This window comes from Protopterus annectens, chromosome 1.part1 (genome assembly GCF_019279795.1).
Source record: "Protopterus annectens isolate FY-2018-M chromosome 1.part1, PAN1.0, whole genome shotgun sequence".
Taxonomy (NCBI): Eukaryota; Metazoa; Chordata; order Ceratodontiformes; family Protopteridae; genus Protopterus; species Protopterus annectens.
The window spans coordinates 1,706,991,807-1,707,063,895 of NC_056726.1; positions in this window are offsets into that span (position 1 = coordinate 1,706,991,807).

The following is a 72,089-nucleotide window of genomic DNA, read 5'->3' on the forward strand; positions in this document are numbered from 1 at the left end:
GATTGGCTAACTATGATGCATTCCAGCTGCCAAGTACATCAATGAGGTGTTTGAATGGCCCAGTTTAAGTGGAAGAGGGATCATCAGTAATTTATACATGATTGACTTTCCTAGGCAATTTTATTTTTTTTATTTTTGTTTTTAACTGCCTTCCCTGCTACGCATTGTGGCATGGTGTGCAAACCCGTGCCACAGGTATATACAATGCTCAGCAGTCTAGAGACCCCCCCCATTGACGGGCACACTCAGCACAGTGGGGCACCGCCCAAACATACTCAAACTAGCTAAAACACGTGCCTCAAAACTAAACAAAGCTTAGCAGCACTGGACACCCCCCTGCTCAGCTCAGCGGTGTGCCACATCTCTGAGCTCCAATGTCCTTAAAGAGATAGTCACACACCCCCTTTTGATGTCAGCTAGCTCTCCTGTGGAGACCAACACAGTTCTGAGTCTACACAGATTTTATATGTGGGCACGGAAACCCATTTTTGCTATTCAGTAACCCCACCTCATTTGCATACAGATCTGTGCACACAACCAGCATACTGCACTATTTAAAGACCTGCCTCCATGGCAACCACAGAAATCTACCATTGTACATACTCCATGCAAGACCCTATAATGCATTATTGTCACATATTTACACTTTTTTGTTTTTACACTTTTAAATTCTTTTTGCATAATGGCATGCTTGCATGCTGCTGCGCGCCGCACAAACATAATATGAGTATTAAAAATATATTTATTTTATATTATTTCCCATTACATTTTGGACACACAGGGCTTAGTTTTGTACATATCTGTGTCTGTTATGCTATTTTGACATTCTAGCTATGCTTTTACAGCCTCTGTTCACTTTGTAGTTTCTTGTACACTGAAAGTTTCTGTTTACACTTTGGACACCAACACGAGGTCTGCAGGACTGCCTATCTGCTTGTTGGATCACTCCAGCACCCTCATTTGGATGCAGTTCACCTGGTTATGAGGTGACTTGCATGGCATGGACACTTCCATGTTTGCATATTCGTGCATGCCCCTCAGGTCCGTTTACTGTATACTTATTTCCATGTAAGCTCCATGCCCCTATGCCTACATGGAAAATAAATCTATGTTGACTTTATTGAATTCCCCCTATTATTTTGGCAATGATTATTTTATTTATTTTTTAAAAACTATTGGACATCTGAAATGTATACAGTCAACAAACATGCTATAAATGATGGGTACAGTTACTCTTTGTGAATAAAAATAGCAAACCATGGTGTGGTGCTCAAGTTAAACAGTCATTACTCTGACTTTGCAGGGTTAGTGTGCATTTGTGTAAACTATGTTAGAACATTTTAATTTTAATTTTAACTTTAAAACACATTCAAACATCTGATGTGTACACCTTTAATAAAAGGCTGCCTTTGATGTGGATAAATGTGACTTAATCCAGGTGTTTTTGGATCTTCTTGATCAATGTTAAACAGTTACTAATCAGTTTGCCAGGAGTATTACTATACAATATAATATATTTGATAAAATCTAATCTACTGTGTGTGTGTGTGTGTGTGTGTGTGTGTGTGTGTGTGTGTGTGTCTGTGTTTCAAGTTTGAGCTGCAGTGTATTTAAGATACAGATATCTTAGGTGTAATATATTGTACTTTAGTATCAATAAAAAGTTACATTGTTTATGCATATTCAATTGGTCTGCCAGCCTTATTTTTATTTAATTATGATACTTAAATGCACAGTAAAATGCTGGGCCTTTGTCTTTGTCTGAAAAGATTTCAAGCCTGCATAAACTAAAACACTACTTGTGATTCCCTGGTGGGTGAGGAAATCTATATTCTTCTGTCTGTGACTGACAGAGCTGCTTTCAGTTACCTGCTCCATTTTGTTTACTGTTGTAATAAATCTGCTTGGCATGATGTTTTTGTTCTATGTGTGAGGTAGACACTTAAATTATCTGGGCTACACATTTCCCATGTTTTTTTTTTCAAATTGTCTCCCGAGTGATACTAAACACTCAGTAAAATTCTGTGTCTTTGTTTTTGCCTGGAAAGATTTCAAGTCTGCATAAACTAACGTACTGCTGGTAATTCCCTGCTGTGTCCCCACCCCATCCACTCTTCCTCCTGGTTGATCTGCTTTTTAAACCTTGGAATTTTAAGCTGCCCACCCATACTGCAAATTGAGCTTAATAAGCTCTTCAAATTCTACACTGCTGTTGATATCCAGAATTATTTATTAGCCTTTCCTTGTGCTTATATTGAAAAAGTGCATTTTGCCTCCCGTTGTCTGTTCTACTTGATCTAGCTTCATTATTTAGCTAGCAGTTGGGTAAAGTAGTATATTTTTACACTCTAGCCAAACACTTGTTTTTACATCATTAAAGGCCAGTGGAATTTCCATCTAATGCACTAGGAGGTAGCTTGGTCTGTTTAGGTTGGAGAAACACTTTAGATTAATGAATGTAGTTTTATTGGTTGGAGGGCTTATTAATCACCTTATCTTGTTTTTTGTGCCTTTATAAATTCTGCACAATTGAGTAGCTCTTCACTTATTTATTCAAAGCAAAGTACTTTTATTGAATAGTCACACTTTTATAAGCTGTTTAAAGTATGTTGCTGTATCGATATGTTTAAGTTTGTTTGTGGTAATATTTTGGACTGCTTAAGGTTGTGGTAGCATTTCACTCTGGATACACCTTTACTGTGCCTTTATATTAGGAAGACTGGGATTATTCATCTAGTGTCAGTAGGTGTTTACCTGGTATATCTGAGCTAGGAAACACACAAAAGGGCTCTACGTTTTTTTTTCACTTCTCTGTACTTGATTTGCACTGTTCTAACATCTCAATAACATAGACTAGATCCATACCTGCTGAATCTAGCCTGTTATTGACACACATGAGCACTAAACCAGCTATCTTACATTAAGAAGGGCTCCCCTGTAGAAGAGTATGGATCCAGCCTTGTCTGAGCTGAGAAATACTGGAGGAAGGTTCATTGTATGCTTTCTTATTGGTAGATTAGCTTAACAGTGTTTTAGTTTTACTTGTATTTACCCCTCACATTTACATGTCTCAGCACACCATGCAACAGGGGTTAGCAGTGCCATGTATAGATGCAAATACCTTAAAACTCAAATTTTATCTAGACATCTGTCATTGGACCCTTCCCAAGCTTCCCTACTGAACTATGGGTGCACTGAGCAATGTTGTCACACTTATCATCCATAGCCTTCAACAGAATAAGACCCTTTGTTAGTCCTAACACAAAACTGGTCAAACTGTCTCACGCCCTTCCCAAACAGTACATACTGTAAAAATCTGCTGTAATGGATGGGCAGTTTCCCATCATTTCACCGGCCAGCCTGATTAGCATAGACGTCTTGAGGCAATGTAGTAATTGTCTCATGCAAACTGACAACTGCTTACTCCTAAAACAAACAAATACCCTATGTGAGAGATATAATTACAGTGTGAAATTGAATCAGTTCCATCACATAACAATAAACTAGTTATCAAACAGGTTGTCAGCACAAGCACATCACCTCTTACACAAAATGAGATTGTGACACACACCCACATAGCATAGGTCCTCACTAGAAGCCTACGTAAAGATCAGAGACCTCCCATGCGTAAACCACTTGCACACACTGTTAACCAAATAGAAACCACTACACATAATAACACATACACCAGTGTTGCAGCTAATAAGCCCCAAAGGCAAAACACCTCAAAGCCTAATGTTTTGTCATCGGTGACTCCATAGTGAGACACACAGATGTCCCCCTCACCAGGCTGGACAAAGAGAAGGTCACAGCCAGATGCCTGTCAGGTGCCTGGATTCATCAAATTACACTTGTACTCAAGTCACTCAACAGCATGCACTGTTATGACTCTGTCATAATCCATGTTGGGGTGAATGACTTGAGAAATACTTCTCTGGACTATACAAAGAGAGGCATGACTGAATTCTCAGATTATGTGTTCCAGGCAGGTATTATCCTAGCTCTAAGCAGCATTGTAACTTAATCCAGGATGATGCCACAATATAAAAAAAAATGATTGACTTCAACAATTGGCTTAGCTTGTGTTGTCAGTCCAGGGGGATCCAGTATCTGTCAGCCTGGGAAGACATGGTTGAGAGGCCATGCTTCTTTGCCAGAGATGGTCTGTGCCTGTCTCCTGTAGGCTTTAGAATACTAACAAAGGTGTTTGCTTCCCCCATAGTGCCTTTTTTAGACAATAGCAAAACAACAACATTTCTGATGTAACAAAATTCACACTAGACAAATTCAAGGTTCTATTTCTTAATGCTAGGAGTCTAAATGTGAAACTGCACTCCCTGGAGGCACTCCTCACTTTGGAAGATGCTGACATCTGTGTAGTCACTGAAACATGATCCAAGGCTGTGGAGAGCATCTCAGCCATGCAAAGCTACAATGTTTTCCACATTTTCAGACCTCAAAATGAGCAAGTACACCTTAAGACTGGACAAACAGTATGACTCTCTCAAACTACTACATGTCCAATTAACTATAGGAAAAATACACTATCACAGCATTGCTAGCTATAGGTCCCCCATCATGAACCAAGAAAGTCACACTGCCTACCTGGACTTAGTGGAATCACTCACCATACAGACCAACACATAAATCATGGGAGATTTCAACTAGCCTTCCATTGACTGGGTGACACACATGAGCACCAACATGCTTGCCCACTGGTTCCTGACTTTGTCAATAAAAATGCTCTGGAACAGATAGTCTGCAGCCCCCACAAGGGGCTCAGATATCCTATACATAGTACTCATCAACATGGGGGATCACTACACTTCCCCCTCTGTGATGCTCTCCCTGGTAAGGTTGGACCATAAATCAGTCAAATGTGATGTAACTACTGAACCTGTCACCACCACAGGAGCAAAAAAACTAAAAAGAAATGTCCAAATCTAACTACACTCTACTAAGCGATGGTAGAAAAAAGGTTTATTCCCCCTGCAATCACAGAGAACAATGACTGCTATGCAGAGGTGTACACAAATGCCTTGTATGAACACTTAAGCAACTGTATAGACTCAGTTGTATCTGATCGGATTAAAACCAGGTCCCCCTGAGAAAACGAGCCACCCAGATGGACCTCAAGTATAAATAGTTTATATAAAAAAAGGAAGACATTAATATCTAAGAACAAGAGGGAACTTACTCAGCAGAGGAAGCATTCCCTACAGAGTTTGAACAAGCAAATGAAAAATCTTTTAACTCATTACATCTGAGTGATGCCTCCAGGTGCATCTGCAGTTAACACCTATTGATGCCTCTAAACATCAAATATTACTGGTTCATATTTGCATCAATAATTTCAAAACCATGCTATGTCCAAGGTTTTAAAAGATTTCACCTTAAATCTTACACAATAATAAACTCAACTGCATTAATATTTGAACTCTGTCTGTTGCAGGTAAATTGATATTAACTGTTATTTTTCTGATATTAATTTATATATAGATAATTTTCACATTTTTCTAAATATCTTGACAAGCAAGTAACACAGACAGAACTCCTTAGCCTCATATGAAAGCTAGATGAATGAAATGCTGCTGACAGTATGTGAGTAACTTAAGTGGTTGTTGAGAAAATAATACAAACATAATAGTTATTAGGGGGAATTCAATAAAGCCTATGTGGATTAATTTTCCATGTAGGCATAGTGGCACAGAGCTTACACAGAAGTAAGCAGCAGTGTGATCCAGTAAACTGAGCTGAGGGGCATGCACGAGCATGCCAACACGGAAGTGTCCGTGGCATGCAATCATAACCAGGTGAATTGCATGCACATGAGGGTGTAGAGCGATCAGGTAAGCAGACAGGCAGTTGTGCAGATCTTGTGTTGGCGTCAGAAGTGTACACAGAAAATTTCCATGTACAAGAAATTAAAAAGTGAACTGTGGCTGTAAAAGTCCAGTTAGAAGGTCAGAAATAACTTAGCAGACACAGATATGTGCAAAACTATGCCCTGTGTGTCCAAAACGTAACAGGAAATAATTTAAAATAATTATTGTTTTAATACCCATATTATGTTTGTGCAGCACGAAGCAGTGCACAAACATGACGTTATGCAAAAAAAAAATGTAAAAGTTTAAAAAAACAAAAACTAATAAATATGTGACAATAATGCATTATAGGGTCTTGCATGGAGTATGTACACTGGTAGATTTCTGTGGTTGCTAAGCAGGCAGGTTCTGGAATAGTGTAGTATCAGGCCATGGAATAGTGTAGTATCCAGGCTGTGTGCACAGATCTGTATGCAAATGAGCTGGGGTTACTGAATAGGAACAATGGGTTACCATGCCCACAGATAAAATCTATGTAGCCCCAGAACATGTTGGTGTCCAAAGGAGAACTAGCTTACATCAAAAAAGGGTGTATCACTATATGTTTAAGCACATTGGAGCTGAGCAGCACCTGTTTGTGCCCTGCACCTCTCAGTGAATCAGGGGTGTGTGTCCGGTGCTGCTAAGCTTTGTTTAGCTTCAGGCCGCATGTTTTAGCTGGTTTGAGCATGTTTGCAAGGTGCACTGCTGTAGTAAGTGTGCCCGTCCATGGGGATGTGTCTATTGACTGCTGATCATTGTTTATACCAGCAGTACAGGTTTGTGTGTCATTCTGCAGTGCTTAGCAGGGAAGGCAGTTTAAACAAAAAAAAAAAGGAAATTGCCTGTGAAAGCCAGTCATGTTTAAATTACTGACAACCCCTGTACCACTTACGCTGGGTCATTCAAACCCCTCAGTGATGTACCCGGCAGGTGGAATGCATCATATAATTAGCCAGTCACACAGGCTGCATCTGCAGCAGAGCATTATAAAGGATGCTTACTTTCTTTTTTTTTTATTTTAACATTTGTTGACCAGGCTAGTCTAACTGGATATATGTCCATTTTCAGTGAAGGCCCGAGGAGAAAAGCTCTGAGACATTACAAAGAAAAAATATATACAAATAGTCCACAAGAACAGTAGAAATATAAAAATTAGATAATTAGTGATGTCATCATTGTTACAGAGTATATAAAGGGGAAAAATGATAATGGACACAGATTCTGATGAAATCCCTGGGCATAGGGAAGAAAGCACTCAGTCTTTTAACTTGTGTGGAATTGTTTCAATAAAGAAGTTTGTGAGGGAATCTAAGCTGTGGCAGTGTATTCTTTGTTGTAGACTATGGACTTTTACACTGTTGGGCTCATTACTGCATTCTTAGTAGATTTGAAGAACCTTTTGTGTGGTTAGGATTCCCTGGACGACATACCTACGATTTTTTCCCCCATCAGAAGAGAGGAATTGAACCAAGTTCAATCCGAGTTGGCAATTGTGAAGGGGAGCTTACTAGATTGATAGAGCTCCTCACACAACCAGGAGAACAAAGTAAAAGTGTTTATTTGAAAAGGAAGCGTCATTTGTCACCATTTAATGATGTCATTCAAAGCGAGACGAGAGGTGAACAGCCGGAAGGAGATAATGGCGAAGGCGAGGCGAATGCTAAAGAAAATGAAAACGGGAGCTTTACTAGGAGCCTACAACAGCATGAAGGCTCAGTGATTTGCAACGAAAAGGTACTCAAAGCCAGGAGAATGGGGGAGAGACCAAAGGAAATTCTCCTTAAGGACAGATATGACGAGAATTTGTTTTGTGGAATTAGGCTCATAGAAAGGAGCGGAGTGTGTGTAATAACAATGGACATATTCACACACCTCAAAAACATGTGAGTAACTCTGAAAGAACTGTTCCACAAAACAATGACTTTGGACATGGAAAGGGATTTGATTATTTATTAACTAAACAGTAATAAGGTTGTTTTAGATAAAGCACAAAATGAAACTTATGGTAAAAGTGACAAACTTGAAGGTAGTGTTAAAGACATGATTTTTAGTTTTGAGACAAAAATGTTTTCAATTAAGAAACTGCAATTAGAAAATGGATATTTATCAGAATGTGTCATGAAAAAAAGTTGTACCTAAGGGACTAAGGATGGACAAGTTTCCCTTTGGTTTAGAATATGATGACAACTTAATTGCTGAATTTGTAGAGATGTTTAATAGATATGGGATTGAAATGATGGAAAAGATCATAAAAAACAACGACAAGAAGTTGAGTATGCCTATAGGGCAAGCAGAAATATTAGACAGAAGAATTAAGAATGATCTTTTATTTTTAGAATATGAAGGTTTATACTATAGGAAAATGGACAATATTGATTTTAAGTGTAATAAATTATTTGAAACAAAATGCAAGAAAATGCAAAGAGACTTGAATGAGTACAAGGAAAATAGGGCATATTTATTAAAAAAAGACAAAAAAGGAAATGGAAATAGAGACTTAATGGGTAAGAATAGAAATGGACATAAAGGGAAACAAAGCTATGGGATAAAGGGAAAAACCTATAATAATGAACATTACAATAGAGAAAATTATGAACCTCAATCTTTTCAATATCAGCAAGAATGGGATGTGGGATTGGAAGAAGAAAGAGATTATTGGGAAAGTGGATGGAACAAAAGGAACAGGAACAAAAGGCAGAGATGGTAGAAATATTGTTCAGGACGGAATAACATACACAATGCAAGGATATCATATATACAATTATGCAGGGATAGAATTAAGTAAAGGACATTTTCATCTTTGTATGAAAGGTTTAAAATTTGTACCTGCAAAATGATTTGATTATACTGAAACAATTATAGAGCTAAAAATGTTTCTAAGAAAATTAAATTTAGCCTATTTGTTTCAAGACCAAAAAAGAACCAAAAGGAGATTCAGCAGTATAGAACCTAGGACAAAAAGTGTGTATAACCCACCATTAGATCCAACATTAAATATATTAGAAAGAGCTATAATGGAAGACATTTACAGGATGAAAAGTAAAGAACAACATGTACTTATGAATAAAAATCCAAGTCAGAAAGAAAATTAAGTTTTAAAATAACTAAAAGAGGACAAGACTATTAGAGTGATGCTGTCAGATAAAGGGGGAGGAATGTTTTTTTACAATACCTTAAAATACTCCCAAAAAATATTTGAGATGCTCAATGATTCAAACACATACCAACCATCCTCAGTGAATGAAATAAATATTAGCCACAGAAGGATAGATTTTTATTTAGAAGAGTATTTGATAGAACAAAAAATAACAGAAGAACTATATAATTATTTAAAAGTAAGGAAACCAAAAGTGGCCACTATATTTGGCATACCAAAGACACATAAAGGGCTGGAAAATTTAACTTTTAGACCCATTGTGGATGGACGTGGGTCGAAAACATACCCCTTTGGTGTCGTGATAGATAGATGGTTGAAACAGCAGGTAGTGAATGCAGAGCACATTCTTAAAGTTTCATGGGACTTTCTAGGAAGGATACGGAAAGAACTTTGGGATCAAGAAACTATTTTCTTAACTATAGAGGTAGTAGATTTGTTTACATCTATCCCAAAAAAGAAGGTTTAGATTGGTTCCTAGAGAGTCTACACAGGAACACCACTTTAGGACATGATAAAAAAGAACTTATTTTGGAATACATGGAAATAGTCTTGGACCACAATTATATAATTTTTGATGGAGAATATTACAGGCAGCACAAGGGGGTGGCCATGGGGGCTTCATGTGCTCCTATTTTCGCTAACCTTGTGCTGTTAGAGTGGGAGCAAAGTAAAGTTTTTCAAAGTGACTTCTTTCAGTATATGAATCTATATGTTAGGTTCCTGGACGATATTTTTATTTTGTGGAAAGGTTCAGAAAATAGAATTAAAGAATTGGTTCGATATCTAAATGAAAGTACAGGATTTTTTAAATTTACATACGAATATAATAAGAATGAGATAAATTACGTAGATACACACATTGAGAAAGATAACAATTGTTTTAAATCTAAGGTATATAGGAAACCATCCTTTAGTAATTCCTACCTACAATATTCAAGTGACCACCCAGTAAGACAAAAAATAGTATTATTAAAGGACAACTAATAAGAATAGCAAGAATGACCTCCAAGGAAGAGGACATAGAGGATGAATTATTGATAGTAGCAAAATTATTTCAAGAGAGGTACCCAACAAAAATTATAGATGAATATGTTGGATATGTAAGAAGTGAATGGGGGAAAAATATAAGCCCCTATTAGGGAATTCAAGTGCTATAGAAGAAAGAAAAAACAAAATAGAGGAAGAAAATAATAGATTTGAAAAGGCTATGGTTATCCCATATGGGAGTAAAGCATTTGAGGTGGAAAAAATAGTTAATAAAAATTGGGCTATTCTTAGAAATAACCCGAAGTTATGGGCTATAGGGGGTTCAAAACCAAGTTTTGTGTACAAGATAGGTCCTAATTTAAAAAAGACCTTTGAAATGGTCACAAATAATAGGGGTAGGTATGGTACTACAAAATGTGGAAATTGTTATCAATATAAGTACATTTGTACAGAAGAGAACATTACCATTAATAACTCATTAAGAACTATAGTTAGATTTGAGAAGGGAAACTGTCAGACCACGGAAGTAGTTTATTTGGCTATGTGTAAATCCTGTCCCAGCTTTTATGTAGGTAAAACTGAAAGACGATTGAGGGACAGGATATATGAACACACATACCAAATATCTGCAAAGAATGTTAACAATGCCCTATATAGGCATTCCGTAATCTGCCTGAATTGTAAAGAGTTTAGTTTTGGCATTTTAGAAAAAGTGTCACAAAACCCTAGGGGTGGGGATTACAGGAGCCATATAGAAGAAAGAGAAACAAGATGGCAAATTAAGTTACAAGCAAGCCAAACCCCAGGGTTAAATGAAATAATATCAATTAAGCCTATATTGTGTAAAAAAATGGAGTTCTTGAAATAAAATTTTAAATGGAAGTAGTTTAATGGGTAGAAATTGGAATGGAAGATAGTATGTCAATAAAAGGTGTTTTTAGGGAATTGTTATGTATTTTAATAAAATGTTTTAAGATTTTTATAATAGAAGGTTTTAAACTGAAGTATTGTGCACTTTAAATACATTTTTTATCAGTGTTTAATGGGATAATTAGTGATGTCATCATTGTTACAGAGTATATAAAGGGGGAAATGATAATAGACACAGATTCTGATGAAATCCCTGGGCATAGGGAAGAAAGCGCTCAATCTTTTAACTTGTGTGGAATTGTTTCAATAAAGAAGTTTGTGAGGGAATCCAAGCCATGGCAGTGCATTCTTTGGTGTAGACTGTGGACTTATACACTGTTGGGCTAATTCCTGCATTCTTAGAAACAAGAAACGTGTTTGGCATATAGAAAAAAAAAAAACAATCAGTCAGTGAAATGCTTAATTCTAGAGGGAGAGATTAGTTTACCAGTCTGGATAGCGTCAGGAGATGCTATAATGGAAGCAGTAAGAGACAAAACAGTTTACTATGGGAAATGATAGTAGAAATTAGAGGGGAAAGGTCTGGGCAGTGGGAATAGCCTTATGGAGGTGGTAGGAAAATGATATACTTGAAAATCCCATGTGTCTGGAAATAAAAACACTGTATATAGGAGGAATACCTTAACTGGGATAGGAAAGACACAGTATTGCAGGCAATACAATAGAAATTGTACAGAGAGAGAGGGGACAGAGGGCAGAGAGGGGGATATGGCTGCTGGCTGACCTAGGTTTGGAAGTGTACCTTAGTCTGCTATAAGGTAGTAGTTACAGTAAACGTATAGTAGCCAGGTTTGTAGGAAAAATTACATACTTTCTGACTTCCTTTCTTGGAAGGTACAGAGATAAGAGGTGGTTAGATGAGGCAGTAGGAGATTATTACTGGGTTCCTTTACTTCAAGCAGTGTGTTTAGCTTCCTAGTTCAGGATGTGCAAGGTTGAGGAGCTTGGAACTTTGGGATAGAGGAAAAAGAGCTGTAGTGAAAAGAAAAAAAATCATTCTTTAGAAAGAGCTTAAAAATGCAGCAAGAGTGTTAGGCATAAGCAAAAATACTATAATTTTACACACCTTAATGGAGTAAAACTTACACCCTACAATCTGATTTTTCCCCTACACTGTGCACCAGAATTTTAACTGACAGAATGCTAGGGGCTGCTGCTGCTCTGCTACATCTGTATGTGCCAGATGCTGAGGTCAGTGCTGATGCTGATGTTGGCAATACACCTAGACTGAGAAGGAGAAGAGTGTTCAGGTCCAGGGTAACCTTCTGGTTGCTACATGAGCTGGAGATTGTAGAGCGCTACAGGATGGACCAGGGACATACTACAAGAACTGAAGGTGCTCTGCCGCCCTCAACTCAGACCCAGAGCCAACAGAGGGGAACCCATCCCAGTGGAAACAAAGATATGTGTAGACCTTAGAATACTAGCTACAGGTAAATTTCAAACAGCAACTGGGGACATGATGGGGTTCTCACAGGCATTAGCATCCAGGGTACTCCACCAGTTCCTGGCTGCCATGCAAACACATGCAAGAGAGCACATTTATTTACCCCACACCCCTGAAGAGAGGGCCAGCAGTATGCATCTCTTGTAACATGTAGCACACTACCATGAGGTACTGGTTGCCATAGACTTCACTCATGTACACATCAAAGCACCATCTGTTGAGGAGAGTAGAGTCTATGTCAACCGCAAGGGGTATCACTCTATCAACTGCTAGGTCATGTGCAATGCCCAGGGCATTATCATGAATGTGTGTGCTGGCAGCCCTGGCAGTTATCACGACTCCCATATCTGGCACTCATCACAGCTGTACCAGATGTTTGCCGGGGGGACATCCTATATGGTCATCTACTGGGGGATATTGGCTACACACTGGAACCGTGGATGATGACACCCATCAGAAATGCACACACACCTACCGAAGAACTCCATAATGAGCCAAATGCACAAACTAGGAACATCATAGAGCTTATGTTTGGGCTGCTCAAGTCATGGTTCCGATGCCTTGATATATTTGATGAAGCCCTGCAGTACTCTCCAGCCACATGTGCACAGACGATCACAGTATGTGCCATGCTACACAATATATGATCCAGTGGAAACAGCTGTGGCAGAATCATCGCCGACACCCAGCAGTGCCAAGGTCCCCACAGCTACATCCCCAGGGGGTCTTGGAGGAGTTACCCCCGAGGCTGTCCCTGTAGGCAGAAGTAGGCATGCCCAGTATGCCCTGGCCTTGGCAAAGTGGCAATGCATAGCACATGCACTGACAACCTAGGGTCCTAGGGACTGACACCTTACTCCGACTCACATACATAGTAAAGAGGATGCCAGCCACACCACACAACCTGTACCATACCATTTATTGACAGTGTACTGTGTGCATCAGACAGAGTCAGCCCTGAAATACAGGTATCTCAACTTTTGCATTCACAAGGTAAGTCACTGTCCTTTATAACAAATGTATGGGGTACTAGATCTAGGTAACATATTTATGGATCTGCTGCATGTATGCAAGGGAATAAAGTGGGCTACTTGCAGAGAACTAACAGCTATGTGGTACAACAGGTACTTTGTCCAATACTGACTGCCCCATAATATGCATTAGGCCACAAGACAGCAAAACCCGCTGCAGTATGCAAGGGAAATGCCAAACAGCGAGGTCATAGGACAGATGCACGACTGTCAATGCCAGAGTTCCCTACCCCCAACACTTCAGTGTTCCCATACAACTGCAGTAACAGTATGTTTGCAAGGATATATCAGCAGACCACACAATCCCAGGACTGTCTCAAACAACCTGGCTACATGTTCTATTTTCCACAATACTCAGGGTTCAAAGTGTATGTCTGTCTGCTGTTGATAGTGTGAGGAATTAAACCTCACTTTCTGGTGGCTGATGTGGCTCAATGGGCTAAGTACATAAGAATGGTTGACGGTCTGAAGTTGGCTGCACCTACAACTTTTGCATGTGAGGTACTCCTGTGGTAGGAATCCCACAGACTGTCAGTATGCCACAATCTGTTACTGCAAGAAAGCTGGACAAAGTCAAAGACAATGTAGGGACAGAGGGCCAAACCTACAGACATTATGCATGTTCTGAGTAACCTAGAAGGTGGTTAGTATAACAGCAGGTTTCAACAGGTTAGTGTAGCAGCAGGATGTAAAAGCCATCATTTAACTGTGTCATTACGTACAACAATTCAGTGTGCTCCATTTAGTAGTATATTACCGGAAAAACACAACTGTATTAGGAACAGAGCAGACATATGGGGTGGAATGCAGGACATCCTGCAAAAACATGTACAGTGAGTGGCATGAAGAGTGTCACCCTGTGTGTGGTGTTACATCATGTACCCCAGTCACATCATACCTACAACCACTTAGAGTAGGAAATCTGGACAAAGCCATGAACAGTAGTGGGAGAAAGGCCCAAATATAATGAGAAGGATTAACTACTGGCCAGACAAATGTAGAAAGTTCAGAGAATAACAGGTTGTGCATTAGCATGAGTTTCCTGATGTGTATGGAGTCAGTAACATAATTTCTTAATGCCAGTCTATAATGATTTGTCACTAATGTACCAGAAAATCACAATGTTATGTAAAATGTGCCATACATATGATGCAAAACTCTCTACAGTCTATTACACTCTGTACAGTTGATAGGTATGAGTCATATATTATAGTTAGCACACAGTCAGGGATTCCCTTGGAGAAAATATCAAGGAGGTGCTGGATTGTTGAAACAGGTGTAGCAGCCAATTGGCTGCAGCACACAAAATCCCGGACTGGAGTATAGGTAGGTCTGGCCAGGAGTCACGTTGTAAGTACTGACAGTCACACTGGGCATGCTCCTACACTTAGTTAACTTGAGCCCATGTTTGATGCCTCATCTGTCCAAAGAACTGAGATGTGAAAATATGTCTGTGGATACAGACATCTATTTACACGTATCTGTCTCTCCCCATCCTCCTCAAACATGATTACCCTATCTATCAGTATGTGGGACATATATATATATATATATATATATATATATATATATATATATATATATATATATATATATATATGTGTGTGTGTGTGTGTGTGTTTTACACACACACACACACACACACACACACACACACACACACACACACACACACATCTATATTACATCATTGAACTCACAGGAGTTCGAACGGTGTAATATCGAACCATGATGTTCGAAACCCAAGAATTCTGAAAACACAGAACAGCAATATTTTTCCCAGGGAAAAAAATCGCTGTTCCACTACAAAAAAAAAAAAAAAACACTTACACTTTAAACTTGAACTAATGTGGGGGGCTTCTCCCCCCACACCCCCACTACTTAAATCTATCAACTCTGAGATCGCACCGCAGTGGAGGAAATAGCAAATTTCGTATTTCGAACATTTGGGTTTGATATTACAACGTTCAGACTTCTTTGAGTTTGACGTTGTAATATAGAACCCACACACACACACACACACACACACACACACACACACACACACACACACACACACACATATATATATATATATATATATATATATATATATATATATACACACACACACATACATATATATATATATATATATATATATATATATATATATATATATATATATATGCATATATAGAGCTACACAAATGTGTAGAGTGAGTTAGATGCTCTACATATATCTACATAACACAGTTAGAAAATGCACACACACACCTACAGTTAACATCCCTGTTATATATCTATATATCTATGTCTATCTCTCTCTCTTATGTGTATATGTGTATGAGGATGTACGAATGTCCACACTTACATACAGAATGCTGGGGTTATCTGCACCTATTCACACAACAGTTGTCTGATGATAACATACCAAGGCCGCATAATGACATAATCCACCCAACCACAGAAACCTGTACCTGTGGAATGTAACCTTGTAGACAGACAATGGTGAGGAGGTGTTGTAATGTGCAATGGCTGAAATGCATGACCTGGACAGGCCATATTGTCACTGGCCAATTGTCCACCTAGCAGACTGCAACTGGCCACAAATGGCGATCCTGGTAACTGCACACACATAGCAAGGGTATTAACAGGTACCCTACTGCTAGGAGAATAGATAACAATAACAGCATAAAGCAGGTTCACTCTGTAGGCCACACATGTTTTGTAATACAAGGCCACTTTGTGTAGTCCACTTGTACTGTGGCTGCAACCACATGTACAACAGATGTAACCGGTGGTGTGTGCAATAAGTACTGCACGCTACAGTGTGTACTAGTAGGTAGGTAGGGGTTCTAATCTCACATCAGCCACAGTGTGTGTATGTGTGTGTGTGTGTGTGTGTGTGTGTGTGTGTGTGTGTGTGTGTGTGTGTGTGTGTGTGTGTGTGTGTGTGTGTGTGTGTGTGTTTGTGTGTAGATATTTCCCTTACACCAATACAGACATGCCCATTTGGCCTATGTATGTGCAATGGTTAATCATTTTATGGTTCTGTGACTAGCGCCCCCCTCAACATTGACATCCCTGTCAACTCCTGCTGATGTCATCCATCTTAACAGCAGTGTCTGACAATCTAATAACAGACAACCTCCATGGCACATGCGATAAGCACTTAGTGCTATATTGGTGGATACTAATAGATAGCTAGGTGTCCTAATCTCAATAAAGGCAAGTGTGTGTGTGTGTGTGTGTGTGTGTGTGTGTGTGTGTGTGTGTGTGTGTGTGTGTGTGTGTGTGTGTGTGTGTGTGTGTGTATGTGCATGCACACATGCCTGTATCTCCTATCTCTGTGCAATGGTTATACATTTTAAGGCCCCGTGACTACCTGCCAGTCTCCCCATTGGCCTCCTTTACAAGGCCTGCTATCATCCACCTTAACAGCACTGGCTAAAAATCTCAAACCAGATAAGCTTTGTGTTGCATGCAATACATACTTAGTGCTATAGTCTATACTAATAGATAGGTAGTGCCTCTAATCTCAATAAAGGTAACTCTGTGTGTATGAGTATATAAGTATGTTTCCATGCAGCAGTACACTTATCTCAATAAAGGCAACTCTGTGTGAGTGTACAAATATATTCCATACAGCAGATGTACTCGAGAGATCTATAGAATTAAAGCAGGTGCCTAAGGGACTTAGTCACTTTAAACTACCAATGGGATTTGAAGTTGGATCTGAAGGATACCATGAATTAACTGCCTTCTTTAACAGAACAGGTACAGAACTTTTAACTATTAGCAGATTAATAACAGTATTACAAATGACCTGTTATTTGAGTTCAATAAGAGCAAAATTGATTTAATATATTCAAGCATTGACGCTTATGTAAAAAGAGGGCTGGCCCTAAAATCTGAAAAATTAAATAGGGACAGTAGAGAATATGCTTGTAAAAATGAATTTGCACACTTCAGAGAATACAAGGATAGTACTGAAAGGCTTTAAGTGGCTAACAGCACAAATGAAGCCTTTAATTACAATCCATCTGATCAGCAACGGCACACCATTTATAGGGAGGGGTCTGTAAATAATTTTCTTTGTAATGAAGATTATGATACTGGAAACTTACCTTTTTTAGAGAATCCCCCTGTTCGATGCTCAGAAAGGATTCGGGAGCACAACAGGGCAATGCATCAACAGGTACAACACAGGGAGAAGCAACAGAGGTCTCCAGTTGGGCGGAGATGGTCCAAAAGAAACAACATTACATATTAATGTCAAGTACCAATGATATTATGTTTAGCTTTAAGGCAGCAGCAGAAACATTTTGTGACGATGTAATTGATGCTGGTACCAATGTTTTTAATGAATTTGACTATGGTAATGAATATATGGTTGATTATTTTAATTCATCGATTAGCAATGTGAATAATGATGTGTTTTCTGTAAGTATGTGTGATATGGTTAATTTCAACTTGAATGTGAGTGAACATCTGGACCTAAGCTGAATTACTTTGAATGATACAGCAGGGGAAATGAAAAAGATGGAAGTATATGAATGTATTAAACATGATAATATGTTTATTCACAACTACACATCACTACAGCTTCGAAATGATCATTTGGCATTGTTTAGAAAGGGCTTTAAATTTGTTCCTAGTTTTAGGTATGATACAGCAAAAGTCTTACTAAACTTTAAACTATACACTAGATTATTAAATCTTAAGATGTTTTTTTCAAAAAATGTTGACATTTCTAATGTGGGGATTGATAGAAGCATTACTTTAAAGAAGTCTAGTGTTTTTATTCCAGCTATGAATCCCATTATTCATTTATATGAAGAAATGTGTGAGACACAAATTAGGAGAGTTCTTAGAAGTAAGATAGACATGGAAGACAATTTAACCCCTGGAGAAAGGTTTTGTCTTAACAAATTGATGACCAAAAAAAACTATAGAGTAATGAAACCCGATAAGGGTGGAGGAGTTGTCATCATGTCATGTACTGATTACAATAATAGTATGCTTACTTTGTTAAACGACACTAATACTTATACTAGAGTCTCTAAGAATGAGATCAATAGGGCTTATGCAAAAATTGATTGGTTATTATACGAATGGTTAATGGAGGGTATAATTGATAAGAAAGAATATGAGTTTTTGTTTGTGGAATTTCCTATAACACCAAAAATTTTCAGAATTCCAAAGATCCACAAGGACCTCAAAAATCCCCCATATAGACCTATCGTGTCTGCAAAAGGTTCGAAAACTGAACCATTGGCTGCCTATGTTGATTTTCACTGCAAACAAATTCTGAAGAAATTTCCACATATACTTAGGGACTCATGGCATTGTTTGGAAGTTATTAACAGCATTAATTTAGATGAGGAAATTACTATGATTACAATAGATGTTATAAATCTGTTTTCCACTATACCACATGAACAAGGGTTGGAAAGTTTTGGGAAGTGTTTAACTAAATATAGTGACTTCCATAGAGTTAAAGTGAGTCTTTTAGTTAATTTGGTAGAGGTAGTCTTGATGAACAATTTTTTATCATTTGATGGCGAATTATTTAAGCAGACCAGGGGGGTGGCCATGGGGGCCAAATGTGCTCCAATTTATACCAATCTAGTTCTTTTTTTTTAAAACAAGTTTATTGTTTTTAACATACAAAAGAAATATAACAATTTTATACAAGTAATTAAAATAGATATGATTATAACATTCAATAAAATAACCTAAGTATTTACAAAGACATCCACTACAATCAAATCAATTAATTAAACTAAAATAACATTCTATTGAAGTTAAGATTTTTTTAACAAGTTTTGTAAAGTATCCCATATAATATAATAAGATGTTTTTCTAGTAGTTCTTGATTTTATTGTCATCAATTCCATATGGCACACTACAGTCATAACATTTTTAAATTCATTGAACGAAGGAGGTGTATCGGAAATCCAGTTTCTGGTTATTATTTTTCTAGCCACTGCTAGAATAGACCATAGCAAGGGAAACTTAACCTTTTTAACACTTTGAGGTACAGGAGTGTTGAATAATATAAGAGATTTAGAAATAATGAAATTATCTGTAAAAAGAGCCTGCAAAAAATCATTGATTGACTTCCAATATTCTTTCAATTTTATACAGTCATAAAACATATGAGCCCAGTCAGCATTAATTTCTACATTACATCTTTTACATAGATTATCTTTATTATTTATTTTATTCATCATCAAAGGTGTATAAAAAGATCTATGTAAAAATTTCCATGTAAAAAGTCTCCAGACAATGGAAGAAGTAGTTTTATAGGCAGATTCCAATATATATTGTTCATCTTGCTGATTTGGTGATTCACCATTAATGGAAGTGAAATAATTCCAGTAGGTATCTACACTGTAATAAGTTTCTTCTCTGATAATTTTATGTATGTATGAAAGCTTACCTTTATCAGAAACTTTATGTTGTAAATTTAATATCAAGTAATCAATCAGTGTTGGAATAGATTCTTTAACTGTTATAGACATTAAATCAATTTTATTAATGAGATGTTGTCTAAAGGTCTGAACTTCTAACCAACAAGTTTCTCTCAGATCAAATTCTTGTTTTAAGAAGTCTAGATTTTTAACTTTATTATCAGATAGCAACTGATACCAGTACTTTAGATCGTTGTCTGTGGCTAAATGAGTTCTTTCAGAAGTGGATGACAAAAGCATACCTCGTGTATACATTATAGGGAATATAATAAAATTCCATTCCTTATATTTAGGATGCATGAATATAAAATTACGATAACTAATAATAATGTTTAATGGATAACTAACTATATATTTTGGTGTAATAGGTGAAGTACAAAATTCTTTTAGTAACCATAGCATGGAGTTATTTACAATCATATTTTTATGTGTTAAGGAGATTTTCATGAAGTGAATACTAATTAGTTCCCAGTAATCTTTCCATTTTGCAACATATGACTGGTCTATTAACAAAGTAATAACTTTTCTAATAGAAGAGATAGTATATAAGTTAAAGTCTGGAAAATAGATACCCCCTTGAGACCAGCTATAAGTATGTTTCTTTAATGCAATCCTAGGTCTATTAGGTGCCCATAGGAAATTTAACATTAGTGTAATCAATTTCTTGATAATTATTTTTGTAGGTGGGAGTATTATTGATTGTATTAAGTATAATATCTTAGGGAATATTATCATTTTAATAATTGTAAGTCTCTCTTCCATAGTAAAAAACATATTATTCCAGGTATTGAAAAGATTTTGTACATTAAGAAGACAGGTATTATAATTATTATGTATAATGGATTTAATATCTTTAGTTAATATTATACCTAGATAAGTTATCTGACCTGAATTGGGTACATATTTACTAAAATCACTAATGAGAACATTTTTTCGTGTATATATAGGTAGTATTTTAGTTTTTTCTTCATTGAATATTAAACCAGAAATACTTTTAAAATTCATCATTTTATCAAATAGAGACTGCATAGAAGAATTAGATCCTGCTGATGTAATTAGAACATCATCTGCAAAAAGTTGAATTTTAGATGTTGTATTTTCATCTATTTCAAATTCCTTCTATATCAGTACTATTTCTGATCAGATTAGCCCAAGGCTCCATTATTAAAGTGAATAATAGTGGAGAGAGTGGACACCCTTGTTTTGTACCTTTAAAAATAGGTATTTTTTGTGAGACATATGTTCCTATCTTAATGTAAGCCAATGCTCCTTTGTATAGATGCTCAATTAGATTTACAAATGCATCTGAGAAGTTTGTGCACTTCAGTAAGGTAAACAAGTAGTCCCAACTTACTGAATCAAATGCTGAACTTATATTGAGACTAATAAGTGTTAAATCTTTCTTTCTCCTATTTGCAAAATCAATTAATGTTAGAGTCCTTCTTATATTATCAAAAGTGTTTCTATTTACAATGAAGCCTGTCTGATCTATATCTATATCTATAATGCCTGGGATGATTGTCTTCAATCTATCAGCAAAAATACTCATAAACATTTTATAATCAACATGAAGTAATGAAATGGGTCAATATGAAGTACATCTAGTTGGGTCTTTATTGGGTTTTAAAATTGGAGAAATAAATGTGTATTGCCAAGATGGGGGGGTTATTAGCTCATTTTGGGCCAAAATAAAAACCTTATGTATTAATGAGTATGTACTTTTAGAAATAATTTTATATATCTCAGGTATAATGCCATCATTACCTGGTGCTTTGTTTGATTTAAGCTTGTTTATTTGTGTAACAACCTCTGTATATGAAATACTTTTATCCAATAGTTTAATCTGTTGTTTATTAAGTTTTTTATTCATGTTTGTAGTTATAAATTCCTTTATTTTATCTTTAGGTTCCATGTTAATGTTATTATGATTAATTTTGTGAAAGTGATTTCTAAATGCATCTAATATTTCTGGTAGACTAGAAACATTCTTCCTTTTCCTTAGAGAGAAAATTTCTTTGATATGATTTTGCTTATTCAACCTTTTTGTTTTATTTTTAAGTCTATGTAAGTATTTGGGGCTTATTGAGTAAGACAAAAACTTGTATTTCTCTAAAGTTATTTTAACTTTATGGGTTAAGATTTCTTTGTATTTCTCATTTAGTTTGTTTATTTCTTCAATGACTTTCTTGTCCATAATATTTTCTTTATTATTATGTTTATAAGAGTCTAATTTACTTTGAATATCTAACAGTTCCTTATCCAAAGATTTCCTTTTATTATTATACCATCTGATACTTTGTCCATATAGATATGATTTTAAAGCATCCCAAACATAAACAATGGAGACTTCAGGAGTATTATTTATGTCTAAAAAATGTTGTACTTCTGAAAGTATATATTCTTTATAGTCTTTTAGTTGAGTTAAGTATGCTGGTATCCTTTTGATCTGAATATTGTAAGTATTTTTTATCATGAACTCAAAGACAATTGAATTATGATCAGATATAGAACATGAATGATCTTAGAGTTAATTAATTCTGTTACCATCTGGTTAGAAATAAAGACTATCTATTTTTGAATAAGTTTTATATCTGTTAGAAAAAAAGGTGTATGGTAATGATTTTGAGTCTATCTGATTATTAATATCATTTAAATGATAAGAATTAACAAAATCCTTTAAATGTTTTGCAATAGATGTAATTTTCCTTTTCCCTATAGTAGTAGTATCATTTTCATGTAGGATACAATTAAAGTCACCTGCCAAAATAATATCTCCTATAGAGAATTATATGATCTTATCAAGATGGTATTTCACTGTATTAATACCAATTCCTGATATCCAATATACATTGATTAATGTATAAGTCTTTCCATTAATTTGTATTGTAATCATACAAAACATTCCTTTATCATCTTGATAAGACTTAATAGTTTTAGGAATGGGCATACTTTTATTCCATAAAATAGCCACTCCTCTTTTTTTTATGACTGTGCTCTGAACTAACCAATACTGTATATTTATTTGTGGCTAATTTATCAATATCTTTCTTCAGGAGATGTGTTTCTTGAAGGAATACTAAGTTGGCCTTATGTAAATTAATGTATCTTATTAAGCTTGCCCTTTTACATGGGTTATTCAGCCCATTAATGTTTAAAGAAATTCCTTTTAGAGAAGTCATTTGACATTTTTAAAACATATAAAACTTATAATCAGAATAACAATTAACAAAATAAATAATGTTATACCTCCTCCTTTAGGTGTACCTTTAAATATAGCTGTATTTATTGAATCTCTTATGGGATTTTGTATAAGATTCAATTTTGTTTGTAGTGACAATGAGCTTACAAAATGTATTGTGGATGTCAGAACTATATACATACAACAGTGAACAGAAGAAAATAATGTAAGGATTAAACCTTGCACCCAGCCTGGAGTTAAAAACTCCAACTTAGAGTAGCACATACTACTCAAGTTAACCCCCTACCCTAAGCAGCAGTACCTCAGCTGCCACCTTATCAATTTAATACTAGTTATTATTAACTTAAATTAACAACTTTCAATTAGATTATCTGGTAAGACAAAGCTACACATTTGATAAATCAGCTTCATATAAACAAACAGGAACTTTTAAAAACAATTCATACTGCTATGTACATCTATTTAATATAATACATTTATAATCAAATAGCATTCAAATAAACTTGATATTAGGAACCAAGAAGAGAGAGAGAAATAAAAGAAGTGAGAGAGGGTGAGAGAAAGAAAAAAAAAAGAGGGCATATCTACATATTAATTTATTCAAAGTTTGTAGAAATAAGTTCTGATGTTCATTTAAAATCAATAACTTAGGCTATTATGGTTCAGACATTACATATGTTAAGATGTACCTATTTTCTGTCATAGAAATGCAGTTAACAGCTTCCAAAATACTTTAAATTACTTGCATCAAAGCTTTTTTCTCATACTTATTATTGCCAGTAAAATAAAATATTATATTTATAGAAATGGTTATAAATCATACTGCATAGTTATGTAAATTCTCAGATATACTTGCATTATTGTGAAGAAAGCCATCTGTATTTTATATATCTGAAATGCTGCTTTAAAATATGTCACATGACAGCTTCTTCTAAGATAGAGTCATAATGATATTTATGCTTGTCAATCAGATAAGTCAAATGAATTATAGCAATGTATATGCTTAAATCATAAGTTTTTACATACATTAATATGTTGCAGTCAAGTAAACTTTCAAAAACATATGTATAAATGTTTCACTTTCTATGCCTTCTAAAATATCACATTTGCTTACTATGGGATACTGAATCATTTAAAATCATTATAACTTTCATATTTTATAAATTATAACATGAATAAATAAGTAGTTATAAAAAATAACTCACATTTAAATGTTATAGAGTTCATTTTCCATCGCAGAGTCGCATTTGCAGCAGTTCTACTTCCTGGTAGAGTGTTCTTCTTGAATCTGCGATGTGTCAGTGTGAATTCAGGGGTCAAAGTTCAAATTGACTGTATTCAGCTTTTCTGCGTGAATTTTGAGTGCTGAAGCTTTTAAAACAACTCGAGGACACTATTCACGAGGTAACCCACATCCCAAATTGTCTCCCTTAACATTCTGGTGGGAATTTTGATTAAAACAAGTGACATTCATTTAGCAATATAAATGAAGCTAAACAGAGCAAAACCTTCGCGAAGTATTTTACAAGTTATTACAGCCTCTATGAAAGTGAAACCAAGCCCACAGCTATTAATATGCAATAGAACTAATTATTTATGCCCCTATTCAATTTTTATACAAATCTTATTATTTACTGTATCAGTATGATCAAAAGCATGTGGATGTACTAATATGAAAGAAAATAGAGAGAGAGAGCAGAAAAAAAAGAGTAGAAAATAAAAAGAGAGCAAGAGAAAAGATAAAAAAATGAAAAAGGAAGCTATAAAAAGTATCTACAGTGGGATATTACTTGCATACCAATCTAGTTCTGGCAGATTGGGAAACACAATATGTTTTGACATCAAGATTTAATGAGAATATTAAGTTGTACTTGTGTTTCCTGGATGATATTTTGATTTTTTGGAAAGGAACTGTATTGGAGATTGCTGATTTCATAGACCATCTTAACACCACCACACCATATTTCAAGTTTACCTTTAACATTTACAAAGAGAACTGTAACTATTTACATCTTTCACTGATGTATGACAAAGAAAAGAATACAATACAATCAGGAATATATAGAAAAAAGATATATTCAAATTCTTTTCTACATTTTAAGAGTTGCCATCCTTTTCATCAAAAAAAGAATATTATAAAGGGGCAAATGGTAAGACTATCAAGATTAGTGAGTGAAGACACCCTTTTTAAAAAAGAAATAACCAGTTTAGTTAATATGTTTCAAGAAAGGGACTATCCAGTTGATATTTTATATAGAGTTCGAACAGAGGTAGAATCTAAAAGGTCTTCTGCCTTTAAGCCTATCCTGAAAGGTGGTCTACTAGAAGTACATTGTAACAAAATTTGTAGTAATAATGTTAGTGAAGACACAAGTAGAAATGTTATGATTTTACCATACAATCCTTTGTTTGATCACATTAGACTGATTTTAGAAGACACGTGGTTGAGTGTGTTCAATAATGACTTCACCTCTATTTTAGGTATTAAACCCAATATAGCCTATAGTAGAGGTAATAATCTAAAGGAGCTCATGGAAATTGACAAGGGAGCCAGTGTATTTAAAAGTTCCAGTATGAATAAGTGTGGGGCTTGTGGTGTGTGTAAATTCATCAACAACGGGCCATATGTAACTATAAGTAATTATGGTAGAGTTATTAGTTGTCCAGGACATGTTAACTGCAATACCAAGATGGTAGTTTATGCAGCTACTTGTCTGAGCTGTCCCGCATTTTATATAGGAAAAACAATCAGAAATTTGAGTTCAAGGATAAAAGAACACACAAGAGATATCAAAAATGCTAAGTCTACTAATGCATTATATTTGCATAGTCGAGTATGTACCAACTTCAATAAGTTTATATTTTTTGTGATTGACAGGATACCATATTTTGATAGAGGGGGTGAAGTTAGAACATTATTGGAAGTAAAGGAATGTCTATGGCAACTAAGATTAGACGCTTCCAAGCCTCCAGGTATTAACGAACATATATCTATTGCTAGTATTTTAAAGTTAAGGTCATATTGCATTTAATGTAAAGAACTTTTTAGGTTTTTTAGCTTTTCAGCTTTTTAACATATCACTGCTTATACAATACTATTGATTTTTCATTGCATAGATTATTTTTTTGTTTTATTATACGTTTGTATGTGCAATTTTAAGTTCAAGTTTAAATCGAGTTGAGCAAAGCTATTCTGAAATCATATTGGTTTGAATGGGAGGTGTGTGCATGATGTAGTGCGTATAAAATTTCTGTAATTGTTATACCATTTCACTCTGATGAAGCCTTTGATGTAATAAAGTTGAAAGCGCTAAGCAACACGTTCGTATTCTAGTATATTTTTTGCATTTGGAGCCTTTTTGGGTTGTTCGTCAAGCGACGTTCTGGTTGAGGGATTACAGCCTGGTGTTTTTTACAAGTTTGGTCATGTTTCAGTTTATTGCCATCATTTAACTGTGTCATTACGTACAAAAATGTGCCATACATATGATGCAAAACTCTCTACAGTCTATTACACTCTATACAGTTGATAGGTATGAGTCATATATTATAGTTAGCACACAGTCGGGATTCCCTTGGAGAAAATATCAAGGAGGTGCTGGATTGTTGAAACAGGTGTAACAGCCAATTGGCTGCAGCACACAAAATCCCGGACTGGAGTACAGGTAGGTCTGGCCAGGAGTCACGTTGTAAGTACTGACAGTCACAGTGGGCATGCTCCTACACTTAGTTAACTTGAGCCCATGTTTGATGCCTCATCTGTCCAAAGAACTGAGATGTGAAAATATGTCTGTATCTGTCTCTCCCCATCCTCCTCAAACATGATTACCCTATCTATCAGTATGTGGGACATACATATATGTGTGTATATTTTACACACACACACACACACACACACACACACACACACACACACACACACACACACACACACACACACACACACACACACACACACACACACACACACACACACACACACACACACGTCTATATTACATCATTGAACTCACAGGAGTTCGAACGGTGTAATATCGAACCATGATGTTCGAAACCCAAGAATTCTGAAAACACAGAACAGCAATATTTTTCCCAGGGAAAAAAATCGCTGTTCCACTACAAAAAAAAAAAAAAACACTTACACTTTAAACTTGAACTAATGTGGGGGGCTTCTCCTCCCACACCCTCACTACTTAAAAATATCAACTCTGAGATCGCACCGCAGTGGAGGAAATAGCAAAGCCCCGAAAACGGCCCATCGATTTTTTTTTCCCTGGGAAAAAAAAATCGGTGTGCCGTGGCTTCTCTATTTTCGTATTTCGAACATTTGGGTTTGATATTACAACGTTCAGACTTCTTTGAGTTTGACGCTGTAATATAGAACCCACCCACACACACACACACACACACACACACACACACACACACACACACACACACACACACACACACACACACACACACACACACACACACACACATATATATATATATATATATATATATATATATATATATATATATATATATATATATATATATATATATATATATATATATATATATATATATATATATATATATATATATATATATATGCATATATAGAGCTACACAAATGTGTAGAGTGAGTTAGATGCTCTATATATATCTACATAACACAGTTAGAAAACGCACACACACAACTACAGTTAACATCCCTGTTATATATCTATATATCTATGTCTATCTCTCTCTCTTATGTGTATATGTGTATGAGGATGTACGAATGTCCACACTTACATACAGAATGCTGGGGTTATCTGCACCTATTCACACAACAGTTGTCTGATGATAACATACCAAGGCCACATAATGACATAATCCACCCAACCACAGAAACCTGTACCTGTGGAATGTAACCTTGTAGACAGACAATGGTGAGCAGGTGTTGTAATGTGCAATGGCTGAAATGCATGACCTGGACAGGCCATATTGTCATTGGCCAATTGTCCACCTAGCAGACTGCAACTGGCCACAAATGGCGATCCTGGTAACTGCACACACATAGCAAGGGTATTAACAGGTACTCTACTGCTAGGAGAATAGAAAACAATAACAGCATAAAGCAGGTTCACTCTGTAGGCCACACATGTTTTGTAATACAAGGCCACTTTGTGTAGTCCACTTGTACTGTCCCTGCAACCACATGTACAACAGATGTAACCGGTGGTGTGTGCAATAAGTACTGCACGCTACAGTGTGTACTAGTAGGTAGGTAGGGGTTCTAATCTCACATCAGCCACAGTGTGTGTATGTGTGTGTGTGTGTGTGTGTGTGTGTGTGTGTGTGTGTGTGTGTGTGTGTGTGTGTGTGTGTGTGTGTGTGTGTGTAGATATTTCCCTTACACCAATACAGACATGCCCATTTGGCCTATGTCTGTGCAATGGTTAATCATTTTATGGTTCTGTGACTAGCGCCCCCCCCTCAACATTGACATCCCTGTCAACTCCTGCTGATGTCATCCATCTTAACAGCAGTGTCTGACATTCTAATAACAGACAACCTCCATGGCACATGCGATAAGCACTTAGTGCTATATTGGTGGATACTAATAGATAGCTAGGTGTCCTAATCTCAATAAAGGCAAGTGTGTGTGTGTGTGTGTGTGTGTGTGTGTGTGTGTGTGTGTGTGTGTGTGTGTGTGTGTGTGTGTGTGCGCATGTACACATGCCTGTATCTCCTATCTCTGTGCAATGGTTATACATTTTAAGGCCCCGTGACTACCTGCCAGTCTCCCCATTGGCCTCCATTACAAGACCTGCTATCATCCACCTTAACAGCACTGGCTAAAAATCTCAAACCAGATAAGCTTTGTGTTGCATGCGATACGTACTTAGTGCTATAGTCTATACTAATAGATAGGTAGTGCCTCTAATCTCAATAAAGGTAACTCTGTGTATATGAGTATATAAGTATGTTTCCAGGCAGCAGTATACATATCTCAATAAAGGCAACTGTGTGTGAGTGTACAAATATATTCCATACAGCAGTATAGATATGGCTATATGGGTGTGCAATTGTCATGGATTTTTACTACCCTGTGACTAGCTGCTGGCCCTTAATAGCCGACATCTACATAGGCATAAATGTTATCTGCCACCACCTTCATTTGTATGTACAGAACACCCAGATCACACGTATCAAGGGTAGCAGGCCTTGTCACAGGGTATATATGCATGATTATGCTGACTGCCCCCATTGTCCCTGACACACTGTTCTACATATATGCACCTATGTAACCACACATGTATACAGCCGTACCTTGCTGATGTCATATTATTGCTGTGCTGCCATGCCATCCTGTGCCGCTGTATTGTCAAGTCTCCATAGCTTAGCCACTCAGACCCCTGGAACAGAAACATACACAATTCTGTGAGACACCTGTCATTCTGCAACACTACTGCCAGTCTAACATCATGCATCAAAGGTACACAAACTTTGATGTGTACTCATGACACAAGCCAGCACACAGCATCTGTCATGGCTCACAACACCTGGCATGGCATAACACTACTGCACTACAAAATCACATGTAAAGTAACATAGTCAACCTGTGCATCAGACACATATTTGCATGTCCCCACATTGATGGCATGGATGGCAGGGATGTGGCACAGATATCATCACATGCACAGGGTGTGGTGTGGGGGTGCCAGAGGCCTAGGCTGTGCCAAATAGTGGACAGGATGTGTATGACTCAGGAAGGGGTGCTGGTTAGCTGGGCCATGGAGAGGTGCCATATGGGTGTGTAATTGTCATGGATTTTACTGCTCTGTGACTAGCTGCTGGCCTTAAATAGCTCAAATCTATCTTGGCATAAATGCTATCTGCCACCAGCTACATTTGTATGTACAGAATACCCAGGTGACACGTATCAAGGGTAGCAGGCCTTGTCACAGGATATGCATGCATGATTATGTTGACTGCCCCCATTGTCCCTGACATATTGTTTTACATATATGCACCTAGGTAACCACACATGTATACAGATGTACCTTGCTGATGTCATATTTCTGCTGTGCTGACATGCCAGCCTATGCTGCTGTATTGCCAAGTCTCCATTGTTTAGCCACTCAGACCCCTGGAACAGAAACATACACAATTCTGTGAGACACTTGTCATTCTGTAACACTATCAGTCTAACATCATGTAGCAAAGGTGCACAAACTTTGATGTGCACTCATGACACATGCCAGCATACAGTACCTGTCATGGCCCACAACACCTGGCATGGCATAACACCACTGCACTACAAAACTACATGTAAAGTAATATAGTCAACCTGTGCGTCAGACACATATTTGCATATCCCTGCATTGATGTCATGGATGGCAGGAATGTGGCACAGGTATCATCACATGCACAGGGTGTGATGTGGGGTGCCATAGGCCTAGGCTGTGCCAAACAGTTGACAGCATGTGTCTGAGTCAAGAAGGGGTACTGGTTAGATGGGTCATGGAGAGGTACTGTGTATGTCTATTGGTGACCTGCATGTGACAGTGATGTTTGAGTGTGCGCGTGTACACAGTCAAGCCCCGTGCTAGCCCTACACATATGTATGTTGAACAGCTGTGGACCGTATATGGCAGAGTGTACAGTTCACCGTCTCCAACCATGAACACGAGAACTGGCTCTGCCAGGAGTGGCACTGGCACCACCATGTCCAGGTCAGATGTAGTGTTAGTAGCCGATGGTGACTGGGGTCTGCTGGGCGCTGTCCCCCACATGACTGCCCAGGACCAAATGCCCATGGCCTTCCACATCATGGTGTGGACAGCCTACTCCCTTCTGTCGTGCTGGTGGTACTGCCAGTACGGGAGTGTGAGTGTGCATGGCCATGTGGACTCTCAGCAGATGGTGTTGCTGACCTACATCCATGTGTCTGATGCCCGACTCCAACCAAATGTTCCAGCACAGACAACGTGCAGTCAAAGACTGACAAAGTCTCACCCACCATCTGTCCACTACATCAGTGAAATGATCCATGGTGTCACCAATGCGGTGGAGGCAGTCACAGATGTCAGACTGTGCTGCATCCATAATGCTGAGCATCTATCAGGTGTTGCATTTGGAATGTGCCTGTGCTTCCATGATGGATCTAAACATGCATCCAGTGACTTGTGATTTGACACCTGTAACAGGTGGCAGGTGGGTAGCAGTCCTCCTTGGAGCACCCCAGTCAATCCGCTTGTGTGAGACCTTGCCAACTTTTTGGCTATGGCCAGTGTCTACACTCACTGATGCTATAGTTGCCACACTGTCCTGTTCGATGTCACCACACTCTGTCTGATATCTGTGGCCTCAGGGGACTGGGTATGTGTGGGCATACTGACTGTATGTGGGGACAAGGTGGAGAAAGTGGGATGTCAACCCCTTGGACAGATTCAACCCCCAACAATCCCACCTGTGCCTCACTATGGCCACCACCATCATTATCAGACTCTGATGAGACACTGACCTCAGGTCACGAGGGGGGACACACTCCAACCCCCACATTCACCTGTGAGGAGGAAGGCAAAATAAGTACATTACTACCTGCACTATTATGTATGGTAATCCACACACACTCATACAGGTGAGGAGCCACAACTGCATTCCCCTTCACATCTTATTCCTTATCCCATGCACAACACACAAATGCACTGCAACATACACAGACAAGACAGGACCTTTATAACATGCACTGCAGCTACTTCCAATTAATGTTGCCATTACTATACACCTGTGTGATAATCAATATGCCAGTGTATCTGATAGACCGACACCTAAAACACAGTGCACCGTTCTTATGCATACTATGCCAGGTATAGTATCACTGACTCAGGTATGTACCATTTCCATATTGTGTGTGAACAGGCATCTGTGAGTGATTGCCTTCTGTATAGCAGGCTGCATAGTCCTTCTCAAAAATAAGTGCAAATGTGTTACTGCTTCTGCAAATACACAACTGTGATTACCCATTCAGTACATTTCAGTTAACCCCTCCATAATTGAACATACAACTATTGATCTCTGGCTAAGCATAACAGTTGTGCCTAGGACAAAATGGCAGCCCTTAACATTCTTAGGGTATATATGATCCCTAAAACAACAGTATCACACTTACCAGGTAGAGGACCTTGCACTCCGGCCACACCTGATGGACCTGTGGAAATGTGAGGGAGAAGTATTATCAACAATAACAAATGTGGCATTGTTACAGGGCAATATGTGCATATATCAGCATGTACATTAGCTAATGTGATACTGCCTACATTGCTGACATTCTGGCTATGTGTGCACAACTGTGAATTAAAAGCCCCCCCCCAATTCAGATAGACTTGACACCCTTGTACTGGTATGTAGAGGCTGACACAATGACTGATACATTATTACAGTGATGAACACAGGAAGCTTACCTGGACGCTCCTCTGATGTGGATGCTGTTGCACCCACCTCCAGGATGTATGGGGTGATGGATGGTTGGGAGCTGATGGTTGATCCCAGGTTTGCCAGGAATTCCTCTGTAGCTGACAGTGGTTGTTTTGCTGCAGGCCCTCCAAAGGTGGTGGCATGGTCCCTAGCCACAGTGGCAGCTCTTTTCCATGCAGCATTGACCATATCTGTTGCCCTGTGTTGGACCTTCTCGTAGATTCTGTCCTGTAGCCCTATTGGTTTGACTGCTGTGATGAGATCAGCCCACAGTGCTGTATGCTGTTTATGATGGTGGCAACTCCTGGACAGCAGAATGTCATGATGCAGTCTGAGGCCATCCAGGATAAGATTATTTTCAGTGGCTGAAAATGGTGGGTGCCTTCTTCGATACATCCTTCTTGAAAGACAACAAGAGGGGAACATATCACATAACCAGATACGTGGACGTCCACTATGTACAGACCCTGCACAACAAAAATGGCCTGCACTATCCACTGCTACCTCCCATGTCATACTCTGCAGTCTATCAACACACAATGTGTTTGGCTATCACCAACATAGTAACAATAGCAGTTATGTCCCTGTGTGCCGTGACAAAGTGTGCTGTATATCTCCACACCCATCATGTTGTCTACTGTGGTGTGTCCCCTGTGGGTAACGTCCCACTACTATGTCATATAGCCACTGTCAGACAAATAGGTGTATGTTATTACAAGTATATAGGGACGGTCCAGCAACACCAGTGTGCCACAATGACAGACAGCAATGCAAACCTGCTGTAGTATATCTTCAATGTAGGCATCATACCTCTCCAGTACACAGATGTTTGCAAAATGTGTACATGTGCCTGACATGCATGGACCTTTTGGCAGAAACATGCGGATGTCTGACAAATGGTTGGCCAATAATTGATAGTTGTTGTCAGAATATAGGGAATCTGGCTGTCACATGCCAGACCCCTCAGAAAACAATTATGCCACAGTAATATCTGTCAGTCTATTTATAGTCTTACTTTATATGGCCAATATGTGCACTCTGTCACTGAGGTTGTGCCAATGTCCCCACACTAATAATGGCTATAACCTGAATTCCTGCTGTAAGGAGTTGCCAAGTATGTTAGTCATAGCTCTCAAGCGATGAGATATGAATGTTGACAAAACAGTGACCTAGCCAGAGTGCATCAGGGACAGTCAGATACACCATTACAATGAGCTATTCCTGTGTGACATTCACAGACTGAGAGGAGCTGAATAACACTACATCATGTGATATTACAGCTGTGTCCACCATTACTTGCTGTCAGTATGTCTAACTCATAATCCACTAGCTTTCATACAGGAGCCGACCATTGTAGGAGGGAGTGAAAGGGCCAGAGCTGTGATTTGATTCACAGCAGGCACATTTGAGAGGCATGCCTGTAGCTGTTGGACAGCAGAGTAACACCAACATGTCATTCCCATAGATGTACTACACGCCTACTGTTGTAATCTCTATTCCCCATACCTTCATCCTCCCATCTGCATCCCATTATATTGGGACATGTATTACATACGTGGTAGAACGACGTAATCCTTTTGTGAACAAATCTTTAAGAAGAAATCTTGCTAAATTGTAGTCTGTCTTGATAAAGCAACATACAGACCTGTTTCCCATAGGCAGTTGATTGCCTTTTATAAGTAATGCTCATTAATAGGTAATTGCCTGTGCACCAATCTGTGGCTCAGAATTGTTAATTGCATCCAAAACAGCTGGGTTGCACTTTCATTAGCCAATGGCATGGCACCATGGTACAATATTTAAGGCCTTTATGTAGGTCTTGGCCACTTTCTTAGTCTTTGAGATGGACATTAGTGAGGTGTGGAGACTACAGCATCACAGAGGATAGGCACAAATACTGTCCACTGTTGAGATTAATGAGGTATGTCAACAGTTTTGCATGCTATGTTTGGCCATTATCCCATGACATTGTGATTATCTGGTAGTTCAGTGTTAAATATTGTGGGGGGAAGAGATGTATGAGTGTCAGACGTCATACCTGTCAAAATATGCATGCTCATGCAGTAATGGCTATTCTGTCAACTCACTATGTTTGTAGGGGCAAACTGTGAAACATGTTCCTGTCACTGGACCTTTGCCCCCCCTTATGTATGGGTTTTGTCTGGATCCCTTGTTCTAGGGGGTTGTGAGGAATGGTAGGTCAGTAACAGGTAGCTTAACATACAGCTGCATGTGTTGCAGGCTGCAGCTGTTGCTGCAAGTCTAGGACACATGGGGGGATTGTGAACACTTTGGAGGACATGGAACTGTATGTGTAACTGAGTCAGCTCTATTGTTACAGCAGAGCCAGGGTGAGGGTACCCTTTACAGTCCACTCCAGGCATGTGCTTAAGGTACATCTGTTATGTAACAGTGCCAATCACAGAGTAGTAAGTGACATATAGTTAGGCTGTATGAATAGGTGCAGTGTGTCGCTACTTACAGGCCTCTGACTTGCAAACATGGGTGACTGTTAATCTCAGTAGCAGCAACTTGTTTGGGTTAAAATTGCACGACTTAGTCATTATTTGCTGTATTCACAAGAATGCAGTTGAAGTGTAACACACTGGATTCAAACCCAGGACTGTGGGTGGCAAAATGCATTGCATGCAAGGCATTTTACAGACTGAGCTACTGACTCACTGCTGCCACAGGTGTATTTGCAAGATATATGTGCATGCATACAGTCTGTGCCACATTGTCTGCATTCATCAGTATGTGCATGGCTTTCAAAGGCAGTTGCTGTGCAGCAGGGTCCCAGTTGTAGATATATGTACTTTGCCATTGCTGCCTTAGCAGGTGTGTTTAAAGATGATGCTGATGAAAATGGATGTTTACCTGCTATCATACCTCTCAACCTGTTTGAGCAAGAACTCTGGACAAAGCCATACATACAAGTGGGACAAAGGCCCAAAACTAGGGACATTCTTTACATACTGCTCTTACAAATGTAGAATGTTGATAGAATAACAAGATTTGCATTAGCATGTGTTTTCTGAAGGGTATGAAGTGTGACACTCAAATGTCTGTCATGTTTTTCTAACCTCAATCTTTAATGACTTGCCACTACTTTACCAGAAACACATATTTTTATGAAAACTGGGCCAAAACTTGGGGGCAAAACTCTGGACATTCTGCAACAGTCTCTACAGCTATACCTGCTATCCCAGGCCTCACATACATCCATTATTATTTATTTGGCTGTATACTGTTGTAATGTCTGTATCACAGTCCCAGATACACTGTCATTTTTCCCATTATATGTACTTGCAGTGTTTTAGTGGCAATCAGTATATGTTTCTGGAAACACCTGATTTGATTCAGAGCTTAGTGGCCTAAGGGCTAAGGCACTGTGCTGTAGTTGACAGGGTATGGGTTCGAGACGTGGCAGTGGTGATTATTTTGTAAATGTGCGTAACACTGTGAGAAACACATATGATGATTAAGGCACTTTTAGGTTCATAGATTCATAGGTAGGTACTAGGCTATCTGCCTGAAAGCATTTATAAGCCTAGCTGGAATGTGTTGGCTTTCGCTGCCCCCTTTGATTAGTTCCCTGTGCCTCTGTCCAGCAGAGCCATTGAAGTGATCCCTGGGGTAAACTTTCTGTTTCCCATCCACTCGTCAAGGTTTCTCTTGAAGAGGGTTAGCAAGGAGTTCTGCCTAATGTAGATTGGAATCTTGTTCCAGAGCATGGGAAGTCTCTGGGACAGGAATCTATCCCTCCAGCATGTCTTATTTATTGTTGTGGTGAGGTTTAGATTCCTGGAGCGTGTGGCTCGAGGGGATATGGTTTTCTTTAGGTGGAGCATGTCCATCAATTCTGGGTTGGACATGGCCTTGTATGTCAGGCAGAGATCACCTCTGAGTAGGCGGTATGCAACCGAGTACAGCTGGAGTTTCTTCAGTCGAGCTCCATAGGGCATCTGCTTGAGGCCAGTGATCCTCTTGGTGAGGTACTTCTGTGGTCTTTCCAGTTGTTGCAGGTGTCTTGTAAGGTACATCCCAAATGGGGCATTGTACTCTATGATGGGTCTGATGAGTGATGCATAGAGTGGCCCAGTGACCTCTTTCGATCTGGATGCAAACCCTTTTGTGATTAGGTGGGCCACATAGAAGGATTTTCTAACCACTTTGGCAATGTGATTATCAAAGGAGAGGTTACTATCTACTTGGGTCCCCAGATCCCTTATTACATCTTCCATATTTAGGAGGCTACCACCTATATGGTAGTTTGTAGGTACTTTGTTTTTTCCAAAGGGGATGACTATGCACTTTTTGGCATTTAGCTTGAGGCCATGGTTTTGACACCAGGTATCTGTCTCAGTGAGACCCTTTTGGAGGATGTCTGTGTCAGCCGGAGAGTCAATTATCGCCCCTAGTTTGCAGTCGTCTGTGAACTTGGTCAGCCATAGTCCTCCTGTGCTTGCCTGTACCTCTGAGAAGTATATGCCTAACAGGAGGGGTCCTAAGACTGAGCCCTGGGGAACACCACTTGTAACCGGTTTAGAGTCAGACCTAGCTCCTGCAACTCTTACCATGTGGGTTCTGTCCGTGAGCCAGTTGGCAACCCATCTCATGACGTAAGGGTTTATGTTCAGGCTGGTGAGCTTGTCTATAATACCTGAGTGGGGAATGGTGTCGAAGGCCTTTGCGAGGTCGAGGTAAGCTGTGTAGACCACCTTTCCCTCGTCTAAAGCCTTGGTAACTGTCTCAAAGTAGTCCACCAGGTTTAGGAGGCATGATCTGCCCTTAACAAAGCCGAACTGAGTAGGGTCTAGTGTTTGGAGGTTTCCAATGTCTCTGTTAATGAGATCCATGATGATGCACTTCATAGCTTTGCAGACCAAGCTAGTCAGGCTTATAGGGTGATAGTTTCCGGGGTCCATTGTGGCTCCGCCTTTGTGGAGTGGAATAACCATTGCTGTGCGCCAGTCTGTGGGCATGTAGCCCATGGAGTGCCTGAGTTTAAACAGTGTGTTTAGGTGAGGGGTTAGTTCATTTTTGAGCTCATGTAGGACGCAGCATGGGACACCGTCCTGTCTCATTGATGCTGTGTTTTTGGTTTTGGAAAGGGCTGTTTTAACCTGAGCGTCTGTGATTTCAGGGGCACTACATTCTTCTGGTATGGTTATGGACCCTTTTGGGGGTGAGAGGGGGGTGAAGTTTGCACTGAACCTGTCTGCCAGGATGCTGGCTATATCGGTCAGTTCAGTGTATTTTGTGCCATTCTGCACTAACTCCGAGCAGATCTGAGAATTGCCACTTAGATTCTTGACATAGCTAACGAATTCCTTGTGGTTATCTTTGGAGTCCATGGCAATTTGTTTTTTAAGCTAGCCTTGAATGATTTTATGAGGGAACATAGTTTCTTGCTGATACTGATCAGGGATGTCTTCCCTACTTGGGATTTTACTCTTTTCTGTACTAGTTTCCTCCTTCTATTGTACAACTTGTTTATGGCAGGGGTCCACCAGACTGGTTTCCTTTTCTTGGAGGAGTGAGCCTTGGTTTTGTTTGGGATAGCACGATCCATGCATTCTTGTAGGTGCCCGTAGAGTGCATTAGTAAAGGATTTTGCAGCTTGGACAGCATTATCCTTTAGCATGGGGGCTTTGAAACTTCCCACCTTGGTCTTAATTGACATGGTTTGCTTTTGAAAAGTTTTTGATGGTGTTTTCTTTGACTGGGGGTGGTGGCGGAATGTGGATATCCAGAGTGATTAGTTTATGGTCAGATCTAACCACCTTTAAGCAGTTTTGTGTGGCATGCCTCAATAAAAATGAAAAAGAAAAGGAAAGGGGGTGATAGGAAAGTGGTGAAATGGGGGCACGGGGGTGAACATTCTGAAAGGCAGGTAGGGATGTGAAGGATGGGTGTAGGTAAGGACCACAGCTCTCCATTTCTTGTACAGCAACAGCTGTGCATTTTTACAGATTGTGTACATGAATTTGGACCCTCAAACTCCAGGGAGAGGGGTGAGGACAACAGAATTGTGTTGTCAAGCCAGTTGGACCTAATTTGTTGTGTCTAGTGGACATGTGTGAAATTGAGAGCTATGTATGGGGCAGAATGTTTTTTTGTGGGACAGGTCCTCATATTTTTTTTAATGAGAGAGTGGAATGTTGGGGAATGGGGTGTAGCTACTTGTGGAGAGGTAAGTTGGGTTGGAGAGGTTGCATTTACAGACAGACAACTCAGGATACAGGGGCAGTGTGTGACACATGAGGGTGGTAAACAACTTGGATGGGGAGCATGTTGTGGAATCAGATGTGCATGTGCCTCCTGGTGGCAGCACCATGACTGAGATCCCCACCCATGGGCAGTCAACACTGCTGCTTCACTGCTGCAAAGGTGGCTGTGCTGGAGACTCAGCGCCAGAGCCCTCAGGCCCCTCTAGGTTGTCCAGTCTAAAAAGAACACACCCATTTGCAAAAAGGCAGGGCAAATTACCAGGAAAATAGACAAACGGTGCCTCCAAGCTTTGACTTCACCATAAGCTCCACACCAATTAGTGATTTGATAAAAACACTTTATTCAACCTTATTATAACAGTTGTCCAGACTGCCTTCAATCTAGTGCTGGCAACATTCATAGCTCCTATGAATGATCCTGCACATCATGGCTGGTAGTTGATCCTGGGTGCCAACCCCCCCTGCCCCCACTCCCAGGGGGGAATGGGCCCCTTCTCCTGAGTCAGTTTCACCTAAAGGTGGTGCAGGGCCAGCAGAGGGAGCACCACTGGCTTGGGTCCCAGATGAGCTGGTACCCAATGCCATGGCTGGCTGAAGTAGGGTAGGTGGATCAGCAGGAACAAGCCTACCCAGAAGTGCTGTGGGTATGGAGGTAAAGCAATAAATATAGGTGAGTTATAAATAAAACCATTGTTAGTAATAACAGCATGCCGGAACATTGGAAATAACCCCATTACAGTTAAATGCATATTATATAAAACACAACAATAGTTCTTTATTAAGTTTGATGACTGGGGAAGTCCATTGGGCCAAGAATAGCCTGTTTTCAGTGGAGGCCCAGGGAGAAAAGCTCCACAATAATTGCAAGTTACATTTCACATGTTACAAAAGGACATAGTTCATACAGCTAATTAAACAGTTACAGATAAGCTCCATGATATTACAAAAATGAAAAGACATAGTTCAGTACAAAAATTTCAACATTTACATAAAGTGAATATTTTTGTTATAAACTCAATTGTAGGTTTAACATTTCAAAATATATAGCTACTAGCTATTAGTAGGTTAGGAAAATATGTATGGAGAGGGCAATAGTATATTTGAGATTGAAGAGTATAGTACAATAGATATTAGAGAGAAAATTTGTTTTTAGTAGGGGAGGAATTATTTTGGGTGGGATGAAGTAATGGTAGAGGTAGTTGGACGGGTCAGTGCAAGGTGGAACGAGGGGGGGGGTAAAGTTGGAGCGTGGCAAGGATATTCCCATTTGGAAGAAAGATGAGAGAGTAGCTGAGATTTTAAATTTGTATGGTTAGGTAGCTTGCATAGGTGTGTGGGAAGAGAGTTCCACTGTTTAGCTAAGGAGTGGGACAGCAGTAGATGTCCAGGAGGTCATGCAAGTTTGTGAACCTGATGGAGATTTTGGTTTTTGGATCTGAGTGAGCGGTTGGGAATGTAAGGTTTTAAGGAAGTAATGAGAGCTGGGCTGTTGGCAGGTTTAAAGATGAGCTTGTGGGCAATGGTGAGTTGTAGGTAACTGAGGTAGTTGGGTAGTTCAAGCCAGTTGAGAGAGAGGAGGGAGTGGCAATGGTGGGATGAGTTTTTTTGAATTTGTTGCAAATTTGGAGATCTTGTGGTAGCAGGATTCAAGTTTGGACCAAAGGCCAAGATGGAGATTGGTGAAAAGAGGGGCACCATACATAAGGGAGGGGAGTTAGGAAGGTGGATGCAAGAGCTTGATGGGTAGAGGCTCTTAGGAAGCAGTTGTGTCTGTAAAGGAGACTTAACGTTTGGTGGATTTTCTTGATTGTGGAGTGGGTGTAGGTGTCAGATTTTAGTTCTTCATCAATAATGATGCCATGAAGCTTGGTGCTGGGAACAATTTCAAGGAGGGTTTAGTTTTGGCTATGCATGGTGAATGTGGATTTGTCAATGGAGTTTTTGGTAGGGGAAAAAACATTAGTTTGGTTTTATTTGCATTTAGTGCCAGATGGTTAGACTGCATCCAGGTTTCCGTTTTGGAGCAGGCTAGTTGGGCTTTTGCTTTGAGCTCAGAGGGAGAGAAGGCTGATCAGATGATTGTTGAGTCATCTGCATATTGGATGATAGATGAGTCTGGGATGGATTGGTGAAAGTTGTTAATAGGTTGAAGAGAAGATGTCCAAGAACAGAACCTTGTGGGACACCTGTGGGTGTGGGAAGGAAGGGGGAGGAATGAAGTTTTCCATTGGACAGCTTGTTGGTGGTTGGACAAGTAGCTGGAAAACCAGGCGATGGTGGTGGGAGAGAGGTGTAGGGTGGAGAGTTGGAATTTAAGTAGATGGTGTCAAAAGCCTTTGACCGATCTAGGGATAGTGTGGATACGAACTTGCCTTAGTTGTGTTTGAGGTTTATGGTTTCAAGAAAGGAAGGAAGGGCAGTCATGGTGCTGCGGCCAGGGCAGTAGCTGTGTTGGGTAGGGGAGAGGAGATTGTTTAGTGTTAGGTGTGCCATGAGTTGTGCTTGTATTATTTTCTCTAGTATTTTAGAAAGAGGGGAAAGGATGGCAATAGGCCTGAAGTTGGTGGTATCAGTATTTTTGCCACCTTTGTGGAGGGGATGATGTAAGCATGGCACCAGATAGAAGGGACGTATGATTCTTGTATGGTTCTATTTATAAGAATAGAGATGGGATAGGCAATGCTGTCTGCAGATTGTTTGAGGAAGGTGGGTGGAAGACTGTTGAGTGCATTGCGACAGGGTTTGAGTTTGAGGAGAAGTCCTTTTATAGTGCTTGGAATGGGCTTGAGGCAGAAGGATGTGTAGGAAGGTTGATGATTGGAGTGGTGGTTGGGGCAGGAGGTGGTGGTGGTGGAGGAGGAGGCTGGGAAGGAGGCTGATAGTTTAGCTGTGCAGTTTATGAAGAGTGAGTTGAACTGGCTGGCTGTTTCAAGGTTGGAGAGGTTGAGGTCTGGACAGGGGTTTTCTTTGTTGCCAGGAGGCAGCATGGATGAGATGGAGTCCCAGAATTGTCTGAATTTGTTGAGTGCAAGGACTGGAGTTTGGAGTAGTGGGCTTTGCGGTCTTTAATTATTAGTTTTTTTGCGAATTTCATAGTTGCTTATACTCTAGGAGGTTGCTAGAGATTTTATGTTTTTGATATTGTTTTCACTTTTTGTCCCTTTGGTGCAAGGCTAGTTTAGTGTCTTTTGATAATCACGTGCAGGCAACATTCATAGCTCCTATGAATGATCCTGTGCATCATGGCTGGTAGTTGATCCTGGGTGCCAAGCCCCCCTGCCCCTACTCCCATGGGGGGAATGGGCCCTGTCTCCTGAGTCAGTTCCACCTAAAGGTGGTGCAGGGCCAGCAGTGGGAGCACCACTGGCTTGGGTCCTAGATGAGCTTTTACCCAATGCCATGGCTGGCTGAAGTAGGGTAGGTGGATCAGCAGGAACAGGCCTATCCAGAAGTGCTGTGGGTATGGAGGTAAAGCAATAAATATAGGTGAAACCATTTTTAGTAATACCAGCATGCTAGAACATTGGAAATAACCCCATTGCAGTTAAATGCATATTATATAAAACACAACAATAGTTCTTTATTAAGTTTGATGACTGGGGTAGTCCACTGGGCCAAGAAGAGCCTGTTTTCAGTGGAGGCCCGGGGAGAAAAGCTTCACAATAATTGCAAGTTACATTTCACATGTTACAAAAGGACATAGTTCATACACCTAATTAAACATTTACAGATAAGCTCCATGATATTTGCAATTGGCTTGTCACAATATTACAAAAATGAAAAGACATAGTTCAGTACAGAAATTTCAACATTTACATAAAGTGAATATTTTTGTTATAAACTCAATTGTAGGTTTAACATTTCAAAATATATAGCTACTAGCTATTAGTAGGTTAGGAAAATATGCATGGAGAGGGTAATAGTATATTTGAGATTGAAGAGTATAGTACAATAGATATTAGAGATAAAATTCATTTTTAGTAGGGGAGGAATTATTTTGGGTGGGATGAAGTAATGGTAGAGGTAGTTGGACGAGTCAGTGCAAGGTGGAATGAGGGGGGGGTGTTAAGTTGGAGCGTGGCAAGGATATTCCCATTTGGAAGAAAGATGAAAGAGTAGCTGAGATTTTGAATTTGTATGGTTAGGTAGCTTGCATAGGTGTGTGGGAAGAGAGTTCCACTGTTTAGCTAAGGAGTGGGACAGCAGTAGACGGCCAGGAGGTCATGCAAGTTTGTGAACCTGATGGAGATTTTGGTTTTTGGATCTGAGTGAGCATTTGGGAATGTAAGGTTTTAAGGAAGTAACGAGAGCTGGGCTGTTGGCAGGTTTAAAGATGAGCTTGTGGGCAATGGTGAGTTGTAGGTAACTGAGGTAGTTGGGTAGTTCAAGCCAGTTGAGAGTGAGGAGGGAGTGGCAATGGTGGGATGAGTTTTTTTGAATTGGTTGCAAATTTGGAGATCTTGTGGTAGCAGGATTCAAGTTTGGACCAAAGGCCAAGATGGAGATTGGTGAAAAGAGGGGCACCATACATAAGGGAGGGAGTTAGGAAGGTGGATGCAAGAGCTTGACAGGTAGAGGCGCTTAGAAAGCGGTTGTGTCTGTAAAGGAGACTTAACTTTTGGTGGATTTTCTTGATTGTGGAGTGGCTGTAGGTGTCAGATTTTAGTTCTTCATCAATAATGATGCCATGAAGCTTGGTTCTGGGAACAATTTCAAGGAGGGTGTTGTTTTGGCTCTGCATGGTGAATGTGGATTTGTCAATGGAGTTTTTAGTAGGGGGAAAAACATTAGTTTGGTTTTATTTGCATTTAGTGCCAGATGGTTAGACTGCATCCAGGTTTCTGTTTTGGAGAAGGCTAGTTGGGCTTTTGCTATGAGCTCAGAGGGGGAGAAGGCTGATCAGATGAGTGTTGAGTCATCTGCATATTGGATGATAGATGATTCTGGGATGGATTGGTGAAAGTTGTTAATAGGTTGAAGAGAAGATGTCCAAGAACAGAACCTTGTGGGACACCTGTGGGTGTGGGAAGGAAGGGGGAGGAATGAAGTTTTCCATTGGACAGCTTGTTGGCAGTTGGACAAGTAGCTGGAAAACCAGGCAATGGTGGTGGGAGAGAGGTGTAGGGTGGAGAGTTGGAATTTAAGTAGATGGTGTCAAAGGCCTTTGACAGATCTAGGGATAGTGTGGATATGAACTTGCCTTAGTTGTGTTTGAGGTTTATGGTTTCAAGAAAGGAAGGAAGGGCAGTCATGGTGCTGTGGCCAGGGCAGTAGCTGTGTTGGGTAGGGGAGAGGAGATTGTTTAGTGTTAGGTGTGCCATGAGTTGTGCTTGTATTATTTTCTCTAGTATTTTAGAAAGAGGGGAAAGGATGGCAATAGGCCTGAAGTTGGTGGTATCAGTATTTTGCCACCTTTGTGGAGGGGGATGATGTAAGCATAGCACCAGATAGAAGGGACGTATGATTCTTGTATGGATCTATTTATAAGAATAGAGATGGGATAGGCAATGCTGTCTGCAGATTGTTTGAGGAAGGTGGGTGGAAGACTGTCGAGTGCATTGCAACAGGGTTTGAGTTTGAGGAGAAGTCTTTTTATAGTGCTTGGAATGGGCTTGAGGCAGAAGGATGTGTAGGAAGGTTGATGATTGGAGTGGTGGTTGGGGCAGGAGGCGGTGGTGGTGGAGGAGGAGGCTGGGACGGAGGCTGATAGTTTAGCTGTGCAGTTTATGAAGAGTGAGTTGAACTGGCTGGCTGTTTCAAGGTTGGAGAGGTTGAGGTCTGGACAGGGGTTTTCTTTGTTGCCAGGAGGCAGCATGGATGAAATGGAGTCCCAGAATTTTTTGGAATTTGTTGAGTGTAAGGACTGGAGTTTGGAGTAGTGGGCTTTGCGGTCTTTAATTATTAGTTTTTTTGCGAATTTTCATAGTTGCATATACTCTAGGAGGTTGCTAGGGCTTTTATGTTTTTGATATTGTTTTCACTTTTTGTCCCTTTGGTGCAAGGCTAGTTTAGTGCCTTTTGATAACCATGGGCAGGGATTGGTTTTGATGCGTTTGGTTTGGGGGGGGGCCCTTGCTGATTGAGAAGGGTTAGGAATGAGTGGTTAAAGTAGTAAACAGCATCATCTAGAGGAAGGATTTTTAGATGGGACCAGTCAGAGTGGACCAGTCAGAATGCTTTAAGCATTCATAGAAAGTTAGAGGGTTGAAAGAGGAGAAGTTGCGGGTTTGGATGTAGTGGTGTTGTTTATGCAGTGGAGATGGGAGATGGTCAGCAAAGGCTGGTAGGTGATCGCTGAAAGGATCAGGTAATGTTCTGGCTTTGGTGATAAGGTTAGGGTGAGTCGTTAGGATCCAGTCGAAAATGATACCAGAGGTACCATCTTTATTTGGTCTGGCTGGAGGTTGTATTAGTTGGGAGTAGTTGTACAGGTTGATTGTGTGGGACGGGGCTTCAGAGTTAATAGTATTCCAGTTTATGTTGATATCACCGAGTATAAAGGTTTCATTTTTTATATTGGAGGAGAACCAGGACAGGATGTTTTCAAGAGTTTTGATATTATCACCAGGGGGAATATAGAGGGCAGTGATAAATATGGATTTGTGGTTGTTTATTTTTAGTAAACCTATTATAATTTCAGAGTTGGCAAAGGCTGGTATTTTATTGGAGTAGGGAGTTATGGTATGGGAGATGGGGTAGATTATTGCTACTTCACCTCCTTTTTTGTGGGCTCTGTTGTTGTGAATTATTTGGAAACCTGGTGGTAGGATTTCACTATCTTTTATATAGGTATTCAGCCAGGTTTCAGAAACAGCGGTAATGTCGGGGTGGTTATGGGAGAGCCAAGCATGGAGGTTAGGGATTTTGTTTATTAGGCTTTGTGCATTCAGTGTTGTAAGGTGAATGGACTTTGAGTTTGTGGGTTGAGTGGCGGGTTTGGTGAGATTAATGTTAGAGATGGGTCCTGGGTTGGGGTGGATGTCACCGGCTAGTGAGAGAGAGATGTGGTGGAGTAGAAGAGTGAGGCAGTGTGTTGGACAATGGTAGCTTGGGTTGTGTGAGAGTAGTGATTTTCTGGTACCACATTTTAGAGGGGGAGTACACAGGGTTTGGACTGGGAGCAGTTTTGGTTTGAAGAAATAGATTGGGTTAGAGGTAAAGAGTTCATGTGAGATGCAAGAGTAGGATGGGAAGTGAGGTTGATGGTAAGATGTAGTGGAGTGTATGTGAGAGTTATGACAAGGGTTGGGAAAAAGTGTGTGATAGGTAATAGAAGAGAGAGAGATTAGTAGGGCAAATGGGGTAATAGGGAGAGATGTTATGTAGAGCCTTGTAGGAGGGGTGGATGTTTGGGGTGATGTAGATGTACAGGTGGGTGGAATTTGGTTTAAGTGTGTTGTGAATGGAGAGGTGTAGGGTGGGGAGGAGTCAGGGGATGTATAAAAGTACAGGTGGTAGGGGTGGGTGGAATTTGTGGGCAAGGTACACCTTCCGGGAGGAGCAGCAGTCGCCAAACAGAATAATCAGTGAGAAGGTTAGCAACTACAGAAATAGGGCAGCTTATCATTTGTTTTGAATGTTACCTTTCTGTTTGTTTGTAAATAACAGAACAGTTAGTATATTAACAGCATGTCAGTAACAGTTACAGTATATGGACAACAGAATAGGTAATTCAGCAAGATATGGTAATATGCAACCACAGTAATAAATAACATTAATAAAACACATGCCCAAAGTTTATGAAACAACATATGTTTAGTAAACCATAACCAATATATAACAATAATAAATATATGCAGATAAGGGGTGGGAAGAGAGAGACATACAGCTCATTAATACCATTATGAGTTATATAGTTGACAACAGTAATGCTAGCTAGTCTACAGGTCTGTCCTTTCTTTATGTGTAAATGTGCCCTATAGCTGATGTAGCACACACATACCTCTCAAGCTATCCACATGGTCACTATGGGCCAAGCAGTAACACCTGCAGGTGTACAACTACAAAGAGCAGTTGCACATCAAGTGGACCTATGTAACTAACGAGGAGTACTGTGGGCTAATGTATTGTTAATTTGATATTGACATATAATCATGTTGATGATACATTTGTGACAGAGGGATTATGCAAAAGTAATTACATTCAGTGACAGCATGACACTTGAGAGACATGCATATGTGCAGTACAGAGAGTATACAACTATCATGCCTTGCTTGGCAGGCATGGGGATTATACCAAATAGCAGTGAATGTAGGGGACATGTGCATCACATGTAGTAATTGACCACATCAGCTTTTACAAGACACTCCAGGAATACAGCCATACCTTAACTACACATTTCATTTATTTTATTTTATCATATTTTGTTATTACTGAACCTGTTTCCTTTATTGTTTGCATAAATAGCACATTTGTGATAATGATTTTAACAGTCTGTGAGATCTGAACAAACAATTATTTACACATACTATGAGCTATCTCTCCATTTACCTTTGTTCCTATGGAGAGAATAATATCTGTAATTACACATTTTATTTCTTTTATTTTATTATAGTTTGTTAATATTGAACCTGTTTCCTTTATTGTTTGCATAAATAGCACATTCCTGATTGAATGATTTTAACAGTCTGTGACATCTGAACAAATAATTATTTACACATACTATGAGCTATCTTACTCATTTACCTGTGTCACTGTGGAGAGAATGATATCTGTAATTACATATTTTATTTATTTTATTTTATTATAGTTTGTTATTATTGAAACTGTTTCCTTTATTGTTTGCATAAATAGCACATTCATAAAATGATTTTAGCAGTGTGTGACATCTGAACAAACAATTATTTACACATACTCTGGGCTACCTCACCCATTTACCAGTAGTCCCTGTGGAGAGAATATCTGTCATCATAACATATCTGATTCAGTAATAGCTATTAGTACTTGGAACTGGATTTGAACCTTGGTCTGTGTGTAGGAAAATGTACTTTATACACAGCATTTAACAAACTGAGGTACTGAATCACTGCTGATAACTGGCTGACTGTTTTTTTTTCCTAGAGCTCACCTGGAAACAAAATATGACCTGGTACTACTACTACTACAGTGGTATAATACAGTGCAGTGACAGGTGGACACACCTGCATGAAATGCAATCAATGCAGAGATACTAGGTAAATTATACATTACTAAATAAAATGCAGGTGTACAAAATATATTGTTACTGGGTTGAAATATCAGCTCTCATTCCACAAGTATTGGACAACAGTTTATTACAGATGCCTTCATGCATTTACTGGTATAGTTTTAGTTAATGTAATGCAGGTGTTGCAGTACAGCTGTAATTCCACAGTTATTGTGATAGAAACTTTATTTCATTTACTTAACCAAGGTTAATGTTTTACTCTTTTCTGCTTATTGCAGTACATTTGGCAGTAGTCACTTCTTCCAATCCAGGTCTATGACCACATTTATTGCAATATGCTCAAAACTGTATATACCTAATGGCATTTAATGCTTTACTATGTCTTGCTTATATGACTATAGATTGGAAGATATATATGTACTCACCACACTCACAGGGCAACCTGGCTAGGCACCCTGCATGTGCCACGATGTTGCAAGCTCTCACCTCTGCAGCTGTTGGGAGAGAAGCACACCATTATGCATACCAGTTTAGAAGACATTCAAGAATAAATATTGCTGAAACACAGGTAAATATACTTACACACTGGTGGAACTTTGCCCTCCCGGAGTTCTTGGACCCAGGTGTCCAAGAGAGCCGCCTTCCTTCTTTTCACGTCATCATGGTGGTGATGACACTGCTCACCTGTGCGGGGGATACCAGTTGCACTGGTGAAGTCCCTTGCCAGCCAGTCCCAGGCCTCCATTTTGCACTCCAAGCCCTGGTAACCACCCTGCATGAGCCAGTCTTCATGGGTTTTCACTAGGAGTCCAACCATGATCCTGGACTCCTCAGTGCCCCACTTCTGCACCTGAAAGTGCGAACCCTCTCCAATACCTGCCATAGTATCTTTACAGGTTGAAAGCTAATGTATTCTGCAGTATTCCCGCCTATTGCACTTAATATAGCCTGTTTTCCTGCCCTTTAACACCACTGGGAAATTTTAAAAAATGTGGCATGCCTCTTAGCACCATGCAAACCAGCTGAGTTCAGCTGAGCAATGCTTAAACTGGCAGTACTTAGCAGTGCTTGGCACCACTTAGCAGTGCACAAACCAGCTAAGCAGAGCTGTGCAGTGCCAAGCAGTGCTCAGTAGTACTAAAATGGATCTTGTTTAAGCAGTGCTTGGCATGACTTAGCAGGGCTTAGTGGAGCTTAGCTGAGTGCAGCACATCAGGATTTAAAATAATTGCCATCATTTGTATTTGGAAAATACATGCTTAATAACCCTTCTGTGTATTCAAACCCTGCACCTACTACCCATAAGTCTGTCATTCTAACCATTTTGCTACAATGATGTGTAGAATGCTGTTATACTTTTAGATATACCTCTCAACTACATTTAAGTACTGCTGAGCACTGCGCTGCACAAGCCCACTCAGCTATGCTTAAACTTGACCTTTGCATTAATAATTAAATGCATCCAGTTTCTATTTTTAGATGCGTGGCACGTGTCAATTGCTGTGCACCACGCAAACTTAAAAAAATAATAATGATAACTTTAACTACATTGATATAATGCACTTTGACAGTGCAGGGGGTGTGTTACACATCTGTGGACACAGTTAGTAACACACTCCCTACACTGATTCAATAACCGTGTTCCACAACTCTCCCTCAGCAACACGCCATCATTAATATACATGGTGTGCTACCAAGGCGGAACTGCATACACAGCCATGATTTCTTCCATGTAGGCTCTACACTATGCCTACATGGATTTTTATTAAATCTGGGGACTGTGTTTTCTGTGACTTATAAAATTCAGTTTAAGACCTAGAACGTAAAGAATACTACCACTGTAAAAAGAGATCTGATATTGTTAACCCTCATTCATTCCTTAAGTGTGGGCATCAGTTCTGACCTCGGAACCAAGCCGGCCATCTTCCAAGCTCACATCAGCTACAAACTCTCGAGCTAAAACTTTTACCCAGAATTTCCCTCTCCTTGTTACCCCAGATTTTGTTTGCCGCATCGCCATTCGGTCATGTCAAGCTACTTCTCTTGAGCTAAGTACAATACTTTTTTGTCATACTAGTCTAAAACAACTTTTTCTCTCAGAAAAGTTACTAGATAGCGACTATCCCTTCTTGAATCTTTTCAATCCCCTTCATCCTATTTACTGCGAGGTATTTTCTTCTTTACCATCATTGGTAAACCCCTTTTCCTCCTTACCTTCGGGTATTTCTTGTACCATTGCTGGTATTCTTTCTGTTTTTCCTTCTTTCCTAACATGGCAGATTAAAAAGGTAGTCCAGGATTGAAGAGATGTTCAGATTGTGGCCATAAATTACCAACTTCAGATGCACATTCCCTGTGTGTCTATTGCTTGGGTGTGCCTCATTTATCAGTTGACCCGCCCTGTGGAATTTGTAAGGATTTCTCTAACAGGACGTTGATTGAGAGGAAAAAATAAATTGTTATTGAAGGGGCTACTTAAATCTCCTTTTTCAGAGGCTATTTCTGGGTCGGAGGCTTCAACCCCTCCAAGAGCCCATAAGAAAAAGACTGATGAACATACAAAGGCCAAGTCTTTTCCTTTGTCCCCTGCTGAGGACTTCCACCAACCAAGACCCAAGAAGGCTAAGCTTTCCACTTCTGATCTGACTTTTTCGGCTCCGACGCTTTCGGTGCCTAGACCTTCGGCACCGAGGCCATCAGCGCCATCTGTGATTTTGGCACTGACTAGTGTGCCCTTTACCATATCGGTACCAAGGGGCTCCTCAGTTCAGACTTCTCCACCAGCACCGACTATGCAGTCGATGCAGACAGTTATCACATTGGCTCCGACAACTTACCCGGAGCCAACAACTCAGTTATCGACACCGATTATTTTGGTTCCAGCCTCAGCGCAGACAACCACTTTGGCACCGACCTTATCTTCAGTGCAAACCATGACTTTGGCACTGATGATTTCCTCGGTGCAGACACCTGTAGTTTAGTCCCTTACGGCCCCATTTTTTTCAGTGCAGACTGGTGAGGTGGGCACCGAGCTTGCCCCATCTTTGGATTGACCTGACTCTCCCTTAGCCATGTCCATGAAATCCACTAGAAGCCTCTCTGAACACGACGTGTTGCGTCTTGTGAATCAAGTGCTTTTGGCCAGAGGTATCCTGCCCCCCCCAGGACCTATCCTTCCTTGGGAGGTGATCACCCTTTGCCAAAGACCCCTACTTATTCTCCTCCTTCATTGCTTTTGATGCCCCTTGATATAGCACAGTCTTCCTCCTCTACAGTTCCTTTTATGGATCTCACTAAGGAAGTGCAGTTGCCTTCATGGCAGGAGAGTTTTGCTATGACCCAGGATGTCAGCTGTGGTGTACATAATTTGGTGTTTCACAGCCATCCAGGGACTCCGAGTCGGCAGGCTGAGCCACTTAGGGGAGGGGTGACCCCTGTCCTGGACACACCCCTCTTCAGGTGGACCAGCCTTACAACTAATGGAGAAGGCATTGGCGTCGGCTGGTGATACAGTGCTATCAATCTCCCTGCCCTCCTCTGGACCGCAATGTACACAAGTCGCTCTTAGCGGACACCGGGTGCAAGGGCCTCAGGATATACTCCCACAGGAAACCCCTTTTGCGTTGTCTTCCCCAGCTTCTCCCTCTGAGGAAGTTCATCGAAAAAGCTTGTGCAAGAGGAAGCACATGGACTCCACAGAGGAGTCCCTTACTGAAGACACAGACTTTGATGATGGGGAAGGGTCCCCTCGGTCAGACTCTGAGGTATCGTTTGGTGATATCCTTGAAATCCTGAAACAGAGAGGTGACTGGCAGCCCTCTAACCTGACCTTTGAAGAGTCTGTGTTCCTGCAGGCCTTTCACGCCTAGCCCCCTACCTCCTGGGTTACTCCACCTGCCGACGAACTGGTCCGGCTCATCGTGCAGTGGGTGTGGAAGGCTCCTGACACCAATGAGGCCATTCCCTGGAGGCCAGATAAAATTTTGGCCCCCTCCTGCTACTGACTCCCATTGGTCCAAGGGTCTTCCTGTAGATGCTCTGGTGGTGGCGGCCACAACCAAGAATGACCTGGCGGAAGAAGAAAGCCAAACTGTCCATCCACCCAACAAAGAGTCCCGGGCTCTGGACAGAATAGGGAAGTGTACTTTTGCATCAGCGATCTTTGCAATCAGGTCCCTGAATTATATGGCACACTTTACCAGGCTTCAAAGGGATTTAATTTCTGAGCTCTCTGAAACTTTGGCTGGTGCCGTGTCTGATGAGGTCCGTGACAAAGTGGCCTCTCAGCTGGCCACCATTGAATCGATATCTAATTCCTCCATGCGCCTGATATCTCATGCATCAGAAGGAGCAGCTAGACCGGTGAATTCAGGCGTTGTTCTAAGACGACACGCCTGGATGCGCTTATGTAATTTTGTGGAACCCTTCAAGGCTTCCTTTCTCAAAGCTCCCATCAAAGCCTCTTCATTGTTTGGACCCAAGGTTAAAATCACACTGGCCAGATGCGAACAGGACAGTAAGACCCTTTCTGCCATGGGTGTCCGTTATTCTTCCCCTCAACGTGCTTTCTCCAGAAACCAGAAGAGTGGGAAGATATGGTACAAAAAGTCTCAGGGTCCTTTCCGTGACACACAGACCGGGTTCTCCCCTAGAGGCAGAGGGGAAAACTCACAGGGAAGACACCCTTTTTGGGGCAGAGGGTGTCTGCATAACCAGGGTTCCAGGGACTCTTTTCCTGGCCAATCCTACCAGCGCTCCTGAAGAACGGCCCAACTCCTTTCCTCTGGAGGTGGTTGGGGGTTGTTTCTCCTTGTACCCTTCTGCCTGGCTAACCATCACCACAGGCTCTTGGGTACAAAGGATAATAACCAGAGGTTACCATAAACTCTTCAATCTGTGTCCTGCCCTCCCAACAAGCTTAACCGACGTTCCACCCAGTCAAAGGGAAGAAGCAGCATTAGAGATATCAAAGCTGCTAAGAAAAAGAGTCATCCAAATAGTCCCTCCAGACCAGATAGGATCCGGATTCTACTCAAGACTATTTTTGGTGCCAAAGAAAACCGGGGACTGGAGACCAATTTTGGATCTCAGTGTATTGAACAAGTTTGTAAGAGTACAAAAATTCTGGATGGTCACAATACAGTCTATCCTCCTGCTTTTGGAAATAGATGATTGGATGTGCTCAATAGATCTTCAAGATGCGTACTACCACATAAAAGTGGAGAGGCCATCAAGAAGTTTTCTGCACTTCCATGCAGAAGCCTGTACAGTGCCCAGAGTGTTCACAAAGTGCTTGGCAGTCATCACAGCTCACTTGCGACTACAAGGATTCCAGGTGTTTCCATACCTAGACGACTGGCTCATCTCCGGCCCCACCAGACATCTATTGGAAGAAGCCCTGGCATACTCTTTCCTCACTGCAGAAAGGCTAGGCATAACCATAAACTAGCAAAAATCCAATCTCACCCCGTCTCAGTCCACAGAATTCATAGGGGTATTATTGGATACAAAGATTGCGGAACATCCATTTCAGAGCACAGAATTCTAAAGATAAAGCAACAACTGATCCCAATCCTTTCAAGGGAGAAATCCACAGCTCACTCTGTCTTACAGCTGTTGGGTTCCATGGCAGCCTCCATCACCATTGTCCCCCTGGCCAGGTTTCACATGAGGCTTCTACAATGGCTACTGCTCACCCAATGGTATCCCTTTCAGTATCCTCTTTTAGCCAAGATTCGAGTAACTCACAGGTGCAAACAGGATTTAAATTGGTGGATGACTCACTGCCCGTCACAGTGGTCTCACCCCTTCTCCCCCCAGCAGCCCAAGGCTACAGTGACCACGGACAACTCCCTGATGAGGTCGGGGGGTTATGTCAAGGACAGACAGTCCAAGGTACTTGGTCCGAATTGGAGGCCCAACTGCATATAAATGTTCTAGAGCTGAGGGCTGTGCTTCTGGCGTTGCAAGCATTCCATCCCCTGCTGCCATCTGGGATTATTGCGATACAATCAGACAACATGGCGGTGGTCTGGTACATCAACAAACAGGGCGGAACCAAATCATACCCACTCTGTCGAGACGCAATTAGGTTATAGCAATGGGCGATGGCTACCAACCGTTTTCTTCTAGCAAAGCACATTCCCGGGAGTTCCAACATGATAGCAGACAGATTCAGCTGGTGCATTCTACAACCTCACGAGTGGTCCCTGAATCCCTTGATAGCGTCGGAGATCTTCCACCGCTGGGGTCTTCCTTGCTGCGACCTCTTCGCATCCATGACCAACTACAAATGCAGCAACTACTTCGCCCTGATTCCCCCTCCGGGACAGTCACCCAGGGATGCTCTAGTCCACGATTGGCCCTCGGGTCTTCTTTATGCATTTCCACCTCTCCCCCTCATTCCCCAGTTTCTGAAGAAAGCCTGCCGGTTGAAGAGCAAGGTGATCCTCATAGCACCATATTGGCCTCGTCAGATTTGGTTCCCCTTCCTTTGGCCTCACCTGCTAGATCAACCATGGATTCTCCATCCAACCCCGGGGTTGATCTCCCATCTGCAGAATCTGATTCATCCCAACTTGGACAGCCTGAAGCTCACAGCTTGGCTCCTCCAATTCCCTTGATTGCCAGGCAGAATGATCTTTCTTTGCCAGTACGGGACATTCTTATTGTATCTCATAAGTCTTCCACTAGAATTACTTATCTAAGCAAGTGGAAAAGATTTAACTTTTGGCTGAAAGAAAAGCAAGTAGATCCCTTTTCAGTACCAGTGTCGATAGTACTGGAGTATCTAGCCGACCTATTTCAATAGGGTCTATCGGCCTCTACCATTAGAGTTCATTTGGCTGCAATATCTAATTTCCATGAGGGTGTCCAAGACTCCTCTCTTATGTCACACAAATTATGCAAGACCTTCATAAAAGGTGTGAATCATCTAAAGCCCCCTTTTAGAGAACCTATTCAACCATGGGACCTGTCATTAGTTCTACAAGCTTTGACAATGCCACCCTTCAAACCAGCTTCTTCTTGCGACCTCAAATACTTGTCATGGAAAACCTTGTTTTTGGTTGCCATTACTTCTGCCAGACATATCTCTGAGCTTCAAGCCTTATGCATTAAGAGTCCATACTTGATTTTTCATAGAGATAGAGTCTCATTGAGAACTAATCATTCCTTTCTGCCAAAAGTGATCTCTGAAATGTCCATTAATCAAACCATTGAATTGCCATTTTCTTTCCCAACTATTCAAACAAAGGAGAGTATTGCCTACATACCCTAGATATTCACAGGTAAATTTGCTTCTAGCTGAACAGGACTAAGGCCTCTCCGAAATCACACCAGTTATTTTTGGCCTATTCTGGACCTAGATTAGGATGTGCTGTTGCTAAGGTCACATTGGCTAGATGGTTGAAAGACTGTGTGACCTTCATTTATACACAACGTAATATTCCATTGCCTACTACCATAAAGGCTCATTCGACAAGGTCGGTGGCAACTTCTGCTGCCTTCCATGCCAGAGCTTTTTTACATGACATCTGTGCAGCTGCAACTTGGGCTATGCCTCATACCTTCATCAATCATTACAAATTGGATTTGGCCTCCAGAGGAAGAGCATCTTTTGGTTCTATGGTGCTCAGGAATGTCCTTCCATGAGAGCCTCCCAGGAATAGAGGTAGCTGGGGACTCTGTCCCACATGTAAGGAATGAACGAGGATTAGCAATATCAGATAAAGAAGTTATGTCTTACCATAATGTTCCATCTGTATTGTTGGTCCTCGTTCATTCATTACGACCCTCCCTCCTTCCACCTCCTGTGGCTTCTAGTGGATCTCACCATCCGGTTCTTTTAGGTCATTTGACCAGAGGTAGCCTCTACCTTCTTTTGACTTGCAAACTCAATCTGAGGTAACAGGGAGAGGGGAATTCTGGGTAAGAGTTTTTGCTCGAGAGTTTGTAGCTGACACGAGCTTGGAAGATGGCCAGCTCGGTTCCGAGGTCGGAAACAATACCCACACGTAATGACTGAACGAGGATCAACAATACAGATGGAACGTTATGGTAAGACATAACTTCTTTTTTGTGCTGAAGAGTTTGACATTTACACTTCTTTAGTAACCAGTATAAGCTCAGAGATATGAACATTTGTTTGAAATGTGAGGACATAATTTGATTCTATCAAAAGACTTAGGCTCTGTCCATTGGAAGTTACAGTGCAAACTTCCTGAGCTCCATTGGAGGGAATGTGTTAAAGTGCTGTAAAGTTAATTATAGCATCCATAACTTATGATAATCATAAGGCATTCTTTAACTATGTCCAAAATCTAAAAGGGAATGCCCAGATATGTGCCAAACCATTAGTAGATGGTACCACTTATACTTTACTGGTGGAAATTGCCAGCCTGCTAGCTGACAGATTTGGTGTAAACTTCACTCTCTCTCCCCACCAGCCATACCCCAAAGCATAAATGACACCAGTTCTCTGTCTAGTATTTCTAGAGATCAGGTCATATCCATGCTTCCCAATGCCAAAAACACAACCTCAATGGGACCGAATAAGATCTCAGGTTGCTTCTTAGCCAATCTAAAACAGGACCTAGCAGACCCCCTTGGCATTCTCTTTAACCATAGCCTGAGAACTGTCTTTTTTCTAGCAGAGTGGAGAACAGCAACAGTAATCCCCTTGCACAAAGAGGGACCATCAACTGACCCTTGGAACTGCAGACTCATAAGTCTAACCAGCCTCATCTACAAGGCTATGGAAAGAATCAGCATGGACCTACAAGCATATAGGCAGCCTTCAAACTCTAGACCTAACCCAGGTTGGCTTCTTAAAGGTAGATCATTCTTATTAAACCTAGTAGACTACTTCAAGAAAGTTATCAAAGTCCTGGATGAAGATAAGACAGTGCATACTGCCTGTCTTGACCTAGTCAAAGTTTTTGACACAACACCCAACTCAGGTATCATTGAGAAACTCCCCCAGCTGAAGATTAACCATTACATCACTAGATGTGTAGCCAATTGGCTCACTGACAGAACATACTGTCAAAGTTGGTGACTCCACCTCTACCAGTAGACCTGTCACCAGTGGTGTACCACAAGGATATGTCCAGGGCCCTTTACTTTTGGAATGTACGTCTCAGAAGTCCAGGCTAAAGTAGACAGCCTTTGGCTTACTAAGTTCACTGATGATTGCAAAGTGAGTGCAATCACTGAAGCCCCCAACAATGTTAACAGATTACAGGAGAGGTGAATACAGACAAATGACTGGTGCCAAAGCCACTGTCTAAAACTAAATGCAGTAAAGTGAATTATTATCCCCTTTGTCAAACCAGAATTTCCTGCTAATTACAATATTGGCAGCACACCCCTAACTTTAAACCCAGTGGTGCAAGATCTGGGAACACAGGTAGATAGCAATCTGAACTTCAACCACCAAGTTTCCACAGTGATAAGGAAAGCCTTCTATGTTGCACTTCTCATAAGTAAGGGCATCACATCCAGGTCTAAGGATGTTATAACTTCACTGTACTCAACCCTCATCAGAACATTAATAGAGTACACTGCTCCCTTCTGCATGTACCTCACCAGACATCTGCAGCAGCTGGACAGACCACAATGGTTTCTCACGAAGAAAATACAGGGCCACCAAACCATGACTTACATGGATAGACTGAAAGCCCTGTTACTGTACACTGTATCACATAGGCTGCTGCGAGGTGACTTGTGCCTGGCCTACAGGGCTGATTCTGCCCTGATGGAAATGCTGCACATCCGCAAATCAAATGGCACAAGAGTCACTCACTCTAGGGATCTTAACCTAGCCTGTGACATTAAAATAACATGCTGGAGAGACAGATGTATCTCCCAGAGATTGCCGTTGCTCTGGAATAAACTTCCAATTCACATGAAGCAGAGCTTCTCACTGACCCTATTCAAGTGCAACCTGAACAAATGGATGGGAGACTGCAAATTCCCCCTGGGGTGGTACCTATGTCCCTCATGGACAGAGGTAGTTGGTGTTTATCATAAACACACTCTATGAATTACATCCATCTAACCAAGGACAGTTGAGAGAACTCGGGATTAACATGGCTAGGCTTGTAAGGGGTCTAGGGCCAATAACCTAGTAACCTTCTTTGAACCTATCAGCCTATTAGTTTTCCTTTTTTATCGTTTAAACATTTTCATCTGGGTAAGGTTTTAAAGCATTTATAAAACTTACTTTTAATTAGAATACTTGACTTAAATGATCTTTTTGGTGTTTTTGTCTAGATCTGGGGATGTCATAGATTTGGGGATATCATAGTCTCCCTTTACTCAGTCCTCATTAGGCCAATCTTTGAGTATAATGCCCCCTTTGATATGTATTTGTCTAGACAAATGCAACAACCGTAACACACAGAGAGATACATTAGTAAAAAGAGGGAAGGCCTAAGCAACATTTCCTACAAGGAGTGACTGAAAGCTCTGTCACTATGCTGAGTACCCCAAAGATGGCTAAGAGGTGATCTGTGCCTAGCATACAAGACACCCGCTGACCAAATATTGATGGATTTACTGCACATGAGTAAGGCAAATAACATCAGAAAGGGATCTAAACCTCTTCTGAAACATCAGCAGAACAGATTGGAGAAACAGGTTTATCTCATAGAGAATAACTGCTCTGGAACAGAATCCCCATCCAAGTATTACAAAGATCATCTCTGATCTATGAATGGGAAAGAAAAATTACACTAGGACTGCCACTTGTACTACTAATGGGAAGAAGCAGCTCCTAAAACCTTCATCCCATGCATGGGTTCCACACAAATTATCTATAGTATGATCCTAGTTATACTTTATAAGGGGCAATATGTAATTATCAACCATGGGATGGGTAAGGACAATTGAACACCAAATGGGATGGGTTAATTTGAGCAGCAAAAGAGAAACTGACTAAGCTTAAAATGTCCCACATGAGCAGCTAGCCTAGTACTTACCTATGGATCTGAGAGCCTATATACACATATATGATCTTGCTTGCATTCTAATTCAGAGGATTTTATTACTGCCATAACATTTGTGATTGTTGGCCCTATTTTCAAAAGCCTCAAAGGCAGTAACACAGCATTGCTTGGTACCCACGTCTTCAGGATTCATATGATACTGCGTTCTTTCAGTTACCTGGTTGAATGCTAATTCAAATTACACTGAATGTGATTTTATGAGTGCAACAGACACTGTCAGGATCATATAGGAAAAGGTAACAGATGAGCAAAAGAAAGCAATTCTTTAGAAATGTCTAACTATTGCAGTTAAAATGGCAATTATACACAAGCAAATGTGACATTACGAAGGACAGCTATGTAAAATAAAAAATGCAAGCTTTCTGTCTATATATATATATATATATATATATATATATATATATATATATATATATATATATATATATATATATATTGTGTGGGTATCTGTGTGTGTGTGTGTGTGTGTGTGTGTGGGTATCTGTGTGTGTGTGTGTTTTGAAAGATCTGCAAAGCTAGCATAGCCAAAAGAATCCCCCAAAAGGCTGCTAGACAATTAAGTTCTGGCAAAGGCTCTTGCCTCCCCCAAAGTGCCTTTTTTAGGCAAAGTCATGAGGACAAAATTACCAATGTGAAAAATTCTTCTAAAGGAAATTTAAAGGTCATGTTGCTAAACACTAGGAGTCTTAGCATGCAACTGCACTCATTGCAAGTATTCCTCACCCTGGAGGATGCTGACATTTCTGCAGTCACTGAAACCTGGTTCAAAGCTTCAGAGGTTACCAGGTTACTCATCCTGCCATACTTACAGACTCCAGATGGAGGCTACAAAGTCAAAAGAGGTAGAGTTTCAATATTTATCAAAGACATCTCCAGGCTGGTCAAACAGTATGATGCACAGGAGACACAAAGTGCAGTTAACTGTTGACAAAACACTTATTCAAATCATAGCTAGCTACAGACCCGCAACCATGACTCAGGATGCCCATCTATCTGGACTTACTTGAATTGATCAAGATTCAACCCTCTGCTCAGATCCTGGGTGAGTTTAACTACCCAGCCATAGAGTGGAAGACCTATTCTAGCACAAACACAAACTCCCAGAGATTCCTCGACTTTGTCAATGCCAATGCATTGGATCAGCTGGTCGACACCCCCACAAGAGGTGAAAATATGCTGGACCTGGTACTAACCAACATGAGTAGCCACTGTAACACCACTGCAATGTCATCTTCCCTGGTAAGATCCAACCATAAAGTGATCACTTTTGAAGTCACCATCTCCCCTGCCCCACTGCCCTTGCCAGGGTCAAACAACAAAACTTTTCCAAAGCTGACTACAATGTCCTGAGAGCAGGTATAAGGAGCCACCATCCCTTCAGTTGGAACTAGCACTAATGTCCAAGCCTACACCAAACAATTATATGAGCACCTACATAGCTGCTTGGACTCAGCAATTCCTGACAGAACCAAATCATCTTCCTCAAGGAAGAGTAAACCTGTCTGGTGAACAGCAGCAATAAACAAACTCTATAATAAAAGGAAAAAAATTGATGACCAGGACCAAGAAGGAGCAGGTGCCAAATTGGAAGCAATCCCTCCTTTGTCTGAACAAGCAAATAAGGTCACTGTAGAACTCCTGTAAGGCTACTCCTTGCCAGGGTCAAACAAGAAAACTTTTCCAAAGCTGACTACAATCTCCCGAGAGCAGGTATAAGCAGCTTCATAGTCACCGTCCCTTCAATTAGAACTAGCACTGATGTCCACGCCTACACCAAAAAACTATATGAGCACCTACATAGCTGCATGAACTCAGCAATACCTGACAAGACCAAATCATCTTCCTCAAGGAAGATTAAACCTGTGTGGTAGACAGCAGCAATAAGTAACTCTATAATAAAAGGAAAAATTGCTGTCCAGGACCAAGAAGGAGCAGGTACCAAGTTGAAAGCAATCTCTCCTTTGTCTGAAAAAGCAAATAAGGTCACTGGGGAAATCCTTTAAGGCTAACTTTGAGTCCAAATTGGCCACATCCACTAAGGACAATCACAAAGTCTTCTTCGCATACATTCACAATCTCAAAGGTAACACCCAAATCTGCTCTGAACTGGTGATCAAAAACACCACATACACAAATGCTATAGATATAGCCAACCTGCTGGCAGATAGGTTACGTGAAAACTTCACCCCTGTCCCCCATCAGTAAACCAGGACATCCCCAGCACCTGTTTCCTTCCCCTTATCACCAGGGAGCAGGTCTTTCATGCCCTCTCAAAGGCAAAAAATACAGCCTCCATGGGACCTGACAACGTCCCTGGCTGCATCCTACATGAACTCAGGCATGAGCTGTCAGCACCATTAGGCACCCTATTGAACCAATGCCTGAACACCGGCTTCGTCCCAGCTGAATGGAGGACAGCCGCTGTCATCCCTCTACACAAAGGTGGAGCGTCTACTGACCCAGGCAATTACAGGCTCATCAGCCTAACTAGCCTAACCTGCAAGGCCATGGAATGCATTATCATGGACCTTATAAAGAAGGACATTGGCAACCTCAAACAACTGACCCCACACAGTTTGGTTTTCTTAAAGGGAGATCACACCTGTTAAACTTGGTTGACTTCTTCAAAACAGTCACTAGAGCCATGGACGAGGATAAGACAGTGCACACTGCCTAGCTTGACCTAGCCAAAGCCTTCAACCCTATTCCCCACTCAAGCTTAAACTTTCCCAGCTAGGCATCAACCTGTATGTTACCAGATGGTAACTAACTGGCTCACTGATAGAACCCACTCCATCAAAATAAGGGAAGCTGCCTCTAGTTGCAGACCCGTAATGAGCAGTGTACCCAAAGGATCGGTCTTGGGGCCTCTACTGTTTGGGATATACTTTTCTGAGGTGTAAGCCAAAACCAGTGGTCAGTGGCTGACCAAGTGTGCAGATAATTGCAAGCTGGGTGCTGTCTTAAATTCCCCTAGTGATGTGAACATCCTCCAAGAGGGTCTTACCAGATTGGTGCCAGAAGCATGGCCTCAAACTGAATGCCAATAAATGCATCATTATCCCCTATGAGGAAAATGGCATCCCCACTAATTATTACATTAATAACAACATACTAAGCATAAAGTCAGTTGTGAGGGGCTTGGGCATCCAGGTTGATAGCAGCCTGACTTGTGACCACCACATTGCCTCCATTGAATGGAAGGCTTTCTACATGGTCCACCTCATAAGTAAGGGTATTTCATCTAGGAATAAGGAGGTCATAACATACCTGCACTCCTCCCTTATCAAACCCATTATTGAGTACAATGTCTCCTTTGGCATGTACCTTGCCAAGCACATGCAGCAGCTGGAGAGACCATAGAGATTCCTGACCAGGAAAATCCAGGGTCTCAAACACCTATCCTGTATAGATAGGCTAAAAGCCCTGTCCCTCTACTCAGTCTCGTGTGGACTGCTCAAAGGTGAGCTGTGTCTGCCATACAAGGCCATCTCAGAACCAGCCTTGATGAAGTTGCTGCATATCCGTCAGTCAGTCTCCACTCACACAACCCAAATGCAAGGCCTCAACCTGGTCTGTAACATTAATAGAACTTGTTGGCAGGATAAAGTTGTGTCCCAAAGACTTCCCCATCTGTGGAATAGACTCTCTCTCCATGTCAAGCAGAGTACCTCACTAGCTCTCTTTAAGAGGGACCTGAACAACTGGATAAGAAACAGAAAATATACCCCTGGGATCCTACCTCTGTCCCTGCTGGACAGGGGAAACAGGTGCTGACTTTGCGGGAACATAGGCAAAACTTTTGGCTAGGCTTATAAGGGCCTTAGGGCCAGTATCCTAGTATCGTCCTATGATCCTATGAACCTATAAGTTCATAAGTTGTATATCAGCATAAGTGGAACATGTCCATCTAGCAATTCTGGATCGAACACTATGTCACCAGCCCATGAATCCAATTGTCTCTTAAAGGATTCCTGTTTCATACTTTTGCTAATATGATGTGGTAATTTATTTCATAATATCATCAATCGCTGAGTTATTGGGTTACCACCTGTCCCAGTTTGCGAGGGACAGCCTCTTTGGGCAGTTGTGTCCTGCAAAAAAATTGAAAAAAATGGCAAATGTCCTGAGATTTTAGGACAAAATTATTCCTATATTTTATGTAATAGTTGCATAAAACAGTTATTCTCTATCTGAAATGCCTAAACGTTATAAGAAACAGAATAAGCAACTAAAATGGTACAAGAATAAGCTTTTATTTAGGCAAAAAAGAGAAGTTCTGTCCTTTGTACTGGCTGTGGGTATGTTTCGCCCCATAAAATCTGAAGTTTGTACCAAAAATGTCCCACTTTAGGCATTTGAAAAGATGGCAACACTATTAAGTTAAGTAAGAGTGACATAATTGTGTCCTCAGAGTACCTAAATCAAATCCATGTTAAACTACAGTTGTAAATTTTTATGTCAAAGATAGTTTGTAAATTAGGGTCTTGAAAGACTTTGTAGGCAAATCTTAACTTTCCACAGATATAATGGTAATCAATTTTAAATAAATTGACGTAGCAGAATATACTACTGTAAGTGTAATCTTTGTGAAGTTAAATTCTCTTGGTGAATTTTCTTTCTTCTCCGTGAAGATAATTTAGCTGAATTACACTGTATATACAAAACATGTTTTTGTACTCCAAAATTGGCCAGAAATGCATTTTATATAGTAACATAACACATCTCATCCCTTGTGCTAAAATTTTTAAGCAAGTATCCCATTTGACAGTGACACAAAGCATTATTACTTATCAGCTGAGCATGTGTGTCAAAGGAAAAGCAGCATTCATGGTTATTTCTGGGTCTTTATATTGAATTACCTCCTTTAATATATGATCTAGTAGGTACACAGATGAATGAACTTCAGCCTTTGCAAAATATATTATGTTATATTTATCATAACTAAAGTGCATACCTTTATTGTGTGTCCAATCACTGATCTGTCTCAAATAAGAATTTAAATGCTCAATATCATATTTATTTTATGCAATAAACCCAGTCTTAGAATTGTCTGCATACTTATATAATCTGCATATCTTAAACCTAGGAATGGAGGCAAATACACTATTAAATAATGTAGGTGTAAGAGACATGCCTTGTGGAAACTCAAGATGGATTAGCAGAGAGTCAGTGCTAATCTCTAGTTTGGTTACACTTTGGGATCTATTAGTTAACCATGACATAATCCACTTTTCCAGGAATATATTGATTCCTGAATGAAGGTATATTTGATAAGGCTTTGAGAGATTACATGGAGAGAAAGAAAGTCAAAAGGCCTTGGTTAAGTATAAGAACATTACTCTACATGAAAAGTATAGATCCAGGGCCTTAGTAATTTGCCCATAAAAACTTAATAAACTTGTCAACATAGATCTACCCTTTACAAAACCATTGTGATCTAAGTCCAAAATGGCAATACCTGTATCATTTTCTCAAGTATTACAATACTGCATCTTTTGAAGCATTTTCCCTGAAAGAAAGTGAAACTAATAGGTCTGTAGTTGTTAACATGCTTCTTTATATATTGTCATTATTGTATATAGTTCCCACAAGCTGGGAACAGTACCAGTTTGTAATAGCTTATTAAATATTAGGTGTAATATTGGTAGTGATTTGAATTCTAAGTAACTGCATGGAAAAGATTGAATCAGGGTCCACAGAAGTTGTATTTCTTAGATATAAAAGGAAAAGTTCAACAGTCAGGAACTGCAATTTTAGATGATAATTTTTCAAAATAACAGTGAACAGAGCTGTGTAATGCTATTTGTTACAAAGAATATTTTGCCTTCAGTTTCTATAGAGTTTACTGACTTATAAGAAATGCTGATATTATTAATATACTTACAAAATCTTAGTATCCACAGCAATCTTGTTTTCAAAACTTATTTTCTCCATTTCAATTTTACTGTTTAAAGAACTACTGATGTTATTAAAAATTCTCGTTTGATATTGCTGGATGTTTCTTGATAACCTTATATTTCTTTTGCGTTTTCTTATACAGTTGATGAAGGTCCAAATTCTACATGGAAAAAATATATTTTATGTAAATTATGCTTATAAGCAACAGTGGGTTCAAGGCAGTTAAGAAGTAAATCATGCAACTTGTATGCAAAATTTAATTTGTGATTCAGTTGCGCAAATCTGTTAAGTGTATCAATTCTAGTAATGTCCTATAAATATATTTCTATGAATATTAGTGCAGGAGTTTGCATTTTTAACTGAAACTTCAGTGAATTGTGGTCTAAAAGTCCACGGGGTGCCTCATTTATAAAGTTGTAAATAATACCAGGGTTATTTGTCAAAAACAGATAAAAAATATTACTCCCTCTGATGTCTTCAGTGACAAGTTGGGTTTGCTCTTTTTGTAATATGATATAGACAAATTCTCATTGGCAAGTAATTTTTCCAGAAAAATGTGCCAAAAAAATGCCAGGGTAATTGAAGTCACCTATTAGTATAATGTATTTCATTGGTAATCTGTGACTAAAACAGACAAGGGAATTTCAGTGTTTAAGTGCATCCATACTAGAGCCTATGGTAACAAAGAGCAAGTCTGAAGGAATTACCTGATAAAGGATAAAAAACCTGGGCAATTATATATTCTATCTTATTACTTGAATTGAAATTTAAAGTTCTTACTGAGGTATTCATATTTGTGGCGTCTGCATGTCCTCCCCACGGTCGAGTGTCCTCCGAAAGACAGGCGTGAATGGGCGTGCCTTCGCTGAAGGTTGGGCGTCGGGCAGGCAACTCGGCACCATAAAAATCGACTGCCAGTCATTAGCGGACCGGAGTTCCGCTGTGGCAACCCGTAACCGGGAAAAGCCGAAAAGACAAACAAACTGTGGTATTCATATTTATTGTAATTTGGAATCTATAGTGCTGATGTGTTCCAAGACTCCACAATTGCAAATTTGTTGCCCAGTCTTTGTGCTTTGCAACAAAATCATTTCACATTTGTATCAGATCTTCTGTATGCTGGATTACTAGAGGTTGGTATGTTAGATTGTCTAAACACGTTTTCAGATGTCCCTTGATTTTCTCTGAAAAAAAAAAAAAAAACTTTCCCCACATTGAATAAGATGAAGTTTGTCTTTGAAAAAACATGCAATGATCATATTGGCAGTCTTCACAGTAGTGGAAAGTTTGGTGCTGTGTCCTGCACAAAGTTGCCTTAACCGTCTTTTGAAAATTTGGCTTTGATACATGATTAGTTATTTCAGTGTGGAAACTGTATTATCTTGCTTAGTATAAGGCTAACAGAAGATTCTTCAAGCATTTCAGTTAGCTACAGAATGTAATTATTCATATGTTTAAGTGGTGTTGGCCTCATTTCATTGGTTTCTTCCTGGACTAAGATCAGATTGCAATGCATCTTTTCATGAAGCAGTTTTGGTGCCATATATTTCACACAGTGGACAGTGTTAAACCAGCCAGAGCACTGACAGTACTATGATCCTTGTTTAGTTAGTTCACTTATGCTTTTGATTCCAGACTTATGCACAGAATCACACAGGGCTAACGTTTCTTGGGGATCAGATAAGGTAGATGCATCTGAAGGCATAATATTTGTATTTCTAGAACCTTCCTGACAGTGCATGTCTTTTGCATTTTTTTGTTTTGTGAAATAAATATAGCATCATCAGCAGTATAACAAATATTTCTAATTATTTTCCATTCATTTGTGCCCATTGTGGTGTCATGAGTGCAAGAAATGCAAGTTTGCTCAGGATAAGAATCAACTTTGGCTTGTGTACATTGTATAGCATCACTCAATATATCATCATGTAATTTGGAAATGTTCACATTGGTCAGCCTGACTAGTGTTTCCTTATCCAAAGTTGTGATATCATCACTGCTTTCAAGCACTTAGCGCAAGAAAATGGACAAAGACAAAACATATGGCGTGACAAAGCCCCAAAAATAGGGAAAATGTGAAATATTGCTCTTATAAACTTAGAAGGTTGCTAGAATAAAAAGCCTTGTGTTACCATATATTTCCTGAAGGATATAAACTCTGAAACTCAAATGCTTGTCATTTTTTGGTGAATTCAGCCCTCAGTGATTAACCACATAAATCCAGAAAACCTCAAATTTTATGAAGAACATACCACAAATATGAGGCAAAAGTCTATAAATTCTGCAAAAATCTCAACAGTTGAGAGGTATGGATATCATCGGGACATCCAGCCTGATCATTTATCTTAATGTCTTAGTTGGAAGAGTCTGGCACATTTAAGTGTCAGGACTGCGCAAAGCTGTGTGCAGGTTTCAGTACTATTACTTCTGAGTATCATTTTTCACATAAAGCCTATTGACAATCTGAGACAACATGCTGTGATGGATCCAGAAGCTGGGAACTGCAATTTTCGCGTGTATCAAAATGTTTGATGTTATGTATTTCTCTCTCATTGTAATTCTTGCTGGATGGGTTTGGAGCCAATATTTGGCTCCAACTCGGCCGATACTAAAGCTCGAGAGCTTTTACTGGCTCGAGGCTAACCCCTATCTCATGGTGCCTCAAGGCAATTCCCCAGATCTTGTTTGCTGCGAAAGCTTCGAGGTTGTCTCTACTGGCTCGTTGGCTAAGTAATAGATTTATTTGCTAAATCTTGTCCTTTTCCAACTTTTTTCTTCTTCATTACATTCTTTATTAGTGTTACCTTATTGTGTGATTGTTCTGAGAGTTTTGACCCTTATTTTTCCCCATAGGATTGTACGACCCGTTTAAGTTAGAGGGCCATAGTTGCCCATCTAAGTTAGAGGACCTTTCCTCCCTGTGTGTGTGTGTTTAAAAAAAAAAAAAGGGTTTTACAATATACGATAGACGCTTCTTTCTATCTTTGCTATCTTCATTATTGTTACATTAGTAGTTTAGTTAGTATTGTTGTCTTCTCTAGATAGACTATACTTTTTTCTCTTAGAATGTCTAAAGAAAAGGACCATCACCCTTCGGGGTTTAAAAAGTGTGATAGATGCTCACAAAAGATGTCTTTGACAGACAGTCACACCAGTTGTCTGTACTGTTTAGGTGAAGCCCATTTGCAAGTGCTCTGTACCTTTTGCCATGCGTTTAGTACCAGGATCCTGAATGAGAGGAAATGAAAATTCATTGATAGGGGTCTTATGACCAGTTCCTTCCAGGAACAGCTGAAACTTGGTCAGGCAGCTCCTAAGACTTCAAAACGTAAATCTTTGGCCCCAGTTTTGGAGCCATCGAAAAAGACCAAAGCGTCGGAGCCAAGGAGTTCTGGCTCTGATTCAGCTTCTTCCACATCAGTACCGTTGGTCTCCTCAGTGCCGAGGCAACCTTTGGTACTGAGCCAGTTACCTGATATTGACCCTGTGTCACCTACTTTGAGATATGCTATATTGGAGAGGAGGAGATCTCTTTCTGTCTCCACCAGATCCTCCAGGACACTCTCAGATGAGGACATCGAGCGGGTGGTGAAGAAGTTGCTTTTAGATCCAGCTCTGGTAAAGAAATTGGCCCTCCAGACCCAAAGTTCTCAGAGCTGACCCTTTTACAAACCACTGCTCCTTCTCAGACTCCTTCGCTCTCAGAGCCAATTACTTCAGGTTCTTCGGTCTTGGATCCGTCGGTTCCAGGAAACCTCCCTACTTCCTCGGAACCGATTACTCTGTCCTCAGTGGCTCAGTCTGGAGCCAAGGGATCTGGGAGTCGACGCTCTCGAGTCGACTCCGAAGGGGACAGTCACCCTGTGTTTTCTTCTGAACCGACCCTCCCTCTCGGTGCCTCGGCTCGACTCAGCTCAGTTCCCACATCTGCTTCAGAGTCTTTCCCCCTGGCTAGGAGTTGACCATCCGTCTCCTCAGAGTGGAGGTCTTCTTTGGAGTGAGGCTTTCAAAGCAATAGAGAAGACTTTATCCTCTGCAAAAGCCATGCCCTTGGAACCTGTGTCCCACTAGCAGCAGGCAGCAACCTCTTCCCCCCTACCACCCACAGTGTAGGGAAACAGAGACCCAAGCAGCCCCTATTGGAGGTGCCCCCTCTTCCGAGACCTCCCCAGATTATCCCACTGGAGAGCTTCCTCGGAAGAGACTGTGTAAGAGGAAGCATGTTGACTCACCTGAGTCTGTCACTTCTGACACTGATTTGGAGGAATCAGAAGGGTCCCCTAGATCCCCCTCTGAGGATGTCTCCTTTTCTAACATCCTAGAAATTCTTAGACAGAGGGGTGACTGGAAGACCTCTAACCCTACTGAGGATGAATCAGTGTATCTTGAGGCTTTTGGTTCCCGACCTTCCACCTCCTGGATGACACCGCCTTATGATCAACTCTTAGGGGTCATATCGTGGAAAGCCTGGATCTCCCCAGATTCAGTGGAGCCCATCCCGAGGATGCCATATAAATTCATGACAGCACCTGAAGATAAGGCTTTTCTTACCAAAGGAGTTTCCATTGATGCTATGGTGATAGCAGCAACCACCAAGAAGGAGTTATCCGAAACATCTTCTAATATCTATCCTCCTAACAAGGAGTCTAGGACGATGGATAGGTATGAGAAGCATACCTTCTCTTCAGCGGTATTTACTCTAAGATGACTGAATTACCTTATCCATTTTACTCATCTTCAGAGGGATCTCCTGAAGGAGTTGGGAGATACCATCCAGGGTTCAGTAGCTCCGGGATCCATGGATAAGGTTTCTGTGCAGCTCTCCACCCTTACATCGATAGCTAACTCCTCCTTGAGGATGACATCGTATGCAGCAGACGGAGCGAGAAGGGCAGCCACAGCAGGAATATCCCTCAGGAGACATTCTTGGATGTATCTTTGTAATTTCATGGAATCCTTTAAGTCTTCCTTCACTAACATCCCCTTTGATGGTTCATCTCTTTTTGGACCCCAGGTGAAAGAGACTTTGACCAGGTGCGAGCAGGAAGGGAAAACCTTATCTGCCATCGGAGTCTGTTTCTCCCTCCCATCTAGACCCTATCCCAAGGGTAATACAGGAGGGAAAATGTGGTTCTGTAAATATCACAAAGGTTTCCCTCAGGCACAAGGTCAACCCTCCCCTAGAGGCAGAAGGTGAGGATATAATGAAAGATGCCGCCCTCACAGCAGAGGATGTCCGAAACATCAGGGAGATAGAGAAACCTTCTCTGATCGTCCCTTCCATTGCCCCTGAGGGGTTGCCTGACTGTCTGTCTCTGGAGGCAGCTGAGGTTTGTCTGTCTCTGTACCCAAGTGCCTGGCTAAACATTTCGCAAGATCGTTGGGTACACACCATAATATCCAGAGGTTAACTGATTCCCTTTGTTTCCGAACCTCCAGCAAATCGTTCTCTACCAGATGTGCCACCCTTCAACTAGACCATGCAACATCAGAGGTTATCTCGTTGCTGCAAAAAGAGTCATCCAAGAAGTCCTCACAGAGCAAATAGGATCCGGAACTTACTCTTGATTCTTTTTAGTTCCAAAAAAGACAGGGAACTGGAGATCGGTTCTAGATCACTGCAGACTCAACAAGTCCATAAAAAGTTGAAGTTTCGAAGGATCACTCTGCAGTCGATATTCCCCTTTATCGGGAAAGACAATTGGATGTGCTCAATAGATCTTCAGGACGTACTACCACATCAAAATGGACAGGCGCTCCAGGAGACACTTACACTTCCGGTTGGGATCCAGTCATTTTCAGTTCCAAACACTGCCCTTTGGTCTCACTACAGCCCCCAGCGTGTTCACCAAATGCATGGCAGTGGTAACAGCTCACCTGAGACATCAAGAATTCCAGGTGTTTCCGTATCTAGATGACTGGCTTCTCACTGCTACCACCAAGCATCAACTCATCAGAACCAGGGACAAGAGTCTATCCTTGTGCGCTAGTTTAGGCATCACGGTCAACCTAAAAATATCAGCCTTATCTCCTTCACAGCACATTGTATTCTTAGGCTCAGAAATAGACACAACTACCATGTCAGCAAGACTAACATCAGAAAGAGTAGAGTCTCTACGCAATCAAGTCAGATCCTTGCTAAACAGTCACAAAGTTCAGGCCAGGGTAGTCCTTCAAGTCCTTGGGACTATGGTTTCCTCCATCCTATTAGTTCCTCTAGCCCATCTACACATGAGAATACTTCAGTGGCTGCTATTTGCCCAATGGTTGATGCAAGACATTCCATTGTCTCATCAGATTTTCATAACAAACACCTGCAAGAAGGATCTGACATGGTGGTTGCATACAGAACAACTTCTCTTAGGTCGTCCACTTGCTCCTCCCCAAGAGAAAGCAGTTTTAACTATGGACGCTTCCCAGATAGGGTGGGGGGACATTATCTGGGAATGACAGTCCAAGGTACTTGGCAGAACCATGAGAACCACTTGCACATCAAGGTTCTGGAGATGAGAGCGGTACTATATGCATTGCAAGCACTTCACAACTCCCTTCCCATCGGGACAATTGCGATCCAGTCAGACAACATGTCTGTCATGTGGTACATAAACAAGCAAGGGGGAACAAAATCTTACCCGCTTTGCCGAGAGGCCTGAAGAGTTTGGAAAGGGGAGATGGACACTCAATGTTTTCTGCTAGCAATGCACATCCCAGGGAAATCCAATGTGATAGCAGACAAACTCAGTCGAGCAATTCTGATGCCTCACAAGTGGTTCCCAAATGCAGAAATTGCGAAAGAGATCTTTCACAGATGGGGCCAGCCTTGCTGTGACCTATTCGCCACACACCTGAACACCAAATGCAGCAGCTACTTTTCCCTAATTCCCCATCTGGGGATGTCACCCAGGGATGCTCTAGTCCACGATTGGCCCCCAGGACTTTTTTATGCCTTCCCACCCTTTCCTCTCATCCCAAAGGTAATACAGAAAGCAAAACAGTTGAGGAGTACCCTGATCCTCATTGCCCCTTACTGGTCTCAACAAGTATGGTTTCCCTTCCTGTGGCCCTATCTTTTGGAGGACCCATGGATTCTGGAACCATCTCCAGACCTCCTGATTCATCAATCGGGACAGTTCCACCCCACCATTCACACCCTCAAATTGACAGCATGGCTGCTCCAGTTCCACGAATAGCCAGGTGCATCCCCCTCTCCCCTTCAGTCAAACACATTCTGATCTCATTCCATAAGCCTTCCACTCAGAAGTTATACTCCAG